This window comes from Paramacrobiotus metropolitanus, unplaced genomic scaffold, assembly GCF_019649055.1.
Source record: "Paramacrobiotus metropolitanus isolate TYO unplaced genomic scaffold, Prichtersi_v1.0 Parri_scaffold0000153, whole genome shotgun sequence".
NCBI classification, from domain to species: domain Eukaryota; kingdom Metazoa; phylum Tardigrada; class Eutardigrada; order Parachela; family Macrobiotidae; genus Paramacrobiotus; species Paramacrobiotus metropolitanus.
Genome location: NW_026570373.1, coordinates 28050 through 100138, shown reverse-complemented (window position 1 = coordinate 100138; position 72089 = coordinate 28050). Strand labels below are relative to the sequence as shown.

Genomic DNA, 72089 nt, shown 5'->3' with positions numbered 1-72089 from the left:
GGTTATTTTGTATTTTTTGGCACAATTTACGAAAAGCTACAGTTACTAGATTAGTTACAGTACTACTAGTACTGCTAATATAAAGCCATCAGAATTAATGGTGTTACTGAAACCACTGAAGATTCAAGATAAATTTTCACCGCGCTCACGGAAATGCCTTCTCGTCACCTCGGGGGTGATGAGTTTACGGTCCACCATCATGGCAACGTCCCTCGTCATTGCTCACGCGGTTATATTTTCCAGTGTTACTACTTATCACGTCAGTTATTATAGCTCCAGCTCCGGTTATGGTTACAGTCCATATCGTTGTTACGTTTTTCGTCACCACAGCCGCGCATTTATGGGCACCCACTTAGCATTCCAAAGTGTTATGTGGATTTTCAGTCTGGGCCAGGCGATTACCGTTGGAATCTGTCTGTGCAAGCTGCCCAAAAGCAAAACTGCTTCGCAAGTGGTGTACGTGCAACCCGGCTATGGTTATCCACAAGGTGTGCCTTTCGATCCCAACGGTGCCAGAACAACCGGTCTATTTCGTGGCCGGCCAGCCAGCGGTCATGACGAGTCCGCCACTTCAGATGGTTGACCCCGATCCACCACCTGTTGTTCAAAATTCATGAAAGAATGGATGTTAAACTAAGTCAAACTTGTAATGCGTTCTGGCGTTTAACCCTAGCTGACCATGTTGCAATCCAATAGCGTAATGTTAAGATGGTTTGCGACTGACCATCTTTTTTATCGTCGATGCGCACAGCAGCATGTTAGAATCCGTTTCTTCCTTGAACGTACATTTGCTTGATTAATTCATACGAAGAAAATATGACCAGTTCTGCAATATTTTTGCGACAGTCCAAAAAGTGACGACTGACCAGCGGGTGAAAGTTGTGTCGCCTTGTACGGTATCAACCAGAATCCGGTCCACTGGCCACTAAACGCACTTTACTCTCTAACGATCAGCAAAGCCGGATTATTCAAATTTATTAGCAAACGAACATTAACCAGTGAAGTTTATTTCGTCGCATATTCACCAAAATATGAGACTTATATCACCTTGTAGGATAAAATCTGTAGCATTTTAATAAATTTTTTTTCCGGTAAGTATTACCAGTTTTTTTTTCTCAAAAAACTTCCGGTGACCGCCATAATCTAAACACGGCCCTAAACATTGTACGGTGACAGGCTTAGCATTCGTGATCACCTAAAAAACTAGCGAGAATTCGCAATCACCGTGCCCGGGTTGTGCAGCACAGCCTGTCGCCAACCAGCCGCGAAGGAAAGGCAGTCCAGTGAAATCCACTCAGCCGTTGAGACGCAATGACCTGGATTCGGAGTCCACAATAGCGAAAGAAGTATGCGATCTGCTGTAGCAAGAGTGTGTCATCAACGGTCGATCGATTCAGGTATATAAATTAATGTAAAATTGGTTAAATGATATGTCAATAATTAACTTATTAATAAATATATTTCGGGACTTTAACGCTTGTGAACAGTATAATTATAACATTAATTATAACATTAAAGAATAATATAAAAATTTTTTGTCGCAGCAGCGGGTTATGTCAGTAGTACAATTTTTTTGTTTTTAAGCGCTTCGGTTTATGTAGTAGCGTTGCCGCATTGCATAAAAAAACGTAGTTCATCTTTGCAGTTACGATGTGTGGCACATAGCCACATACAATGCAGCTGTGTTTAAAGAATCCAGTGAAGAATTGTGCGAAGTTGAACCTTGTCATCGAAAAACTTGAAAAAATCGTGAGTTCCTCGAAGAAGTCTCCGCAGCAAACGGAGCAAATTGTGAAAGTCTTCGGACGCGAATTTACCAGTCGCTGCGTTACTCGCTGGAAGTGATGCCTGTGCAACATTTTTTACGTAAAATTTTAAGCAAACTACGGATTGTTCCACTTGGGATGACCGGCGCAAAATGATACGCGGAAACACTTTATTTGACAGGGGTTCACGTTCGATTTCCAGAAAATGTACTGCAGATTTCGGGAATCCATGATCGTCCAATCATTGCAAAAACTTTCTTGATTTCTTAATTCAGCATCTTGAAAAATAGTGCATGTGATGGGATTCAAAAAGGTCCCTAATAGATAATATTAGATATTTTAAATTTGGTACATAAACGAAACACAACGTTTATCAATGACCGGCTTCCAGCACTGAAACTTTACGAAACCGCTCTAGTCACGTGTGACAGCAACTTGACCAACGTCCAGTGGAACTTTATACGCACGCTGGCTATATACAGTACATACATACAAATTACATAAAATTAATCTGTGGTACTGTTACTGCTTACGGGTATTGCGGTCTTCTTTCGCTCTTCGTAATTTTCGCGCAATTTTTTAGTTATTTGATGCCTTGACATCGTCTCTTATGTTTTGTTAAGTTGTGAACAAGTGCCCTTAATGGCAATAGCCGCCCTAATAGCAATAATTGCACGCCTCCAGCTGCGGATACGCAGCGAGTTACAGTATTACCTGGTGCTACTTAAACAACATTTCGGCAAAAGACATGAGCTTGTTCAGTGATTTCTCGTTGCGTGCTAATAACGCCATAATGGATTTCTAACTGTAAGCGTATGCCAGGCAGTGTCAATAAGCAGCGCATTTACAACGTGAACGATAAAATTATGTATAAATACAGTACAATCCATGAACCGTACTGTAATCGGAAAACTAAAGTGTGTTGTTTTGGATTATGTAGCAATATTATTTGTTATACCGCGCACTGCAAGTTTTTGACGTGCAATTTTTTGACGGTTTAGTATCGAATCACCCAACTGTTCGTATGCAAGATTTTTATTTTTCTGCATTAGTTTTTTTATGCCCAGCTAGTTATCGGATTACTACTGTAGCAAAATGACAAGCCCACGAGTCGTCGTTATTGTGGTCGGCTTACTCCTATTCGTTTCAATGGTATGGCAGAAATTTAGATAAAAGTCTTTAATTTTACGTACATTGCACAACGAATATTGCAACAACAGCTTTGTGATGTGCGCGTTTGTTGTTATAAAATTGTACAGTTTGTTTATGCCGTTTTCAACATCACAAATACGATAGATCCCAGGTATTCGAACAAGCATTTAAATTCTCTATATTAGCGGACGTAATACTACACATATCTGTGTAGGTTGTGCAAGCTTTTGGTGAGAAATTGGAGGAACTTACAGCGGACGAGAAAGGGCGATTGAAAAGCATTATACTAAGGGAAGGACAGACACTCGTCATATCATGTCCTGATCGCAAAGCACTGCGTATAAAAACCGCACAGTATCGTATTACTAATCCGAAAGTGTGTGGAAAAGGGATTTCGACATGCCGCAACGCCTGCCCCGGATCCTTTCAAACGGAAGCTCTGGCACAGAAATGTGATTTTAAATCCCGCTGTCGCCTGAAAGCCCGTAAGCGACGAGATCAGTGCGCCTCTGGCCATGTGGAACCGCTGGCTCTTCTGTATACTTGCAACAGTAAGTAAATCCTTTGCTGCATTTGCTGACGGGGTTGTGTGCTGTTGCAAGAATTGTAACTTTAATCACTGTGCACTTGCAGATTGGAGACAGATTTGGGAACAACGCAAGCCAGATGTTCATTACATGAGAGTATTGCAAAGTGGCATATGCAACTTTAGAAAATTCCTAAAATTCTGCAACTTTTAAGTTTTTATATGTGTACATTGGGGTTTTAAACTGTGGTTTGTGCGATTATGTATTTATTGAGTCATTGACCAGTTCAGAAAATTGTGTTTTTTGAAACGTTTTAAAAAGAGGATTGCTTTTACAATATTTATATACTACTGCATAAAGACGGTATAAATATCATAGTTTCAGACTGACAAACGGTATAAGCGGTAAAAACAGTATGAATGCCATAGTTTTCACTGCAGTTAAAACTTATGCACTAACTGATATCACTATAAATAATTAAGCAGCTGAAAGCCGGAAACAGTACTGTACTTACACAGACAGACAGCTAAGAGTTCTTCCGAAAGGCTACGCGGCCTTTCTGTAAGTATTAGCAAATTTATTTGTCACTGCTGCCAGCCAGCGAAGTTTTGCGACAGAATATCTACTCTGTTCGATAAGTTTGCGCCTCCAACAGTGATGGTAATTAGTTCCTGCAAGGTCACTGCCCTTAGTTAACAAGGCCCAGGGTAGCAGCAACGAGCGATGATCCCTTGGTAACAATATTCAATACCCCTCCAAAGACTACAGCTGTGGCCACCTCCAGTGTCGTTAGCCAGAGTAGCCACACTGTGTACAAGGTCCGCAGCGCATAGTGCAGTAGAAATGCGCCGCGAGTGTCTTGAGAGGCGTCGTTGTCTCCACATACTCATAACCGGCTAGTTCAAGCACCCAGAACCACGGCTGCAAAATACGTTCTATTATCACCTTGTCGTGTTTAACTGCTCCGTTGCGCCTGTCACTAGGTTTTACCGTATTTTAGAAAACGCACAAAATACGAATTTCCGTTAAAATCGTAAACAGCGTACCAGAAATGGCAGAGTACTCGGGAAAGTCGTCCTAATATTTTTCGGTGCATCGATGATCGATCTGTGAAAACCTATTTGCGTTTTAGGCATGTGACAATAATTATTACCGCGCTCGCGAGACCTTCCTTTTGAGTTTTGTCAGTTCTTAAATTGGAATGATGTACCTGAATGGTTTAGAGTGTACCTGCATTGTACACAAGTTCAATTATGTACGACGTACTCGTAAGTAAATTCAATGAAAGTCGTGGTTTAATTAGCAAACACTGGAAGTGCGCCGTCGTCCACGAGTTGGGATATCTTTTTTACCCGCCGAGTGACTCCAGTCGCTCGGAACATGTGGAGCTACCTTTGCCGACATGAGCCGTTTCGTCGGCCGAAAGATCAGTGAGCACGTTACCGGGAAACCTCGATTTGCGGCTTTCTGGGACAAGGTTAGAATCAGGCGGTTGGAAATGCAGCAGCCGCTTTAGAACAACGGAGTGTGGGTCCTATGCTGATGAGCGAGCCAGGTATACTCAGCGAGTAGTCCCCTCAGCAAGCCAAATATCCTGCGCACTTTTAAACCAGTATTGTTAGCCCGTTGGAGGAAACATACTACAATAGTACAACCTGTTGGCTCAAACAGTTTCACTAAAATTTAAACAGAATTACGAAAGTATCGAGCCAAACAAGAAACACAACGAAAACATGCAGCAATTAATTGTTAAATCTAAACAGAAGGTCACAAGACATGGCGCCCACTCTTGTCGCCAGCTGGAAGAACTAAAGCGAAATCAAAAGAAAAAATTTATCTGGTTCTTCCTGTAGAAAATCCTCACAAGACAGTCAGGTATGAAAAAATGCGCTCTGTTTAGATTACACAAGTAAAAGTTACAATGTCGTTATTGGTGGCAAAGCAGTGGCAGAGATGTTCTAAGCATTTGTACTGTAGTCTCAATTTGTACCTGACTGTAAGCTGCCTTTACATGGCACCAGAATGATAATGCTAATCTCGCGAGCTGTCGGCAATCGGAAAGTTTTTTACCTTTAGTTTTTTATTTTCCGTATTTTTTACTCTAACGCTTTACTTTAGCAATGGTCCAATTCAGTATTGTTAGCCAACGGTCTTTCCGTGAATGTAATTACATCATAATTACAGTATTGTATGTTCACATGAAATTCTAATACAAGCAGGCCGCCCGTCGTTTACGCGTCCCGCTGACGCTGCCCACGGTTTCAAACGGCTTAAAAGCGTGGGTTCCGCACGCCTAAGCTTCGGCGACCAAGGCCTAAAAAACCTTCGGTGATCAAAGGTTTGAAAAGCCTTCGGTGACCAAAGGCTTAAAAAATCTTCGGTGACCAAAAGCTTGACAGGCATTCGGTGGCCAAAGGCACAGCACGCCTTAATCACAGCACGCCTCACAACGTACATAAACAGAACAGCAAAATCACTGCTAAGGAGTGCTACAGCCGCAAATGTGTGGCGGTAACTGCAACCATTTTGCTGCAGTGCAGTGGCTCGCGTGGCGTGGCTTAAGTGCTTTCGTCATCGGTTTTTTATAATGCAAATAACTTACAAACGGGTGAACCGATTTAAACATTTTCAAGTACTCCGAAAAGATCAAACTTTTCTGAATCCAACAAAGCAGCAAACTCAAGGCGAAGAAAAATCAAGAGAGAAGTAACTAACGGTGGCCCACTTAAGTGTATGTCGCCCATCATAGTGGCCCACTTCAGTGCCTTTACGGGTCGCTTTTTGGAAAGCGTGTGCGGTACTACTTAAAGTTACACATTTCGAATAAAGCATCCTTTTTCACTGGCATTCTGTTTGAAGCGATGTATACAACATAATTAAGGCAACAGCTGCGTAACTGTACTAGCCGCCATTAGCAGCTGTCTGGTCTAAGTGTTTGCAAGATTCCACGATTTGCAATACGACTTCTTAACCCGGCAATGCCCGAGGTATCAAGGAATTTTTTGTCGAAGTTGAAATTCATACCATAGAATAACAATAATATAATGAACTTAAACTAATTTTTTCAAAATTTTTGCTGCAGTAGTTTAAAATTTGAAGGGTAGGTGGAAATTCCACCGCTTGGGCATTCACGATATACAATACGTACGGTGTGGGCAAGGTGGTTGCCGGTGCGACACCACACAAATTCCGTTGTACACAACACTGTGGCTACTTGACCTACTCGAATCAACCTGGCTGTGGTAGCTGTTTACAATAGTTAGCTTATGCAATTTAATTCATTATGAAAAGATTCATGGTTGAATTTATAATCAAAAGAATGTGTCGTTTCCGGTCAGCATGCAACAGGGTCATGGTGGGCTGCGCCAGTTTACATGTGCACAACACTGATCACAGCCAGCCATATTTATGGTTGGCTGTTTCGATCACAACGTCGTTTTATTGTTCTCTTACCTATTGCAGTCGAAGAAAAAATTGTGATATGATAAGAAAAATGTTTTATTACCATTTATGCTATTATAAAAGCACTCAGATGTCTTTATTTGTTTGATATTTTGATCAGCTAGATGACAGTGTTCTGGTTTGGCTACTCTCCTAGTGTGCAACGGCTGAATCATATGAAGTGTGCGGCTATGGTCACTGTGCCTGTTCAGGCAGCATGTTATTGTCCTACGCCAATGCCCAAGCGGTGGAATTTCCACCAGCTGTTTTTGAAAATTCACAGTTTTTTACAGAAGAGCTGCAAACTTTTGTGTGATACTGAAATTGTGAGATACTCACATGAAGTTATCACTAATTTAATCCCAAATTTTTATCACAACAGCCGATTTAGATACACTTCGTAGAACTTTATGTTATTTTTTCAGTGTTTTTTAAGCAATGTACGTTTTTTATGGTGTGTCTGATTAAAAAACTAAAATTCACTGTGAAGAGAGTTATCTTTGTTCTATCTCATGCATATGTAACCCAGGTAATGACAATAGTTCTGGCGTTGTAAAAATTAGCGAACTTTACTGGTGGTTTTTCCACCTAGCAGACGTTGCCGGGTTAATAAGCATATTTGGCAACCCACCATACCTTTCGAAAACAGAAAAAGTAAAAACTCATTTCAACAGCAGTCGATAGGATGACCGCATAATACGAATAAACAATGCCGTGCACAGTATTGTACATTCAGCAGAGCACTGTCGTATTGTACAGTACATGCTACCACTGGTGCTACATGTTGTTGGAGATTTTAATTAGGCTGCGGGTCATAATTTACAAGTAAGTAGGGCGAAATCGGCTTTTCAGGCATTCAGAAACAGTACTATAAAAAAGCGAGCGTGAACAGCAAATTGGCTCTACATGCCGGAGAGTAAATTGGTGTCCGGTCGTTTCTGCCGAAGAGTAAATTCGTGTCCGGTCGTTTCTGCCGGAGAGTAAATTTGTGTCCGGTGGTTTCTGCCGGAGAGCCGATATCGTTGTCAAACCGTTGACGAATCGTGCACTTGATTCCTGTTACGCTGTCGCATTCTGGAGCACCAGACGGTGAAATCTTTGGCCAGGGTTTGTCGATACTGACGATTCATCGCAAAAAAGAATACCTGTCACCACATTCAATTACGGACATTGTGAGCGTACTGTGACACAAGGAGTGTACGATTTGGGTTCACACCATAATACTAGCTGAAAGCAACTTTTCCACACCGGGTTTATTCATTTTAATCCTTTTAAATTGTCGAAATTGATTTTCAAAATTTCTGAAAGTTGAGAAACTCAGTTCAGTGTGGTGTCTGCGGTTTTTACACGCCTTGCAGAGAACTAGAAGGCCCGCGCTGAAATAAGCTTGTGAACAAAGATTTGTCCCAGCAAAAAGTTGTTTTTTAAATGGCGTCAATACATTATAGCTTTTCATGTTTCTTAGTATTGTTATTATATTAGAAATTAGTCCTAATGGTTTATTCGACGTTTCTACGATCTTCGTGTTTTAGTTTGTCATTAAGTTTTCTTTGGCTTCCTAGGCATTCCTGGTGTATTATATACGTACGTCCGCGTACAAGAAAAAATGATGTGCACGTATAATGATTAGTATTAATATTGATTCTGTAAACAAGCTGGAAATTATTGTTCGTCAATCATTAGCGTTTTTGACGGGTGTAAATGCTTAAGGTTATCAATACGACAATGTCATCATGTGACTTTGTAATTTATTTATACTGAGGCGGAATTGCAATCGTGAACCTGGACGGCGATCAAGAATGGCTTCGCGTCCGTAAATTAGCGGACTACATAGTGCGGTAATATGGTACCGCTAATATTAGCGGCTCTTGCGAAGCAGATCTGGCACCGTTACTCCTCTTCTAAATATCTGATATCGGGAGCCACTTATGTCAGCAGTATCCGATTACCATGCCGTAATAAACGTGAGTGTTGATATCCCTCCCCGGCGCCGATGTTCACGACCATGCAGCAGACCGGATGCATACAGCCACGCAGAGACGGCAGAGTACAGTTCCTCTGATCTAAGCAACTTAAGAAAAACCTTGAATCACTTCGAAAATTCGGAGAAAATTATTAAATGGTTAAAAACTTGTTAGGTTTATGGAACAACGGCACCAAAGATCCCGGTAATGAATATAAAATTTCTTCCAGTAACAGTTCGACTCGAAAATTTCGGCTGCCAGACACAGACTTTGGCATCAGACTCGGACTCGGCTCTTCAGCGCAGGCCCAGTGAGAATACTGTAGCTGTGTGTCGGGAAAATTTACCATTCACAGTTAAAAATTCAGTATGTACCGTCAGTTAGCATGCACGCTGCACAATGCGCATGCATTCCATTCATTACAGTAAATATGACACCCAATTATTAGGAAATGAACTATATTTTTACTGCTCTCTAACGTACCGGACTCGCAGCGTAGGCCAGAATCTGCGATAGTCTCGCATAGAAGAACAGTCTCAAGTCGCTTTTCCACGGTTGAGTAGAGTACGCCGTCAAAAGCGGGGGTGCCAGAACACAGACGCAATACCACAAGAAGGAAGCAAGCAACGCCTTGGCCATTTGCAGTCGCCGTCGCAAAATTCTCGGCTGGGCTACGTTGACGGTGTCGTGTCGATTTCGGAATCGTAAAATCAGAAAGATGGTGCCAAACAGCACTCCTTGTAGTACAATCGGCACATAGGATCCAATGGCTCCAATGGCAAGAAAGGTCGTGGTAACACGCGTCCATCCACATGCGCCTGATGGCAACGTCCCGTATGTTGTGCCGGGGAGAAACTGAGAGGTCACAATGTTCAGGCCAAGTGCACCGCACCAAACGCTGCATATGCAGATCGCCGAATTCATTCTCGAGAAAATTTTTTTATTCCAGTACGGCAGCAGAACAGCAGCGAAACGATTGCAGGCCGGTAAAACTGTTGCCCAGTTTCCAGCGAAAAAAAGAACACCGTAGAAAAATCCGGCGGGTACGCAATCTAACGTAAAGGGCATTCGCATCTGCGTCAGATAAACGGGAATATTTGCAAGGGGATTTAAAATAGGGCAGAATAGTATGTCAGTCGTCAGCGAGTGGGCAATCAGCAGACCAGAGGGAGATTTTAGTTTCTTCAGCCGAAACATGACCTTTAAGAGTGCCACAATAAGCAGGGTTCCAACGGCGCCGCACATACACTGCACGGTAATCCAGGTGGTCAGTTGTGCGGGGGAGACTCTAGTCGAGTTCAACACAGTGGCGTTGGAAGTGTTCCGATAACGGGGTATTTCACCTGAGGTGTTCATAATTTCTAATAACGGGGCCTGATCCAAATCTTCAGATATCGATAACTTTAAGTCAAACAATTTATAAATTATTTTCAAGATTTCCGATGTTCAACACTGAGATTCCAGAGTACTCGACAATCGTAAATCCAGTAAAAATTGTAGTGCTCCTAATCGAAGCATAAGGTTCAACAGGGAGCTGATGGGCACCAGCAAGCCAGATACAGTAACGATAAACGGTGCCGATATGCAATTATGGTGTTGATTCATTCACTACTGATGATTTCATCGTGAATGTGCACCGATTTGTTGAATACATTCCACTCATCGTTGGTTTTGAATGGATTTTGCTGCTATTCCGGTGATAATAGGAATGCCGTTTATGGGAAACAGTTAGGTACGCAGCTAACTGTTTCCTGAAAAGGGCATTCATGAAAGCTGTTGGCCCAAGTTTCATTGTGAATACTCACATACCATATGAAATTGAGATTGGCGGTTAGGATTAAACGGCAATAATTAAGTTCATCGAACACCAATTATTTTAGCAAGTACTTGGAGCATAAAAGCATGCAGATAGTACATTCATGATTATGTCGTTGAAAACGTGTTGCCACTGCGGGGTACATAACACACTATTAGACACTTGTGCCGGATTTTGTTTTCCGCACAGCTGAACCGGGTGGTGGAAACCAGCAGACGCGGAGATAGTTGCTATTAACGGCGGAACCAGCATCCCGCCGCTACAGAAACAAGAGCCTGAGGCAGAATAGAACGTCAATCGTCGGCGGTGCTGACAATGTGCACAATGAGACCACCGAGCAATTAACGCGCCATTTCGCCGCTCCTGTCGGTAACACGGGTGATCCCCGTATGCTAAACTCAGTCAGACTGGGCAGTTTTATCTGGAAAATCGCGGCGGTAGGTTGGAGTGTTTTTGATTCACCGCAGACAGAAGCTCACATTCTGATATGTTCACGATGAACCGATCTTGTGAGATTTCGCAATGCGAAGTTCAAAATTGCATAGCACTTCTTGCGGACGATTTCCTACTTTCTAGTACGTCAAGCTAACTTTGCTGGCAAAGGCAGATTCGTAGACTAACAAAACTATCACCGAAACCATTATTTTTCATCATTTTCAAACAACGGCAACACATGATTTATGAACACGTTTTGCGCAATAATCAATATGGTGTACTGGACTACCACCATAAGTACAAATTGAATAAGTGCTTAGTTATGATGCGCTATAAGGCAGTTTGCTCTAGTATTTAGTAATGTCACATTACTAGAGCAAACTGCCGTATAGTGAGTTATAATTACTATTGTGATAACATTACACTATACTTATGTGATAAAACTACAATAACAATAGTATCGTATTTACTTCCTCATTTTGAGTCTGCCCCAAACTTTCCCATTGTGAGCCTTCTCAAAATGAAGATCCAGTATCGCACTACTATACGAGGAGGAGCTACCTTGGCCCGATCACAGAAGGGTAGATTGATATTTGTTGTTCAACCATTTAATAACTTTAAATGACTGTATGTTAAGATGCACGCGGCAGTCTACGACTCTGCAGTCTTCAGGTACAAAGGACTCTGAAAACAGTCTAAAAGCCATGACTGCGGGACAAATTTTTTATATCTTGTTCCGCTCATGGACACAGCTTCGTTGTTCATGAACTATTTGTTTGCTGTAAATAAAATCATTGGTGTAGTATAAGATACCGCAGGACGGACTGTTCACCAACATTGGTACACTGTGCAAAAGAACGGAGGCAATTCTCTGCTATTTGGTTTTCTGAGGAGGGTTTTTGTTTATCGCCTACTCGAGTAGTTGCCCACATTTATCCGGCAACGGTATTGGGCAATGATGCGACGATGCTTATGTCAAGCCTTGAAACGATCTCTGCAAAGCCCCTTCCCAGCGGATCCATTATCGAAATTACTGTTCTCCGAAGGGAGTTGCTGGACGAACCTTCTCGATCATAGATACTGAGCAACGGCCCAAACTTTACACAGGACATTCCTGCCCATTGCAGAGCATCGAGGCTACATTTTAATTTCATTTGGTCTGTCCATTATAGCCGGTATCCAACAGATAATACTACGAAGTATTTCTTTATCTTAAAAACCATGGAACGTTTCAGTATCTCGCCTCATACAGCATCTCGGATCATTCTGGGCGTTTTTTGCTTTTGGATGGTCTACCTCAAAATAGGCGGTCTGGATACAGCACTGCTCCGAACCGACGCCAGCGCCAATCGTAAAACATTGTGCTGGATCTTCCTTGTCAATGTTTTCTATAGAATTTTCGTTCTAACCTTCACCACGCTGAGGATTGCCATGGTATGCCTGATTTCCATTCCCAGTGTGATCAGTCGTCTTACCGGCACATTAGAGAATTTTATTGGTGTGGTTGGCTACGGTCAGAATGAAATTATTTTCATCATCACCGGTCTCTCGATTCTCTGCAACGCCAAAAGGATTTCCAAAGCTGTAAAAAAAATCCGCACAACGGCTGCACAGTATCAGTCCCAGAATTTAGCCATTATAATCGGTAGTGTGACCTTTTCATTGAGCGCCCTGGTTTATGCCGCGCAGCAGACCATTGGTGCCTCGCCGCATGCGCGCAAACTGCTGTTATACTGGTCGTTTCCGCAGTTTAATCGCTATTATAACATATCCAGAACATCTACCGAACATATATCGATACTATGGTGCACTGTGCTGCTGGCCGCTGACGATCTGTATTATGGCATCGTGGCGCTGGTTTTCTGTATTTGTATAACGTGTGCGTTCACCTTTCGGGCGATCCGTATGAAGATGCAGACAGCCGTTAATTGTGAGAACTTTGATATGACGGTGGTGCAACAGCTTCTCGATCATCATATCGCTCTCGGCGCCGCTGTGCGCAAACTGGATGAAGCGCTGGCTGTGTTCTTCTTGCTGTTTTATTTTCACGTGATTATGTTGTATATGTGGATCATCAATAATCTCAATAAGCTGGCGCTGTTCTTGATGTTGGCGCCGTTGCTGTACGAGTTGTTCTTGGTGGTGGCGGTCACCAGCGCTGCGGTCTTCCTAACTGAACAGGTAATACATTAGGCGACATAAAGAAGCGCAAGATAACAAAGCGTTCGCGTGACTGGGTCCAATATCCGGGTATTACTTTCAGCCAGCTTTTGTTGTCTACTGCACGTTTAATGCCACCTTTCAGAGGCGTTAAAGACAGTTTAGCAGATCAGGTGTTTCGGTCGCGTACTATCTTATGACGCTTAAATAAGCGCATTTGTTTCGAATCGCCGAAATATGCTTTTACAATTGTTACCATTACTACTGGATACTATTATCACTATTATTACCAGATATTACTAGCTTATATCATTACTAGATATTACCGGTTGTATTCGAATCGCCGTAGACAACCAACGAAGTAAAAGTGAAACGTGAACCGGTTTTTTCGGTACAAGTTTGCTCAAATGACTCATTATCTTGATGACGCTACTATAAAAACATTATTGGTTTTAGATTTTGAGTGTCTAACATAATATTTCAGGCTAGTATATTTCTGTAGGCTGATATTTCGAATGAATTGCAAATGCCTGTGGATGGTGACCAGGAAAAAGAAGGCCAATTGAATGGGTTTGTTCAGCTGTATGAAATCTCCAGCCAACCAGTGGTGTTCACCGTCGCCGATATAACCAGTATCGATCGTGCATTTATCGCTAGCGTAAACAGTATTACCTAATTTGCACGTCACATTGTGACTTCATTATTTTGAGCTCGTGAACCAAAGATTTTATTTTTAGGTTATTGGTTTATTCGTCACCTATGGGATCCTTGTTGTGGAGCTTGGCGAGAAAGACTCCGATGGTGTTCTTACCTGTTCTACGCCCGATGACGCATCACGCTATTGGTGGAAAATAAACTGCACATACTCCAAAAAGTCATGAAAAAGCAAATTGTTTCACAACGGAGATTTCTTTTATAAGTCTCGTAACAAACGCTTTCATTTTCTGTAAAACATTATTTGTCGGCTTTCCCGTCAAAGATGCATGTACAGTAATTTACACTTTTACACAATGACACAACTTGTTTACAGATACACGAAGACTTTGGGCTTCCTGCAGACGGTAGGCGGTATCGAATAACCCGTAATCCCAATATTTGAACAGTGGCGGAAATATGATTTCGACTCAGCCGGCGAATTTACAGCTAGCGATTCTCGCACGTCAGTACACTTGCTGTATGGGTACGGACGCAGTGCGCAAACTTTTCATGGCTGTGAAAGCAGAACGCTAATTTCAAAACGACCACTTAAAATTTTGTGCCTCGTTTGTTGATTATTTCAACGAGTAACGTAAAACAAAAAGAAATATGAGATTCCAGCGAAACACCACATTCAGCAAACCAGGGACACAAACTCAGAGAAATAACAGACGCTCATACAGAAAATAAAAAAACAGTGATTCGATTTTAACTGAAAATGCGCAACCACATTAATGTAGAACAACGTTGCGAGTTCTACGATCACTGCTTTTGGATTTTAGCATTCCGTTCTTAAAGCGTTGGCCTCGTACAAATTAATTAAAATAAGCCTCGTACAAATTAATTAAAATTGCAATCATCTGTAAAGAATCTCCGGATAAGTAAGCAGAGAGACTGAGACAGTATAGTACATATTATCTCGGGAATTTTTCTACCACAAACTCGTTAATAACGGCTTCCTCACGATGCCGGTCTCGCGTCAGGATGAATACTGTATGCATAGCGCCCCGCTCTCGGAAACTAGCTGCCATTTACCGGCAAGCGGATACGGCCCCACCATTCATCCTGCCCTGTTTGTGGAAACACAGCCTTTTGTTAGTTGCAGCTACTTATTAGACGCGCGCTGATCTTTGCCGCTCCTGACGCTACACGGTTAATATAACGTCCAGGCGTCATTCGCAGCGAGGGAACGATTATCCAGAATATCTTATGTCATTCAGTGTAGACTGGTACTCCCAAGGCCACAGAATGAGGCCACTTGCTACAAATGAGGCCCATCGTACGCCCAATACGATGTGAATAAACCAAAATTCAAAGAATGAAAGAACAGTGGCAAAAAAGTTTAGTCTGGCGTTCGGTTTTTTTGTACATGTTGTCCGAGAATGATTTACAAAAAATGTCAGTGAATTTTTCTCGGCGGGCCATGCAACAAAGCGTCTTGACCAAGCTGTGAAACCGCTTCCCTCTGGCCTGCTAAGGCACGCCAACGTGCGTTTTTCTAGTAAATATTCTTATTAAGACTGTTGTATCTCTGCTGTATCTGTTGTAACAGTATCTCCTATAAGAAAATCTTTTTTTACACACCGGAGCGTAAGCAAATAGCTGTAACAGTAATTCTTATGCAGAAGAAAAAGTTCGAAGATATTTTCATTGACCTTCACAGTGTTTTTCAAAGCACTATAAAATGTGAATTATTAAAAATTCCTTTAAATTTCCACCTGGAATAGTCTCTCCCGAAAGGAACAAGACGAATAACGCTTTGGCAAAAACATGCGCAAATTATGATTTCCCTTGAGTCTGCTCGAATCGGCCGAGCGAAGCGAGCCCGCGTTTCTTTTAAGGTGATGCAAAGTGCAAAATTCCTCACGGGAAGAGCCAAAACAAATGTGACCTTTGGGGTAATTGACACCTGAAAGACCTTAGTTCTTCACGCGACGAACCCAAAAAGGTCAGTGCGGTGATCTGCAGATCTTTAGTGGCCTTTGAGGTTCTTGGCACCACAAAAGACCTGAGTCCCTCACGCGGCGAACCCAACAGGTCATTCTGGTGACCTTTATTGACCTTTAAGGTTCTTAGGTAATTTGTTGTGCATGCAATTTAATTTCAATACAAAATCTGATTTGCATATTATTGTTGTCAAGTGGCGCTGGCTAGGCGCGCACCGACCATCGACGGCGGAACAAAGCAAACCCGGATGAAGGCTTTAATGCCGAAATCTAACACACACCGCGCTTTGCGCGCGAGCCAAAAAACCAACTGCCAAGATAACGGATCCTGCAGCCAGCACAGCTGTGCTGCAGGCCGTGAGAAAGCATGCAAATGCCCAGACAGGAAAAACCCAAAACCAACCAATGACAGAAGGGCTGAATCATAAGCCCGCCCTGACATCCCTGTACGGTCTAACACTGAGCTCCTGCGAAGTGCAGGTAAATGGCGTGATGCGCCGTAAAGAACAGTGGATACAGGGACCGGTACGGTCCCTGTACTATGTCTAATAGACTGTACTACCGGGTGGCTCGGTTCCAGTTCGGTCGGCTCACGTGGTCCGGTATGGGATCCAGTTCGGTCAGGTTTGGTCCGGCTCGGTCCCGGTTTGGTCGGCTCGGATCTGGTTCGGTTTAGGAATGGTTCTGGGTCGGTTTGGCTCGGGTTCGGCCACGGGCGGTCCAGTGCTTGGGTCAACGCACTGTCGCGCCAGAATCCAGGGTCGGATGCGGAAATCGGTAGATTCCGCATTTTATCCGTCTGGAAAAAGGTCACGGTCTGGGGAAAATCGCGCAGGGTTTGGGGCACAGGTACGGCCATGACCCTGCAAACACAAAAATACGCTGCTCCGGGTAGGGAAAATCAGCTGCTCCGCCGCGGGAAAGGTTGTCCCAGGTAGGACGGGCAGGGTTTTGTTGGGGGGAAATTTCTCGGCGTGGTGATGGTGGTCGATCCGGCCGTGGGGATCGGGGTTGGCATGGCTGTTGGTGGTGGTGAAGGGTCCGCAGGTCTCCTGCTGGTCCGGGTTGCGTCCACCGTCGGCATCCGTCATCGGTACGGTGTGGCTGTGGGTTTGTCCGTCCATCGCTGCACTTCTGGCTTGGCGACATCTCCATCCCCTTCTGGGAGAGGCAGTTTCCTCCGCGTTCTGCGGGAGTGACGGCACAGCTCCGGCGACTGACGGGAAATCCGGAGGAGCGGGTGAGCTCCGTACCCGGGGTTGGCACAGGACGCGATCTGGTCCACAGCTCAGAGGTGGCCCGTGAGCGGGGCAAGCCCGCTGTGTAACACACGATCGTCACCGTGTTCTGCTACCATGTCAAGTGGCGCTGGCTAGGCGCGCACCGACCATCGACGGCGGAACAAAGCAAACCCGGATGAAGGCTTTAATGCCGAAATCTAACACACACCGCGCTTTGCGCGCGAGCCAAAAAACCAACTGCCAAGATAACGGATCCTGCAGCCAGCACAGCTGTGCTGCAGGCCGTGAGAAAGCATGCAAATGCCCAGACAGGAAAAAACCCAAAACCAACCAATGACAGAAGGGCTGAATCATAAGCCCGCCCTGACATTGTTTCGGCTTTAAATCTTCTTTGTTAGTTATTTATCCGTGTACCTACCTAAATTGTTTGCGGAACAGTTCTTGAGATATTGTCAGTTTCAAAATATGATCGAAAATGTTGTTTATGCGTTAGAAAGAAAGAAAGCTGACAGAAAATAAGAAAGAAGCTTGTTAGAAAGCTGGCAACAAAGTATCGTTGTCAGCTTTCTAAGAATGCAGTCGAAATCTGATACACATCCGTAAATTTACATGGCTATCTTTCTTTTGTATTTAAATTGTTATATCAGCAAACAAATCTAAAATTACAAAAAACATAAGTATAATACGAGAAATCTGGAAATCTGAAAAAAACAGGTGCCGAATAGAAATCCAGCGTATAGCTGATTCCTCAACGACTCGGCTTGCGTTTAGGAATCAGCTATACTGAAGCGAGATATTCAGATACTGTACATGAATAGTTACTTTTCATTTGACCTGGTACGACTGTTGCTTGCTAAACTGTGCTGATTCTGGGTGCTTCAAATTATGTAATATAATTCTGATCGTTATCTGACTGTTTATAAACAAAAATGTCATGGAAAGTTGCAGACTGAATGTACAGTACATGACCGTAAACACTTCTTTTTGCGCAAAATTCGGTTGGAGAGATTTTTCGCGCAAGTGAAAAAACTATAGTTTCGCTATGTGTTGGTTTCAAGCTTCAAGATAAATTCTTTAATTTCCGAATCTATATTACAACTCAAAGAAAATTGTTTGAGCCATTGTTCTGTATGCAAACGATCTATAAACTCGCACTGCTTATAAAAGTTGAGCGAGGTGGTTCATCCAAAGACTGTTAATAAACTGGTTTGTTGTAAGACTTATAAAAATTTTGTATCGCCTATGACTCTCCCACCGAATGCTGAGTCCAAAAAAGGGTTAAACTTTAAATCATTGTCTACAAAATGTCATGAATGAATGAACAGTACGGTCTGCGCTGATGCTGGCTATCCCCTCAAAGTGCTCCGCAGTGTTTGCCTTTTTGCAAAATATTCGACCAGAGTGGGTTGTACCGTCTGCTTGCTATCCGCATGCAGCACCACACGGTGAGCCAACGTGAGGTTGCTCCAGGCTAGCGAAAGCGCAACTGCATCTAAAACACGAAAAACTGCAAATTATATCACATTATGAGCGTGCGCTCCAGTGGCACGGCTTAGCACCGCAACGCAGCCATATTAGTTTGAAGCCTATATCATCGTCACACCGTTGACGAATCGTGCACTTGATTCCTGTTCCGCTGTCGCATTCTTGAGCAGCAAGCGTTGAAATCTTTTGCCAAAGTGTTCCGATATTGAGGGTTCATCGCAAAAAAGAATACCTGTCACCACATTCAAGTACGGACATTATGAGCATTCTGGGACACAAGGCGTGTACGATCGAGTTCACATTATATGAGTTGAAGGAAATTTTCCAAACCAGGTTTCCACATTTTTACACTTCTAAATCCACTGCAGTTAGTTAGTGAAACTAAATTATTATGAATGGACTGTGTATTCAGTGCTTATGATATGTACGTACCGGACTCGCAGCGTAGGCCAGAATCTGCGACAGTCTCGCATAGAAGAACAGTCTCAAATCGCTTTTCCACGCTTGAGTAGAGTACGTCGTCAGAACCGGGGGTGGCAAAACGCAGACGCAATACCATAAGAAGGAAGAAAACAACGCTTTGGCCAGTTGCAGTCGCCGTCGCAAAATTTTTTTCTGGGCTGTATTGACGGTGTCATCTCGTTTTCGGAATCTTAAAATCAGAAAGATGGAGCTGTACAACACTCCTTGCAGTGCAATTGGTAGATAGGATCCAATGGCTCCAATGGCAAGAAAGGTCGCGTTAACACGCGTCCATCCACATGCGCCTGATGGCAACGTCCCGTATGTTGCCCCGGGAAGAAATTGAGAGGTCACGATGTTCAGGCCAATTGCCATGCACCAAACGCTGATTATGCAGATGGCTGAATTCATTTTCGAGAAAATTTTTTTATACCAGTACGGCAGCAGAATAGCAGCGAAACGATTGCAAGCCGGGAAAACTATTGCCCAGTTTCCAGCGAAAAGAAGAACACCGTAGAAAAATCCGGCGGGAACGCAATCTAACGTAAATGGTATTCGCATCTGCGTCAGATAAACGGGAATATTTGCAAGGGGATTTAAAATAACGCAGAAAAGTATGTCAATCGTCAGCGAGTGGGCAATCAGCAGACCAGAGGGAGACTTCAGCCTCTTCAAACGAAACATGACCTTCAAGAGTGCCACAATAAGCAGGGCTCCAATGGAACCGCACATAAACTGCGCGGTGATCCAGGTGGTCAGTTGCGCGGGGGATACTCTAGTCAAGTTGAAAACTGTGACGTTGGAAGTATTCCGGTAACGGGATATTTGATCTGAAGTGTTCATTATTTCATAGCGGGGCCTGAACCAAATTTGCAGATATCGATAGCTTTAAGTCAAACAATATATAAATTATTTTCATGAATTCCGATGCTCAACAATGAGATTCCAGAGTAGTCGACAATCATAAAGCCAATAAGTTTTAGTTCTCCTTTTCAAAGCATAACGATCAGGAGGGAGCTGATGGGAACCAGCAGTCCAGATACAGTAACGATAAACGGTGCAGATATTATAATGGTGCTGATCCTTTCGATTCTGACAATTTCATGGTAATTGACCGATTGTGCACCGATCTGGAGGAAACATGCCACTCATCGTTTGGTTTGAATGGAATTTGCTGCTATTCCGGTGTTTATGGGAATCCCTTTTATGGGAAACAGTTAGGCACGCGGCTAACTGTTCCCGTAAACGGCATTCATGAAAGCTATAAGTTTTATTGTGAATATTCACAGACCATATGAAAATTATGCCTGGCGGCAATAATTAAGTTCATCGAATACCAGTTTATTTTAACAAGCACTTTGAGCATAAAAGCAAACAGATAGTACATTCATATGTCGTTGAAAACTTGTTGCCACTGCAAGATAACACACTATTAGACACTTGTGCCGGATTTTCTTCTGTGTGCTGCTGAACCGGGTGGTAGAAATAAGCAAATACGGAGATAGCTGCTATTAGAACCATCATCCCGCCGTTACAAAAACGAGAGCCTGAGGCCGAATAGTACGTCAGTCGTCAGCGGTGCTGCTAGTGTGTAAAATGAGACCTCCAAGCAATTAGCGCGCCATTTCACCGCTCCTGTCGGTAACACGGGTGATCCCGGAAGGCTCAGCTTACCTTTAGGCACCACCGACAAACTGGGCAGTTTTGTCTGGAAAATCGCGGCGGTAGAGTCTTGTTCTATTTTGATCCACCGCAGACAGAAGCTCACATTCTAATAAGTTCGCCGATAAAACTGACTTTGTGAGATTTCGCAATGAGGGGCTCAAAATTGCATAGCACTTCTTGCGGACGACTTCCTACTTCCTAGTACGTCAAGCTTTTTTTGCTGGCCAAGGCAGATTTGTCGACTAACAATACTGTTACCTGAATTTGTTTTCATCATTTTGAAGCAACGACAACCATAATTCACGAACACGTTTTGAGCAGTAATGAATATGGTGTACTAGACTACCAGCATATGTACAAGCTGATTTACTTAAATATGACAATGTGATGCGCTACACTTGGATTTTCTTAAACGGCATAAATTTCTTGAAACCGTTAACTGAAGTGCTACAATGGGCTTCAAAATTTTGTTACACTCACAAAACGCGCGCAACCAGCTACTTATCTGTACTCAATCAGCCAAATTCCGGGCTGGCCATCGGCCTGTTGAGTTCAAACGCTTGCAGCTTGCGCATTTCCCAATCAAAACCGTCAACCAATATCTCAAAAAAAAGAGAAAAAAATTACAAGAATTTTGATACCAAGCAGGTTGTTCTTTATGAGTTCTAAGAGACAATCGAGGCATCTGAAGTTTCTCGTAGACATAGCATAGGATTTTTCATCCACGGTTTGGTTCCAGTTTTCAAGCAGCACGTCTACGACAAACTAAAATGGCTCGATTTTCTCTTAGATCTCATGAACGAGAATCTGTTTGGTATCACAATTCTTGTAATTTCTTTCTCATTCTTTTGATATATCGGTTGATGGTTTTCGTTGGGAGATATGCAAGATGCAAGTGTTTGACGTCAGCAGGAGTTACGCGTTTCCTGGTTACTGGTCATTTTATTGGTCTTGGCTATTAAAATATCGGTCCCGGACCGAATGTAACAAAATTTTGAAGTCCATTGTATGTATGTTTACGAGAGACACTGAGTCACCATTGAGTGATAACCACATAAAGCTGATTAAAATTCTTTGTTCCGCCATTTAATAACTTTAAATGACTGTATGCTACTATGCACGCTACAGTTTGCGACTCTGCAGTCTTCTGGTACAAAAGAGGCTCTAAAAAACAATCTAAAGCAATATTGCGGGACAAATTTTTACATCTTATTCGGCTCAAGGCCACAGCTTCGTTGTTCGTGAACTAGTTTTTTTGCTGTAAATAAAAGCATTGGTGTAGTATAAGATACCACAGGAAGGACTGTTCACCAACATTGATGCAATATGCTGAGGTAATTTTCTGTTCCTAGTTTTTCTGAAGAGAATTTTGCTAATCGCATGATTGGTCACATCTATCCGACAACGATGTTGGGCAATGTTGCGATGACGCTTATGTCAAGCCTTGAAAGGGTCTCTGCAAAGCCCCTTCCCAGCGGATCCATTATCGGGATTGCTGTTCTCCGAAGGGAGTTGCTGAACGAGTCTTCTCGATCTTCGATTGATCAACGGCCAAAACTTAACACAGCACATTTCTGTCCATTCTCAGCAGAACATCGACACTACAATTAATTTCATTTGGCTGGTCCGTTTTTACCGGTATCCAACAGATAAGAAAGGTAAAAGAATACCTTAAAGACCATGGAAAGTTCATGCATCTCGCCTCATAGAGCATCTCGGATCATTATGGGCGTTTTTTGCTTTTGGATGGTCTACCTCAAAATAGGCGGTCTGGATACAGCACTGCTCCGAAACGACGCCAGCGCCAATCGTAAAACATTGTGCTGGATCTTCCTTGTCAATGTTTTCTATAGAATTTTCGTTCTAACCTTCACCACGCTGAGGATTGCCATGTTATGCCTGATTTCCATACCCAGTGTGATTAGTCGACTTACCGGCACATTAGAGAATTTTATTAATGTCGTCGGTTACGGCCAGAATGAGGTTATTTTCATCATCACCGGTGTCTCAATTCTCTGCAACGCGGAAAAGGTTTCCAAAGCTGTACGACAAATTACCGCAATTGCTGCACAGTATCAATCACACAATGTGGCCATTATAATCGGTACCGTGTCGGTTTCTTTAAGTGTCCTCGTTTATGCCGCACAACAAACCGTTGGCGGCGCTGGACACGCGCGCAATCTATTGCTACATGCGTCGTTTCCGCAGTTTAATCGGTACTGCAACATATCTAGAACATATACGGAACATTTGTCGCTACTATGGTGTGCTGTGCTGCTGACTGCTAACGATCTGCGTCACGGTATCGTGGCGCTGGTGTTCTGTATTTGTATAACGTCCGCGTTCACTTTTCGGGCGATCCATTTGAAAATGCAGACAGCCGTTCAGACGTGCGAAATGATGACGGTGCAGCCGCTTCTCGATCATCACACCGCTCTCAGCACCGCTGTACGGAAACTGGATAAAGCGTTATCTATGTTCTTTCTACTGTTTTATATGGAAGTAATTATGGTGTATATGTGGATTATCAATAATCTTAATAAGCAGGCGTTGGTTTTGTTGTTACCGCCGTTGCTGTACGAGCTATGCTTGGTGGTGGCGGTCACCTGTGCAGCGGTCTTTCTTACTGAAGAGGTAATGCATCAGATGGTACAAAAAACGCGAAAAAAGATTTCGCTGACGGCGATCCGGTAGTCTGTTGTTAAAAGATTTTTGCTGTGCCCTGATCTTTTTACGTTTAATGCCATTTTTCAAAGGCATTTTATACAATTTAGAAAATAAGGGGTTTCCTTCGCATATTGCACATTAAGCTCTTTTAAGCGATTTTATCTCAAAAGTCAAAATTTGGACTCGAACGTAACGAAATAATTATGACCACAGCTTTGCATTGGGAAAGACTGGTTTCAAGTGAAACCAAAGTGTGCGCAGGTTGTATTAATAGGTTTTTGGTCAGATGATCTAGTTTCCTGATGGCCCTACAAAACCGTAATACTCTGTAATAGATTTCAGTTTGTGTGTTGAACAATAGTAGAACAAATTGAGCATATTTTTTGCAGGCTGATATTTCGAATGAACTGCAAATGCTGGTGGATGGTGGCCAGGAAAAGGAAGGGCAACTGAATGGGTTTGTGCAGCTGTACGAATTCTCCAGCCAACCGACGGTGTTCACCGTCGCCGATATAATCAGCATCAATCGTACATTTGTCGCCAGCGTAAGCAGTACTACCTAATTTTCATATTGTGCTTTCATTGTTTTGAGCACTTGAATCAGAGATCGGTCTTTTTTAGGTTATTGGCTTGTTCATCAGCTACGGGATCCTTGTTGTGGAGCTGGGCGAGAAAGACACCGACGGTGTTCTCACTTGTTCTATGCCCGAGGACGCGTCAAGCTATTGGTGGAAAATAAACTGCACATATGCCAAAAACTCATGAAAAAAGCAAATTGTGCCGCAATGGATAATTCTTTTACAGATCTTGTCACAAACTTTTTTCCTTTTGTACAAAAATTATTTGTCTGTTTTCCCGTCAGAGATGCGTGTAATTTATACGATGACACAGCTTGCTTACAGACACACCGAGCTTCCTGCACTGACGGTAGGACGTATCACATAACCTGTAATCCCAATATTTGAACAGTCGCGGGAATACGATCTCAGCTCACCAGACGCATTTACAGCTAGCGTTTCTCGCAACTTAATACCCTTGTTGCGGGTTCTGGCGGAATATGAGGCATTCTCATGGCTGTAAAAACCGAGCGCTAATTCCTAAACAATAACACACCCACTTAAAATTTATTACATCATTTGCCGATTTTTTCGCAATCTGGCATTTAACAAAGATATATGGACTCCAGCCGAATACCAAGTTCAGTCAACCAGAAACACAAAATTAGAAAATCTACAGACACTTATTAAAAAAATTAAAAAGCAGTTATTCGATTATAATTTAATGCGCAACAGTTTAACTCGCATGTTGCGAGCTTTACTAGCTAGGTACAAGGATGCTTTGCGATTCCAGCATTTCGTTCTACAAGCATAGGGAAAGCTTTGTAAAGACTGATTAAAATAACTTTGCTAACTAGCGTCTGTAAAGAATCCCCGGGTAAGTAAGCAGACAGACTGAGATACATAGTACAGTATTATCTCGGGAATTCTCCTGCCACAAACTCGTTGATAACGGCTTCCTTACGGTGCCACTCATGCGCCAGGATGAATACCACACAGCCGCCCGATCTCGAAATTAACTGCCGTTTACCGGCAAACGGATACGGCCAGACCATTCTTTCTGCCTTGTTTGTGGAAAGTACAGTCTTTTGTAGATGCTTATTAGGCGCGCGCTGACCTTCGCTCTTGACGCTCTACGGTTGGTATAACATCCAGGTGTTCGCAGAGAAGACAAAATTATCTAGAACACCTGACGTCATCCAGAGGCTGCTCTCCCAATGCCAACATTTGGCCTTGTGCATCTGTCATTTTCTATAGATTTTCCGCAACACTCAGCGCAGGGAAAACTCTAAATGAAATCACTGGCATTTGCGGTTTAATAACCAATATTTTATTATGCGGAGATTATTGTTCTTCCTATCTGGCAATCCGTTTGCACACACCGGACCGCAAGTAAACTGTTGTACTTCTTAGGTAAAAGAAAAGGAGATATTAATTTTTTCATTGACCTTTAGTCTTTAGAGTGTTGTTCAGAGCATTAATTTTATGAAATTGTGGGTATGTCGAGATTCCTTTAAATTTCCGCCTTGAGTGGATTCTCCTAAAAGGAACATGACGAAGATCATTTTGGCGAAAACATGCGCAAATTGTCATTTCCCTGGAGTCCACCGGAATCCGGATTGCCGGCGCGGTACGTACCGTGCATTCACGTGCGCAACCCGATCTCGAATATAACCGAGGTGTGGTATTATCGCGAAATGACAAAACGATGCCCCGCGTTCTTTTTCTCTACAGCCTCCAATTAATTCCCGTGAAGGACAATCTGCCCCGGTGTTCGGCAAACGAGCCTAAGCACCGGATGATTACAATCACGACAAAGACCGGGGGTAATTAACCGCATTTTCTCCCCCAATACCCCATCGATCCGGTCGTCTATCCAGTGTACCATCGCGAAGACAGTACAAACCGCAAAGTGCAGTGTACAACACAGTCTCTGTGGTGTATATATAAAATGCAGCGCTCACCCGGCACACGCAGACCGAACGGATGCCGGAAGCGGTTAATAACACAGCTGCCGACGCCGGGATGATCCGCACTCATGTTGTAGCCAGTGTATACATGTCCCATTCATATTAATCGTGCGGGCATTTAATTTACACACACGCACTGTGGTCTAACATATTATATACAAACCACTCGCTCATCTTACAGTTTCCCGAGATTTGTCGCCCGCCAGCAGCGCCAGTGCGTACTTGTACCCTGTTCGATACACACTTGGCACCGGAAGTCCTATTGACATGGCGGATACAATTCCCATGGACCAGGCAGCGGCAGCCGCCGCGATAGCGTCCTGTGCCAATCTCACCGATCTCGGGGATATCTTTCATTTGGAGAACGTGGACGTCCTGGACAATTATACTCTGTATTGTGCTCTGCAGTTTGCCAGTAGTGTGGTGCAGCTGCAGACGACGACCGGCCGTGTGATGGCCACGGAGACGGTACAGCATATTGTCCTGATGGGATGTTTTATGGCCGTGGCGCTGCTGGGGAATATAGCCGTGCTGGTGCATCTTTTTAACCGGTCGACCAAACATCGCCAGATCTCCATCTTTGTCACGTCACTGGCTGCCAGTAAGTCGCGCTATCTATTAGTGCTATATCACAGAGGGGGGTTGTTGTTTTTTTATGACTGCAATTTCCGCCGTGCCGTTGACCGGCTTATGGGCATGTCAACCGCGAAACTGCGAACACAGGAAGCTTTTAATAAAATATGTAGGACAATAATCCCCTTTCCGCCGCATGTGTTATGGCTTGCAGCGCAATTAAGGGATTCTGTGTTTATTCAACGCGTATAATGTAGGCCTAAAAAAGCGGAAATCAGACCAATTTGTCGGCGATTCAAAAACATTTAATTTGGCAAGTGTGCAACAAGAGCACATCCGATGTGGTTAAGTTGCAGCACTGGATTTATATACAGAAGCGCTTGTTTGTGCGATATGCGTTAAACGAAGTATTTACTTTTCTGTACGCATGTGACGCAAACGCCGGTTTTTCGGTAAAGACTGACAAAACCGGCTTAATGATTTGCTTAAAATGGGCGTCAATCTTTCGTTGAACTTTAGATCACCTGGTCAACTGGTTCGGTTGCCGGTCCAAATATTGTCCAAAGTTTTGTATTTTCTGTAACATTTTAATTTATAAGGTCAATAATTCTCCTGCAGAGGAGTTTTTTAATTATATTTCCCTGTGCAAAAAAATGTCTTAAATTATATTTTTTCTCTATATTGCTTCAGTCTTCAAGGTCAACGCTTTCTATACAAGATTTGCTTATAAAGGTTTTTTTACGCGATTCGTCGGAAAGCAGTACAGTGCTTTTAACGCGAACCTCGATTAATAATTATAGCTTGTAGTCGTCGCTGTAAAGGAGATGTTTAAGCATCAATCTGCTGGATTATTTACACGCGAATATGTGGCCATTAGCAGGCCCTGTCTAATGGCATTCCTTCAAGTCGGTGTTGCTGCCAGTGTGCGGTTACTTCCGTTGATAGTAATTACTATTGATTGTTTTTCACTTGACTTTTTCCCCGGCCATGCTTAACGACGAATGTACATCACACTTAAGTGACGAGACGCAGCACTCCATTCACTCTTTCTCAGCTCGACACACTTTCTCTACTGCAACGTGCCTGCTTCTCACGCTAACTTAATATCAACCGGGGAATGTTTTTCTTTGCAATTCACAGTGTAATTGATAAATCCTGCTCTTCGGCGGACGATAGTGTGTACACGCTTCAGTGATTAGTTTCTTCGTCGGCAAATGATGCCAGTACACGTACGTGTTTGTTGACTAATGACACTTTCTATTAACGCATCGCGCGCCGCGCTTTATTAAACGCCGGCAATTTGATTCTAATATTTATTTACGATTACGTAAAAACGGTTTTCCATTGGCGAGCAACAGCAAGTTAACCCCGAACATTACAACATTCCAGACAAATCAGTAGCGCCGCCGGCAGGCAGAGAAACCCGCGGCAAAATCGTTTGATGATGGGTATCTGCAGATCGCATCTTTAAAAGTAACCAGAGACGCCAGAGCGATGCGCTGAAAATAAACCTCGTTATAGCGCAAAATCCCGGCTGTGCCAAAACCCGGCTCATTTGTCATGTAGCGTCGTCGCATCTGCATACACCTCATTATGCCGCGTCAATCCGATTGAATAGCGGTTTAAATAACCTTTGGCACACTATACACGTAGGTCCGGATTGAAAACGTTTTTCTCGGTATAACCGCTTTCCAGCATCCCTTGATGCACTGATTTCCGGGGAATACGGGAAGTGGGTTATATATTGAATAGGGAGAAACAGCCTCCGGTCTGTCAAGTGCACACGTCGTATAATGAAACACTTGCCGGTAATCGTGCCCGTTTCGGAAGCTGGAGAACATAATATATATTATTGCCAATGATATTTGTACACGAGAGGGAAAATGTAGCCGGTTGTGCGTAGCAGCTGCGCTGTGTGAGAGTAACAATAATTATTTTCTTATTAACACACTTTATTTAACGTTCGCCTAACGTCGTATTTTTCTGTGAGTTGTGACGACAGAACGCTGATAATTGAAAACGGCATATGTATATCTTAGAAATTAATAGAATAGTTACTTGTAATTTATTCTTAATCTTTTTTTTTAATAAAAGTGCAGAAAAGTTATATTTTGTGCTAAAAATGAAATAGTAGCGAACGGGAATATTTGAAAACTTTTAAGCGAATTTGCATTACGCTGCCACACCGAGCGGTTGCAGTTGCTTCAAGCGCTGGAAATTTTTAAAATTTTCACCGAAGAGTTTTTCGCGAAAAATAAATTATTTTAGCCAGGAAAGTGATTTCCACGCGGATACAAGTTTCTCTGAATGAAATCACCAGTACAGTATGCGTTAGTAGCCGTTGCAAACACGTGTGTTGGTGTGCGCTCAGTTGTTACTTGCTCTAACGCCAGCATTTTCCCGGTTGGATTTTTTCCCGTCGATATAGTCGGTCTTTATGGCTTGGTAATGTGATCGAAGCGCATTGAAGAACGCTTCTATAAAAAAGTATCGTTTTCCTGGAAGTGTCCACATTGTGGCGGCGACAAAAAAACCCAACGATGTGCATCAACCACAGTCTCTCATCATGTCGATATGAAAAGAACTGACAAATTCTCATGCAAATCGTATTGATTGCCGCACTAGTGATCCAGTGATATATGAAGGCAAACACATGTCCATAAACCTGTCAGACAGTGCCAAGCAGACACATACACTACTGTACAGAAGAATCAGCTGATGGAGACCAGTATGCGCAGCCGGCGAGCACGCACCACTGGCTTTTAATTACCTAACATCGCTTACTTAGCTGACATGTTAGCCGAAGAGGTCACCCAACTTTTTCCCCGCAGAGCACTGTCGCGAAGGACGGGCTGTAAAGTAGGCCTAATTGTGAGTTACGGTTGTCATTCAGCAAGTCCCTCATTAACCGTCCGGCAAACGTCATCAGGGTGCGCTAATTACGCTTAGTGTAACTTACGCTGAGTATTTGGTTTTTCAATGGGAAAGGTTCGTTTTAGTGAGACATGTTGGCAAATTATCGGTTTTTAAGTGATACAGCTACATGGTAATTTATGTTCTGTCCTTGTACAATTACAGCCGACATCCTCATCGCCATCTTCTCCATGTCCACGGAGCTGCTGTGGGAGGCGCTGGGCGAGTGGATCTTTGGGAATTTTGCCTGCAAATTCTCCACGTATATCCAGTGTATGCTGTTTTTTAGTACGGCGTTCATCCTGATGAGTATGAGTTACGATCGCTACGAGGCTATCTGCAAGCCGATGGCATTCTCCTGCAGTGCGGCACGCAGCCGGAAGATGGTGGTGTGCTCGTGGTGTCTGGCGTTGATCCTGGCCGTCCCGCAGGTTTTCGTTTTTGTCCAGGTAATTTTTTTCCCCAAAAAACTCAGGTTGCTCATTGGATTTCAGGCTGGAAACAGACATTATCTTGTTACAACGCTATCTAGTACAAAAAATACATTTATGTGCATTATCCAAGTAGTTTCAAGAGCTTGCCAAGAACTGGTTTGTTTATCTTAGGACACAGAAAATGTTATAAAAAAATTTATTTGCTATCCACCGTTACGATACGTAGCAAATTTCTCGATCATGTCGCGGTTTAATTTTGCACGCAAGCCTAAGTATTATTGCTGTTAATGCATGCTCCTTCCCCAGTGCATGACGTTCAGTGCTGTTAAACCGGTCATGCCACACTTTAATGATTATAATAATAGTAATATCTAAAAACTTACCGCATTAGTATTGCGCTTGTAGATGCAATAATGATACGGTTTTATCAGTGCTAGATTGAAGCCGACGTACAAATCTGTACGTACTTCTTTTTAGTCGGCTGAGCGCCGAAAGGAGAGCGAGTGGATGACTCACAAGCTGACATAATTGTATCTGTATACACATGCAAAAATAATAATAAAATACTTGCGCCGATGGACACTGATGTTGGAATATTGCTAATTTAAACGCCTGAAAGAATAACCACGACATTATGTTACCGATATTGATTAAACACTTGAAACTAATTGCATAGTATTCTGCTAAAAGAGTTCTCCAAGCCGCTATACGATAGTGCATTATAATTGCAGACGTAGTTAGTCGCGCAACTTGAACCACAAAGTTCATGTACGAGAAACCTGCACACTCGCAGCGCATGTATGGCAAATACAATCCAACTGTTAAGGTCACTGTGTACAAAGAGTGCAGACTCATGCAGTACAAGGTGGTTCCTAATGACCAGGAAAACAAGTCTAAAATAACTCGTTTTCGCGACGAATTAGCCGTGCTCCGTTGCCCAGTCCGTGTGTTCCTTGACGCACACCCTTGACCGCCAATACCACACTAAGGAGGCCAATCTCTCCGTTACACCGGCAGATCGGACCGCCGCGGGAACACCGCCCCACCCGCATTAGCGGTTATACCCAACCCACGTGCCGGTCTACCGGAAATCTCTAGTGACCTTCTACGCCTGAGCTGCGAGCTGCATTGTACAAAACAAACAGATTAATTTGCGCGCTATCGCGTGCTGCATTTTCTCAACTGGGAATTGCGTAATGAGAGGTAGTCGAGTCTGTTGGTCGCCCTACAGAGTCAGCCACCCGGAGACGGGTACAATTAACCGTAATGATTACAACGGATCCCGCAAATCTTTAAGGCAGCCCAGGCTCGTTTCCCGAACGTATTCGAATATTTACGAAAATTATTAACAATAAGAAAATTCGTCTAATTCTTTGAACGTCAAGTTTGTGCATCTACAATTTTGTGGCGCATAACTTTCGTTCTGCAAATTAAATGGCTATCCTTTTGCTAATAAAAACAGCTTATACAAAGAATGCAACAGGCATTCTTCGCAAACATCGTTAATCTGCAAACATTCATCAGACTTTCACGTTATAGTTTTAAAGTAATTATTGCATTCTTCATTAAATTTGAGTTTTGTATTTTTCATTAAATTTTATCGACCTAACACTGTAAACGCATAGTTGTGCACCGCACACAAGATTTCATCGTTGTGCGAATACGCTTTCATCTGTGTCATCGGCGCCATGAATTTCATTACAATAACCTTCCTCGCGTTGCAGCACCGTAACAAGGTCGAATCTTCGTCGGAATGGCTCAAACCCACGCTTTTTAAATATTTCCGGTTGACAGCATTCCATCGACAGCAGAACGAGCTTGCTACAGATAATTAATTAGAAACATATTTCTTATAACGGTAATAATGTAATATTTCCATATAAAAATATTATTCTATCAATAATTTTACTTCCATTCTCGGTTCATCGCTATAGGTAAAAATCTTCGTGAAGGTAATCAAGTAATCTGCAGGTTCGGGCTATAATACAACTGGAGTCCCTGGAGTGTAAAATTCGCGGTAAACGAGAGCGGGAGAACAACAGGATTATCCTTGTGGGGATAATGAGGAGAGTGATCATTAACTGACTTTGCTGGCTCGCTTACACGGCCATGGCATTGGAAACCGTATACGCTTCACGGCAGATAGATAGCCGTGGCATGTAATGATCAAATCGGGGACGGCGGAGAAAGGAGACCGAGGGGACACTGATTAAACCGTTAATCCTCCCCATCGCGCAAGGAAGACCGTCAAAAGAGCAGCAATCGCTCGACTTTCACGGCTTCACGCTTACGTCAATCTGTTATTATAGTGCAGTGTACCTAGATAATAAAACTAATTTTCTTTTAAACCTGAACATCGGCTTAAAATAACAATTTGGAAATCCCTTCTAATTTTTTTCTGAATGCCTTCCTACGAAAATTCCGCACGGGAAAATTAAATTTTGTGGAGTGCCACAGAATTTACCGAGAAGCATATGTGTGGTTTTTATCGCATGCTTGTTCCGTAATTTTTAACGTTGAGAATTTGAGATAGCCCGTAATTAGGTTGCCGATTGCCACTTCACTACGTCTACCACAATGATAATTTTACTCTCAATATTTAAGGAAAATATTAAGGGCACATGTTAATATTTTGTAATTTCTATCGATAGCGGAACCAGTGTGGCGTGGCGCGCCGTAGTACGGAATTCGGCGTTACCCGTGAATTCATATCTGTCGCTGTGTTGATGTGATAGAAATTACGGGACAACCTTGTACATACTCTACGAAAATAAAGTCAATAAGCAGAAAAAAGGTCAACCGATTTATATAAGAAATGCACGTCAGAACGTACGACATTGTGAAGCAAAATTTCAGCCGCGCAACAACTGGTGATTGTTGACTGCTGAAACCAGGGCAATTAGTTTAGTTATATTCGCCGAACAGTGCGTGATTGTCTCTGCGTGTGAACATAACGCTTCTGTTAGACCGCGTTTCCTGTAAAGAGCAGTGAAATCAAGCACACAGTGCCGGACTTTCAGCCATGCAGTAACACAACGAGTACACAACGCAAGAATGGTGTCTTCCGGCTGACCGGCTCCCCGTGGTGCGGTGCGCGTAGTTGTAAGTGGAAATTCGCGTGCAGGCCGAATTAAATACCGCAGCTTTTCCACAGCTGACACTTTAATTGTGGTGTATACACTTGCACAAAGTAGGGCGGGAAACGCAGTGTTAGCCTACGGACGGGATATCCGCTGCCGTGCTGTCGCGACGATCCTTAATACATGCGCAGCGCGCACGTGGAGAAAAAGTAGAGCATAATTAACTGCACATTAAAGACGTCAGAGCGTTAATAGCCCATCGCGATTATGCGATGCAAAGTTATGAAAAGAAGTGGCAGGTGTAATCGCTTCCGTATCGTGCTCCCTAGTGCACCGGCTGAAAACTAAAAGGTTTTAATCGTTTGCGCGGCAAATTAATAATCTTATGTACAGCGATAAAGTACGTACGTACTTTATCGCCAACGAGATTCGCCAATTAATTTTAGTGTCTCGTACAGCCATCCGATATGCGACAGCAATTAATTAACAATTAATTTATTAACACTTAACAATTATGTCAGCTGCGTACCTGACTGTTTTTCCAACGACCAAAGAGCGCGAACGTGTACGTAAAGCACAACCGGGTAGCTGCTATACCGTTGTATATAACGAAAACACGGCTACTTAAAATCCAGGAACCGTTCAAGCTCAGTACGTTCGTAATCTGTACGCGACATGTACAACGCAGACTCGCACATCGCTGTATTATGGAATTACGTCGTTCAGTTTTTAAGCGTGCACATGATATAATACGTATCAGGTACCGGCTACAATATTAAACTGCCTAATTACCGTAATTATCGAATTTGCACCCCTGGGGTGCAAAAGTTCAAATGTTCTGGAGGAGGGGGGCTTATTTCGGGGAGGGGGCGTTATTTCGGGGGGTGGTACTATTTTTCAAACAGTATTTTTGGGAGGGGGCCGTTATTTTTCAAACAACTCCGCATCCTGTTCCATTGAAACTGAACGCAGTAGATAACAGTGTTTGCAGTTTCAGAACCTTGCGAGCAGCATTCTGAAACATAGCACCAAATTATTTTTGTGACCATTTACTGTTTATTCATTAAATCATAACTATCATTATGAAGCAATTGGCGGTTTATTTATCATTTTGTGGCGCTTGACATTTAATAACGCCCCCCTGGGGAGGGTAATCGGGGGGAGGCGCTATTTTTCAAACGGGTTATGGGAGGGGGGCTTATTACGGGGGGAGGTGCAAATTCGATAATTACGGTATTTAATTAATGATCCCTGTTTTTCTACACCCTGGAAAACAACCGCCGCACAGACTTTTATTCTAACGGCGCATCTTTCTTTTATAGCACGTACCTATATTTAGTCATTCAGAGATTGATTAAACTAATCACGACACTAATGAAATTGTAAAAGTAATTTTCGTGCACATTATTCTGCGTTCAGTCACGACAAGTAAAGTAACATAAGAGTACAATTAATTTACTAGTGCCGCTTCATTAAATAAATCTAAATATTCGCCGATGTTTTCAGGTGGAAACGGGTAACCACCACGCGGACGGCAGCCCGCAGTACATCTGCCGGTCGCACGGCTACACGGCCGAATGGCAGCGCAAGATCTACGTGACGTGGGTGGCGGCCTGCGTCTTCATCATCCCGCTTTTCTTCATCACCTTCTGCTACATCAGCATCGCGCGCGTCGTCTTCCGCAACGCCACCCAAAAGGTCACTGTCCACAACGGCGAAACACTGCAACTGCGACGCAACACGCCTTCCGTGCGCAGCGGCGCCAGCAATCATTTACAGCAGAGCGACCGCTCGCGGGTGCGGACCATCCAACTGACGGCCGTCATCTTAATGGGCTACATTATCTGCTGGACGCCGTATTTCACGTTAAACCTGTACAACGTCTGGACGGACTACCGCTACAAGAACGATATCCCGGCGGCCGTGCGCACCGTGGCGCGCTGTATGGGCTGGTCGTCCAGTTGTGTCAATCCCTTTATCTACGCGTTTTTCCACTGCCGGCGGATTCGTGGCGCACCGCGGGTCGGGAGGGAGACGGTGAATCTGATGCTGCAGAGTTTTCGGAGCGGGACGCCGCTGAAACCCAGCCAGTCGCCGTCGCCACGGTCCCCGCGATTAGTGGCGCATTTTAACTATGAGACGGTCCCGGAGACGGGGCAGTTTTTTCATACGGTCCAGAGTGATGATAAGCAGACGAATAGCCAGTTCACTGAGCATTCCGTATGAGCGTTTGCACATGGTTTTTTTTAAAGAGGGAATTTGATTTCAAGAGCGATTGATTAGTTTTGGAATTATTGGGAACTCTGCGGATGCATGCATGATAATTGCAGATTTTGTTATTTGTTTCCGATAGATTATTCCTCTACTCGATAGAAAACAGTATTTATTTTCGGTTATAAATTTATCGGTTTTCATGTTCTCAGCTGAAACTGAATAAAAGAATTTACAACAATAGTTTATTTTCTCATTAGCGTACTTCAACAAAGGATCGCTAAAATTATTCTCAAATTATGACCGCAAATAACTGGGAGAAAAATATTTTGAAAATTTATATAGGCAACTAGTTATAACTCGAATCTCATTATGGAACCGAACTCTTGTTTTAGCCGCCCTAAATGGCTGGACATAGCGTTGGAAACAGCTGTGGGGCAAAGCCACTCTTCTACGTTTGTGTATGATTGAATGTCGACGACAAGACGAACATATCGTCGCAATTTAAAGAAAAAATCGACTTGAACAAATTTGGTTAGTTTTTTCCGCATAAGTTCTGCACTCAGACCATAATCGACATCAAACAAAAAAAGGACAATTTAAAACACACATGAAAAATCTAAATAAAGATAAAAAACAATTTTAATTAGTTGTGACAATTTTAACTACAGTAAAAAAATATTGCAAACATCTTTATTGCAATAACGCAAACAATTAATTGCTTTTTATTCGGAAAGTTTCTAACTTTCCAACCTGAAGCAGCGCTTACGCAGATATCACAGCCTAAGCATGTGCAATAATAAACCTTTTTTTAACTATTAATCGCAAGAGCGGAAAGCCAAAACGTCCATGCATAAAGCAAAATTTGTGTTTCACTCAGACGTTAATCCCTAACTACACTAATTACAGAAAAACCGAAAATTGCTGTATCCTCAAAATAATGCTACTGCTGTACGTGGTTTAATAGATTTCTATTAAATTTAATTAAGAATTTTAGATTTAATTTACAAAATTACGGGCAAAATGCTCATACGTATCTCCAGAATATCGCACATGTACATCATCATTATCGCAATAATCTGAAAAATTATCAGGCAGTTGTAGAACGATGGCAAAGTTTTGATGAATTGTGGCTAGAGCAATCAGGAATACATACAATTTTGATGAATTGTTACTGTGTTACATACAACCATTAATTAGCTAAAACGTCCTCTCTTATTTTCGATCCACAATTTTTGTACTGTACATATTTGTGACGGTAAAAGGCCACACTTTTTACTTTCCGGTTTATATCGATTCTGTATAATTAGCTGTAATATGTGTAGCATAGCGTGTGGAATGTTCTTAATATTTAAAAACTCAAGAAATTTCACCAGGAGTAAAAATAAATTCCCACGAAAATCCTGATAAGTTCCAGATCGTAAATTATTAACCACCGCGCACTGTAATTATGTAAATAAACTACAAAAGTGCGGTTTAAAATACGCGCGTATTTTATAAAAAAAATTTATTTTTTTATATTTTATAAAATGCCTGCGCAGGCATTTTATAATTTATACAAAAAGTTAAAGAAAGCTCACACAGCGATCGTGGCTGGTAACTAATATTTTTTATAAGTTCAAAAGTGCGTTAAAAGGTCAAAAATAGTTGAAATGGAATTCGAATTAAAAAAATTCTAATGTGTGTCTAATTGTAAGGTTGCACATACCGGACAGACTTTTCGGCTCAATACTGATGAGGCTGGTGCAAGCAAAGCCATTCTACTACACTGCAAGGTAATGTAGCGATACTGGCTGTCGTTAACCCGCTGACGTATCCTCGTGCGGCGAGCGCGCATCGTTCTCGGCCAGAAATTTTCAAAAGTAAAAAATCTTGTTGTGATCGGTTACCCTCTGCCGAAAATCATAAAAAGAAATGCTATAAAAATTGATCATATTTTTTTCCATAAAGTTTCTTACGGAGACCATCGAGTTATGGGTCTCACAGAGGTTACACGTAATATGTCTTGCATTTTTGAACCATAAACAACGATTATGACTGATTAAAAAGTTATGTGCTTAGGCAAAGTATTAACTGAACATTTTGTTGTTAATATATTTAATATTCATTAAATAAGCTAAAGTTCGTCTAATAGGAAACGTTGATACGAAAACAAGATGAAAGAAAATCTTAAAGAAACTTAAAAAAAGGTTAGATAAAATATACTGTAGTGGGAAGGGAACTTAAAGGAAAAATCACTTTAACACAAGAAGTAATGCTAGTTTCGGCGAAATACACGTTGTCAAGGTATCTTCACTTAACCGGTATAACCGGTCCAGTATAGCACGCGTGCTGGGTTGCTGGATGGTGCATTGGCTACCGCTTGATACGTCAGGATACACTCTGCACTACGTCGGCCATACGTTACGTAGCTTGCACACACAATTCCGTACGACGTACGGCATCTCCGTTTTATTTTCATTCGATCAGCATTTTATTATCAACAGCATTAATACAATTTCACTGCCCAGTGTGAATTTTTACCTTTCGCTTTCGGGCGTCCGCACTTTTCGACCACTTCTTACCAACTTTGTCATTCAACCACTTGGTGTAAAAATGAATTCTAATTTGGAAATAACACGATGCACTTTTGCGAAAAATATCAGCCCAAGAACAGTTAGCAACACAAGGAGACCGAAGATTGTTTTTCTTGGCGAGAATATCTGCCATAATGTACTTCTCCGCGTATGCCAAAAGAGACTGCCTGGGAGAGAGGTACAAAACCTTATCAATACGATTTTGAAAAATCGTTTCCAAACTGCACACCATCGTGTGAAAGGTGTCTCCAACGAAATTCAATCCCCCACAATCCTTCATTTCGGTTAGCTTAGTGAAGTCAGGCGTTCCTCCAGAACAGTCCAACCAAAACAACTCCACACGGCAAGCGTCACAAACTTGTGCCTCCAGTTCTTTTTTTTTTGGACGTAAAACCGCTGAGGAAGTAAACCACATTTTGAACGGTCGTATTGGCTTGGATGCCTTCCAGGCCAAAGTCCAATTCGGGAACATCCGGCCCCGACTGCGAAAGTAGTGCCAAAGTTTTTGCAGCTTCCAACTTTTTTGCATACTCAGCGGATAATTCCAAAATATTCATCGAACCGATAACTGTCTCATCTTGCTGGTGTTCTATGTTAGTCCGTAGATGCTCGTACATTTTCTGCATGTTATGGAAAGATAAGATTCGAAAAATCGCGAGCATATTTTGCACCGTCGGATTATTACTCGCGCCACCCAGCTGTCGACACTGAGAAAAATACCTCTGCAATCGAATGTGGAAATTAGAAAAGCACTCCAGAAAAAAAAGGAATTAAATATGCAATTTGCTACCTCTTGCATATCGTTGTTAAAGTTCTACGTCTGCACATATTGCAATCCTCCTGCCAGAAGTTCCATAGATAGCATTCAAATGCTATCGAGCGTTACGACAAGATGGTCGATTGTAATATCGCAGATCCTGTCTTTCTGGTCACATTTTTCTTCCAGAGAAGCAACCTGTTTCAGTGCTGTAGTAATTTATCCAAAACTTCATTTTCAAATCGGATAGGTTGACGTCCAGGGTGTGGATATCCCAAACACGATTTCATGTGATCACTGACATCGTTTAAAAACAAGCAGAGTTCTTGGGTTCAGCGAGTGCCGTGCATCAGTTTCATTTCTTCCAACAGAGCGAGAGTGCGTGCAGAAGAGGCTGTCAACAAAACAACCGCATAATGAACTCGCTTTTGATTGAAACCATCCGGATGCACCATCGGGCTCTTCAGATGAGGGTGCATTTGCAGCCTTTCAGGTCTGCATGCGTATCGAGATCATACATCTGGCGAAAATGGCCAAAGTCTGCATGCAAGATCTTTCCGTTTCGTTTGTGTAAAAGTTCCCGCCCGGATCGATAAACTGCAATATTGACTATTTTACGATGCTCAATATAATGTCTACTTTTTTAAAACATATTTGCAATGCAATTTTTGTGATCGTTTGGCACTTGCCTTTAAAAGTCTGCTGTTAACTTCTTGTGACTGACAATTCCGCTTGAACATCTGATTCCGAACGTTTTTCCAGTCATGTGGGGGATCAATGATGATGTACCGAGGCTTGTTGTTGATTCCACTGTGGGATTTCCACGGTATTTTTTAAACAAAAACCCCAGTTCCTTTAAGGCTTTTATGTTTCCAGTTCCCGCGTCAAAAATGAGCAATCGAATCCGTATTTTTGTCTGATCTAAGAGCTCAATAGCTTCCTCAATGATTTTTTTCAAGATATGACCAGGCGTCTGCGAATTGGAGAAGAAGATGCCGATTGGCTGAAATAGTTTTCGCTTTATACTCCTTATGCAAACCGCCAACGCATGGTCAGCTGGTTTCATGAACTCTTCCTCTGCGAGGTCAGCCTTATGCTTTCCAAAGTCCACTAGTCCCAGTACGCGATCTTCCGATTCGACATATTGATTATTACGCCGACTCAGCTGCAGCTCATCCAAAGATAACGAAAAATCTCGTTCATCCTCCGGTTGATTTTCTGCCCAATGATCCACGCAGTGCAATATAAGTTTGTCAAATCCGGTGTCTTTAGAGAATCGCGCTACCCGCAATCCTATCTAGTTCGGATGAGGTAACGGTATTCCACGATCACGCAAAAAGATATAAGCTCTTGGGCTATAGTAATCGAGTAGGACTGCGAAATCCATATAATCGACATCGTATTTCGTGGGATCGAAATTGTGTTTCCGAGATATGTCGAGAAATTCTGCAAGGAGGTCTTTGGAGCTTTCAGGAATTAAATTCGAATCTTTCAGATCCTTGGCCGCTGCACGAAGGTATTCGAGCTCAGCATCTTGCTTTCGAATCTTGGAATCTCTACGCGAAATTCTGGCTTTCAGTGCGCGCTGTTCCTTGGAAACTGACTCCGAGCACATGCGCAACGTTTTAACATAACTTGCTGTGGCAATATACTGCTTTCGGTATTCCTTGCATGACTTACAACACTTCTTTTCGTTTCCTAGGTATGCAAGTGCCAAGTTCACATTTTGGATTGCCTTTGAAAGTAGGGCAAAGAGTGCTAGAATCCAGAAAGGAGGCAAGGTCCACAATACTCTGAAAGCTGGTAACTGGCGCAACAGTGATATCTCTTCCCGTGTACATTTTATTACGCACGCGCACTACTACTTCCAGCGTGTTCAAGATTCAAATCGTATAAATGTTTTCAAACGTATGCGGATCCATTTGCAAAACTGTAACCGGATTTCCTGGTTCCGATACAAAGGCATTCTAAAGAGCGGGGAGGCGTAGTAAACCCAAATTACTCTCCCACATTAAAAAGCTGAATTCTGCGTCATTTATTATTTCGTTGTTGTTCATTTCAAACGGGTCAGCGGCTGACAGAGATCCAAAACTCACGTTCCATTCGCTGATGCTGTTGTTAAGGTTGAACTTCTTGTCTGAACGTGGCAGTTCACCAGACGAATGCAAGGGCCGTTTGCCACGGCCGATGAGTAAAACTGGAGCACTAGCTGAGGGTCCCGGTAATTCATCTTGTACACACACAAAAAGTGCAGAGTCATTAGGCTGAACTGGAGTATATGCCAGAGGAATAGACTGCACTGCTGTTGTTCTCAGCCCTAAGTGTCCTCCCACAACAGTCTCGTAGCAATCCCGGTGAAAACGGTCGGAACACACGCGTGAATAGGTATTCGGCTTCCAGTAAGGCCCTTTCTTAACGAAGGCAACCCAGAGATAATAAGGCTAGAATCGGGTTTCGCGTCAGGAAACTGGTGAAATTTCTGCTTCGACTCTACCGCAGACTGGCGTTTTGACCGAAAATTCTGACAACCTGATGCTTCACATCGACATCAACCCATTCTGCAAATCGCAAATCAAAAAATTCAATTGTTTTTTAGGGTTTCTCATTCACGAACAATCAGCGAAGATATTAGGAAGATCGTACAGAGGCTACAGGTATTTATGTTTATTAAATGCCAAATCAGATGAGTTCACTGAATATTTATTCACCTTCACGTCAATATTTATTTAACTTTACAGCAGAAACTTCAACTTCGGAAGCAGAGTAGCATCACGCCCGCGATCGTTCGCGAATTTTTGAGACGCAGTTTTCAGTTTTTCCAAATTGCCAACACCAATATTCTGTTCTGCTAATTCTGTAACACGAACTTCTTGGTCTTCCAGAACTTTACGCATGGCGTTATGGTTATTGCAATTGTTCACAAGAATCGTTAACAAATAACCCCAGCGCACGTCTTCTTGAAACTGTTGTTCCTCCAGACAGAAGTTCCGGAAACGAAACAGTTTCGGCTGCAAAAGAGCGCGAAGTGTTGCTAGAAGATTGTCCGGGAGAAAATGCTGTGCCAGTCTATCGCGCCAGAACACGTACGACTTTTCAAGCGAAGTCAATTTATTCCGGCGTTCAAAGATGGAGACGAACTGCTCCGAGAAGTGCTCCACGTTACCATCAAGCGTAGCCATGTTTGCAAAGGTGAACAGGACTTCGTCGGATGTAATTTTGCTTCCAGTTAGGCGATGCTTGTAGAGAGTATTCTCGGTCGACAAATCCCGAATTTGTTTCTTGAAGCCAGCGCGTTCAGCATTGTTCCGGTGCGCTTCTTTTTCAGGGCAATGTTTTCGGCCTCCAGCTCCTGCATTAAGAGCTGAGGAATTCGGAGGATTTCGTAGTTGGAGAAGGCCATTCTACAAAATCGACACTATTTCATATTTCGGTCACCAGTCATTTACACAACCCTTCAAGCGGCGTGCTTCATACATAGCTGCCGAACGCACAACGGGTTTTTCACTGGTCAATAGTCATTAGAACAAAACTGAAAATGTTGAAATTTTAGATTCCTAAATTTGCAAACGTGAAAGAGCGGTTATTTTACACTCCCAGCCCAATTCTTGTAACTCTGATTTTTTTGAATTCATGATTTAAAATTCGTGAACGAAGTTTTTACAAAGACAGCTGCTTATTTCTGTTATTCTTGTTTGTCCGGAAATTTTAAGACCAGGTGACCGAGATATAAACATGTACTTGAAGTGGCCAAAATATGAGAAACACCGACGTATGTAGCACCATTCTGAAGTCCAGCGTAAACAGAAGGGTTGGCATTTAGACAGCGATAATGCTCATGACGTAATGTTCTGACCACGTGACAAACAATCACGTGGTTTTTAAAAAAAACGAAAATGCCGTTTCCTGCTCTTATACCGTGAGACGGAAAAACTCAAATGGCCAGCATTTTCGTTTTTATGGTCAGGCACTGGTATACAGTGCTGTTAGACGTGCAAGCACGGACAAATATGAGTAAACAGCAGGAAAACAACGAAAGACCCAGCAGAGTACCTGTTGCTCACCTGTGTCAGAAACGAAGATCGGGCAAGAAGGAATGAGAAGGGATTACCAAGAAGTCACTAGCCTCCGTCCGCCAATACAACGAAAAACCACTGCAACTACGGTTTTTTTGTATGTATTCAAAAGCTGAAACAATCTGGAGTCGAGAACTTATGTAAACGATAGATGTAGATCAAATAATATTGTTTGTCAAGATAAGATCAACCGGGATCGTGAAGAGCAAATTCAAAAACGTCATGAGGGAGTGCGTCACAGTTGCAGAGCCAGTGTACTAAACTTCGAGCGGTAGCCAATACACCACCAAATTCCGCATCACGCTCACTCTGCGGTAAAATAGCACTACGGGTTATACCGGTTAAGTGAAGATACCTTGACGTTGTGGATGGCTGCAGCTCGAAACCTCCATACTAAACAAAGCCATCATACTACGCTCAAAGCTGATCGGTCTGTGCAAGCCGCAGTTACCGTTTCGAAGCATCCCCATACTATTTAAGTGCACCCTATCTCGGCCCAAAATTTTTCCGATTTCGCACAATCCCGCAACGGGATTGTGCAGATATCAAGGAAGCACTGCTAAAATGCCTTCTATCCCTTGTCCGACATTCTGAAACGTTAGCCGCTACGCGGGCGATGGCCTGTTACATGGTACAACGTCACCGTTGGCGCAATTTCCGGCGTTTCTGTAGGTACATCGCGAAGCGGACACGGAAATGCCGGCTAAAAAAGAAGGCAGATAATGATTCAGCAATGTTCTATACCGATCAACATTAAAAATAATTATTTTAACAACAGCATGGCAAAGGCATATCCCCACTATTCCTGCAAATTGGAGATGAAACCGTAGTGCAACGGCGCCATGCAGTTGTTGCTCAAGGGATTGTACTCTGTACCGTTGTCCAGGAATAAAACAATTTCTAATTGAAAAATTTCATTTTTTTTAAATAATCGTAGAAAGTAAACACAGTTGAATAATTTTATTGTATACATATACCATTTAATTAAGATTTAAATACTATTTTTAATTAACAGGAAACCATTTAAATAATATATTTAAAGAATATTACATTGCACGAGAAACTCGCAGTAACTAACACTTTGAGTGCTTCCATCCAAAACAACGGACAATGTTATTATTATAATAACGTGGAACAGTTTCCACAGACAGATTTTTTTACACTTACTGTAAGAGAGAAAAGCAACTCAGATAATTATGGCAAGTGTCTCAATTATCGATAAACTGTAGTTAGAAAGTAAAGAAATGAAAGAAATGGAAAAATTTAAAATAATGAATAACTCGTTAACTGGAAGAAATCGCCAAAATATCGAAGATCTATAAAATGTAGCGGGATTGGCTTTTCTTATTGTAATGACCACTGGTAGTGAAACAAATTTTTAAGTATTAATAGTTGTTCTCTGTCCTGATCGTCTGTATTACGACGGGCACAAATATAACACCAAATTCGAATTCACCGTTATTGATTTACCTAGAAACAGTGAAAACAAAACGAAAATAAAATTTTTCCCCCTGGTCCCATTGTTACCGCCCAGGATGCTGTGGGGGGCTTAGGGGGCTGGCAGTCAGAATTTTTGTGTTCCCAAAAAAATTTTAAAAAATACTTTCTAGATCAGAAAAATTGGCTGATCATTAATACGTCGTCTGATTCGGCTTAAAAAAATAGTACATGGTCGATGGGGGTCTCGAATAGCCCCTGCCCGTGAATATCCTTACACAACGATCCTTTTCTTCCAGAAAAGTCTCCAGTCTGAACAATCCGATCGCGCAGCAGATCGCGGTCAAGCACTACGAATATCCGTAGTATTCCTTCCACGGCCGCTCATCCCGTTTACCCCGTGCTGATGCAATCGGCTTCAGAGCTGTGGTGCTCTAACCGCTACGCTGGCGGTTGCCCGTTAACACTGGACACTGCCACCTTGTGCCGCGATATCCAAATGCCCAGTATTGTTCAAGAGTCCCGGACGTGCAGGAGGCCTTCGTTCGGGACACTTCCATTTTTCTCGCCCGCACGATCTCCCGCGGGAACACATCCGACTGTCCATCAAATACCGACATGTACCGACTAGTTACGTACAAAACATTTTGAGAAACTTTTAAAAATTCTGACGATAGCAAAATCGATTCGTTGGGCGAAATCATTCACTTCGAAGATAATATCGTAGCACGATGGCAGCTATTGGCCATCTAGTTATACAGCTTACGGCACCCTCATTGCCAGACGCGTATTGGGATAATCGCTAAAACTACCTCGTTGTTTAAACTACCTCGTTGTTTAAACTTTTTGTTATTTTAATGACAATTCTATACGCAGGCCATTGATTTGTGCAACATATGCAACGTTTTACGAGCCACAGATGAAACCTTATCCGTTTCTGCGGCTCGTGTATGTTAGCTGAAACAGAATTCCTCCCAAATTATAAAAAACACTTTTTCCAAATATTTGTGGGCACCGACGCTTTCTTGGTAAAAGTCTCCGATGACTCTGCCATGCAGCACCTGCCCAACCGCCATGATATCGGCCAAATCGCTGAAGTAAAAGTATAACGGCATTCCGGGTCGGCCAATGTTTACCTTTGCCTTTGCCACCGCACAAATCTTTGCCGCTCTAATTAACCGTTCCAAAATACCTTCTTAATTGCCTTTGCCGTTGGCATTTTGCGATGACCTTTTTTATGAATGAATACCGCCAGACAATTTACCAAATCTGGAAATGCCGAACACGGTTTCTACGTAGAAAGATCTGCGTATCGATATCTACGGGTCCTGGACTTCGCTTGTTCTGCTTCGTTTGCGCTAACTGATAACTGGTGAGAAGAAATGCTACCTGAGCCTTCCTCTTCTTTCTCCTTGTCGGCATGTCGCTACTATCCCAGACTTGGTCACCTGACTTTTCCAGTGAGTTCTCGGGTCTAGTATTAGAGGTTTTTCGAAAACTAAGGTTTCCGTTTTGAATTGCACCGGCGATATTTCTGCCAGTCTGGCTACAACTGTCTAAATCAGTAAAAATCCTTTCCGACTGCCCCGGAGAGCTGCTTGAATATCGGAGCACCCTCTTCCACCAATGTTTATTACAGGCACCAATTTCACATTAATGTGAATTTTAATGTATAGTATATTATTACATGAACGTCATTTGCATATCTAAACAGACACAATATTTCTATAAGGTTAGAAAACACCGACAACATCGTTAGAGCGACTCCATCCCAATCTGTTCGGTGAAACTCGGAGTCGATCGATGTATCTTGGAAGCTCAAGAATCCTTGTCAGGAACCCTGAAGAATTCTATTTGGTAGTTACCGACCTACGGTAGACGTAGAAGAGAATCATCGGAAATCCGATGACGTGTCTCCAGATGGTTGCAGAGTAGTAAGCAAAACGCCAGCGCCAGATGGAAGCAGAAGCGATCAAGCCTGCTCTAGTTATAAGTGACCTTTGATAACGAATAAATGGGGAATACCGTGCAGATACCAAAGATTCGCTTTGCAAATACGAGTAACAACGAAGACAGGAAAACCTGTGAGAAGCACGAAAGATTCGAAGCATCTCGCGTGCTGTTGACTGGGCAGGGGATAAAAGGTGGCAGTGGCACCTGCCACTGGCAACTGCCACCGGCAGTGGCAGTTGCCAATACGTGTTCTGGCTAGCGATAAAACGTGGCAACTTAAAAAGTTCAGAATCAGCTAGAATTCGCCTCGAAACGATTTCGCCATCAAACGATAAGTTACAAAAGGAAGAATCTTTGTATTTTCACAAATCGACTCTACTAGACTTCTATGTTTCTGCATGGTTTTTAACGTTTTTTGCGTTTCTAAAACAGTCCCGTATATCCCAGCTCCCACGTACTTGCTTTCTAGTCGTAATACAAGTACAAACTTAGTACTATAACAAACAGCATTTATAACAGAAAACTGCGCACCCGGACATTTAGGAGTGTGACATTTCGCCGCCGGACATTCGGACGCTGGGACACTTCGGTTTGGGACATTACATTTTACCTTTGCGACATTTCGACGCAAGGCGTCTGGTCGCGGACAATTCGTCTTGGGACTTTTCGAACGATGTGACTAATCGCCGCAAAATAATTCACCGCGCTTAATTCTCACAAGCTTTTCAGTTATTTTAGGTTGTTCTTAGTTTTTCTTAGGTTGTCTTAGCCTTTCTTAGACTTTCTTAGGTCTTATTTTGCTTTCTTAGATTTTCTTAAGTTTCTCAGGTTTCTTAGGTTTCTTTGGTTTCTTAGGTTTCTTAGGTTATTCTTAGGTTTCTTAGATTTCTTAGGTTTCTTAGGTTTTTTTTAATTTCTTAGGTTTCTTAGGTTTCTATGGTTTTTAAGGTTTTTTAGGTTTTTTTCTGACTCTTTTATTTAGCTTAATAAATCATTTATCTGGTAGGCGAAATGTCGCTTCGTCGAGATATCCTTGCGGCGAAATTTCCTTGCGTCGAAGCGGCCATGCGACGAAAGTCTCGCGGCGTAAAGTCCTACCGACGGGATGTCTTGCGACGAAACGTCGCGCAGCTAGATTGCCTGGCGGTGAAATGTCTGCGACCAAATGTCCTGCGGCGAGATGTGGTTGTGCCGAAAACTGGTATCATCCCATCTCGGCTATGGGAAATTTCGCCTATAAATTCGATGGGAATCATAAATAACGCTGATACCGAAATCGTTTTCTTCTGGTTTCTTATTTTTCTAATATCTCCATACTTTCTAAGGTTTCTCAGGCTTTCTTAGGTTTCTTAATTTGTTTTTTATGATTCGAATCAAATTGTTAGGCGAAATGTCTTAGCGTACTCATAACACAAAACGCGCGTTTCCCCGCTGTATTTGTATAGATAAGCGCTCGCTGCTTAAAAACCTTTTCCATCCGTTCTGGCCAGTGGTAGTCGCCGTTTCGATCCTTCTCCACTACAGTAGTTTTTTGGTTCCGTCTCCCCAAGGTCAGTAAATTTCCAAGGCAGCACCAAGGAGAAATCCAAGTAAAGTCATCCCAGCCGAAGCGTTCCATTCGTGTATTCAGATAAGAGCACGCAATCTCGACAAACTGTTTGATCTTGCTTGACATGTGGCACATTCTGGATGACAAAAATAAACCACCGCAGAATATCGGAGTCGCATTTGGAATTTGGATTACTAAAACTTGGACTTGGATCACTAGATAGCTTACCGATTCGATTCCCTTTCCTGACTTTTTAATTTTTTCAGCTTCTTCTGTTTTCTCTTCTCTTCTTATATTTCATATTTTTCTTTTGTTACTAATTTAATTTAAAAACACAAGAATACGCTGAAAAATATAAGAAACATAAGAAAACATATTATGTTCTTATAAAGTCGATCTGTGAAAATAAAAAGATTCTCTCTATAGAAGTTATCGTTGGATGGCAGAATCGTTTCAAGCTGTTTCTGAATTTTTTAAAGTTGTCACGTTTTATAGCTTGCCAGAACGTGAAGTGGCAACTGCCACTGCCGGTGGCAGTTGCCAGTGGCAGGTGCCACTGCCACCTTTTATCCCCTGCCTGTTGACTGAATCGCTCCGCTTGACTTAAAAGACTTCGGGATGCGTGCAGGCTAACAAAACTAACAAAGACGTACTAGAAGGCCATTGGCTACAACAGCTGACAAACAACAACATTGGTCAGACGCAAGCAATCATCAACCGAAAGTAAATAAGCCAGACTATTATAAGTATAAAATGCATGTACAAGTAGGGATGCAAAATATTTAATAGGAAAAGCGACAAACGACAAGGTACAAAGATGTGCAGAAGGTGTACGTAAGTACTATCCACGACGGTACACGTCAATATCATTACTCCATTGTCGGTATTATCTTTGCATGTCATCCGTGGTCGAAGAGAACGCCTAATAAGAACTTCACCTAATCGCGATTTTCTCTCGGATTGAGGTTCATAATTTGGAGCCCGTTATTCGGAGAAAAATACCGGGTACGATTTCGAAGTCTATTTTTTAGTTCAAGACTTCAAGTGATCAACTAACAGTAGAACTAATATGATGACGCTGATGACAATATGACGCAGTCGGCTTTGGGCAACTGGCTTCGGAAGACAAACTGCATTTAATACTGTGACAGAAGAAGGTGTACGAAAGTTTCAGTACGTATGGGATAGGGGATATACCGATTATTGACAGGGACGTATCGGCACTAAGGTTATCAACGATCGGCAATGAGCGGCTATTAAATGTATTCAACAGAGATTCTGGGACGTGGCTGAATGCAGTACCAGCGCCGTCTCTTGGAACTTTCCTGCGAAGTGAAGAAGTCCGAATAAGAGTGACACTGTTTTTCGGACAACCTGCAGTGACAGCACATAACTGCGTCGCATGCGGAAAGTAGTGGACCCAAATGGCCATCACAAGCTTTCGTGCAATAATTCAACGAAGTTGGGTCAGATATAGGGAAAAGAACAGTATAGAGAAAACTGTGGTAAAAGTGGGAACAATGTGTTAAATTCCCATGTAAACTGGAACCGGCGGGCCTATCACAAAGTGACGCTATAGGACCTGACGACATGACGCTTACTCCAGTCCGTCAGGGAATGTCTATTGTATGAGACTTAACAAGTTGGTGCACAGTAGCCGATTCACATGTCCACGGAAGTTCGAAGAAAGCGGGAAGTGTACCCCACCTGGCAGAAAATGCAAAGTGGCGGATATACTCTTCACTGGAGAATCGATGCCAATTTAATCCCTTAGTCGTAGAAACGTTGGGAGTTTTAGTGCCAGCTTTAAGCGAACCGGAAACATTTTATGGGCCGCAGGATTCGTGAAATAACGGGGGAATCGCGTTCTACTGCTTTTATGAAGCAACGTTTTAGTTTGGCTGTCATTCAGGAAATGCTATTGCTGTATTACTCTTTACTTTGCGTGCAGATACAGATTTTGGTTGTTTTTTGTAATGTTTAAATTTTAACTGGGAAGCAATGTGCCCGCGCTTGAAGATTTTTTTATTGTTATGGCTATTGCCTATTAAAATATATATTGGAACATTTTTTTAATATTAAAGCCGTAATTACTAAAATGTGTGTACTAAATAAGTTTAGTTTCCTCTGTAACTTCAGCTTTCAAACACCTTTTAAACAAGTTTGCGTAAGTGTTTCTTAAGCCAGGATACTGTAACTATTCTCGTAAGTTGTAGTGATAAATTACTACTTATTGCGCCAGATTAAGGGCCCATTTCGTTCTAGAAGTACCTTTAATTACGTGATACTGCCTTCGGATCGTTCCAGCCAACTGGCCGAAAGGTATTAAAGAAATGTTAATGACGCTGGCATAAACACAGTGCCGTACAGATACACTGCTGCGATGATTTTAATGTAAAACCATTTATCGGTTGATTGCAGCTGGTAGGTGCAGTAGATACGGTCGCTTACTGTTCAGAGGTCGCTATTGACCACCTCACGGTAATCCTTGACCAGATTTTTCTTGAATGGACCCGTGATGGTTTCGTCCCTATAAATTATGTCGCTGTTGGCTTTGGAATTGTTGGCTGGGTCCCTGTTGGTTAGGTCCCTGTTGGTTGGGTCCCTGTTGGTTGGGTCCCTGTTGGTTGGGTCCCTGCTGATTTGGTGCCTGTTGGTTGGGTCCCTGTTGGTTAGGTCCTTGCTGGTTGGGTCCTTGCTGGTTGGGTCCTTGCTGATTGGGTCCCTGTTGATTGGATCCCTGTTGGTTGGGTCCCTGCTGATTGGGTCCCTGTTGGTTGGGTCCCTGTTGGTTGGGTCCTTGCTGGTTGGGTCCTTGCTGGTTGGGTCCTTGCTGGTTGGGCCCCTGTTGGTTGGGTCCGTGTTGTTGATGGGATCCTTGTTGGCCACCTTGTTGTTGCTGCTGAGGGCCACTGAAGCCACCGTGTTGTTGCGGGCCACCGAAACCGCCTTGCTGTTGCGGACCACCTTGTGAGCCACCGAAACCGCCTTGCTGCTGTGGGCCGCCGAAACCGCCTTGCTGTTGTGGGCCACCAAAACCGCCGTGCTGCTGCTGACCACCTTGTGGACCACCGAAACCGCCTTGTTGTCCACCGAAACCGCCTTGCTGTTGTGGACCACCTTGTGGGCCTCCGAAATTGCCTTGCTGTTGAGGACCACCTTGTGGGCCACCGGGACCTCCTTGTTGTTGTGGTCCACCGAAACCGCCTTGTTGTTGTGGGCCGCCTTGTGGGCCTCCGAAACCGCCTTGCTGTTGTGAGCCACCGAAACCGCCTTGCTGTTGTGGGCCGCCTTGTGGGCCGCCGAAACCTTGTTGACTGCCTTGGTGGCCTCCCATACCTTGGTGACCGGCACCGAAGGGTCCACCTTGCTGGCCCGCTTGTCCACCAAATCCGCTTTGACCTCCTTGCTGCTGTCCGGACGGGCTACCCTGTGGGCCGCCGAAACCATTTTGAGCTCCTTCTTGAACGCCATATTGAGCACCAAAACCACCTGGTCCATGGTGGCGAGCATGCATAACGGCAACAAGGCCTATAAAATTACGAATTAAATTTGAGTTGCCGTAACAAATTATTTTCTTTATATTAACTTACCGGCTGCGGCAAGGAAGACTAGGACTGACTTCATGTTGCTTTACTGCATTAACAAATTTTGCTCGCACAAGAGTAAAGGAATCTGTTACAAGGTGACTAATATGATTTACGATGTAATTCCAGACTTTCTTATATAGTGACCGTGATGTGAGTGAAAACACGTCAATACCGGATGTACTTTGCAGTCACTCCTGAAAAGGTTGAGAATGTAGCATTTATGAAGTAAGAAGCCGGTTAAAACTTGCATTTGCAGCATATTCTGCTTTTCAGCTTACAGATAGTACACCAACGAATGTCTTTTACTTATTTGCTCGTACACACTGCATTTCTTTTTCAAAATTCCCGGCTATTTTTTTCGTCAGTTCGATAGCCACTCATCAAAATATAGTGGTGTCAGCTGCAACGCTGCGTTTTCGGACTGCACAACGCCGAAAACGTGCTACCTGGCAGGCTGGCAGTTTAACATTGGGCTAGCCGCTAATGGCTTTGCAATATCTATGACATTACTAACCATAAGTACAGAATACTGTACTATGATTTGTATCACTACGATACTATATACTAGAGCATGTACAGAGTATGTATTTTGGTTCTTTTTGCATCGAGCGCAGCGAGATGCTACGATTAACTGATCGTCACGAGCAAAAATTTGTCTGACGCCACGAAGAGCGTCACGGCCCTTTTTTTCCAATTCCACAAATACAATACGATTATCCAGTGGTCTTGGAGCTCGCGCTCGTGCAAATATGTGGTTGGCAACCACCGCTAGTAATGTTTAAATTTCAACTATGAAGTGGTGCGTCCGCGCTAGCCTTTTTTGTTATTTGGATGGCCATTGCCTGATAAAGCACATTTAAGAAAGGCCAAAAGGGGGGATGCGATGAGCATACCACCGATTTTGCAGCATCTGCAAAATCGTCGGCGCGTTCGATCTGATGGCAATTGCTTTCGTCCAGTGACCGGTTGACCTTTGCGGACCAACGGGAAACAGCGAGATCCCAGAGCGGATGCGCAGAGTGAGATAGTCGACGATGTTCAGCGAGCCGTAAGCCAGGGCTATCCAGGACGGTGTCCTGATTTTTGTTGCGCTTGTTCAGGAATTCCGCGCGCACTAGCACCTTCCCGTGCTCGCCGATATTGTCGAACGCTCGGGGTTGTCTAGGGTCGTAATGTCCAGTAGAGCAACCATTCCGCCACTGCAAATCTGCTAAATGTTGACGATTGTGTGATAGCACTATAGACTGTACAATTTCACAGGAAAGCGAGACCAATATAAAATTATTTCCTTTCTTTTTCCGGAAATTCTGTATGCAGACCACCGACTTGATACAAATACATACATGGCAATGAAATGCAGTGTTTCAGACTAGTGCAAAAATGTTTGCACCTCACAATTTTTAAATGCATAAATGATACAAGAATTCAGCAGAGCGACAGTTTCATCTTATTCAACCGGCAATGTTACAAAAACATGAAAAAGCTATTTTCAGCGACATATTGTTTATTTTACTGTAGGTACTTATAACAGAAAAGCGTGAACGCAACAATGAACTTGCGTATTAACAGAGTATATTTATGGACCGCTAATTAAGTAGTTTAAAAATACCGAATTAGTGCGGAATTTCAAAATTAATAGAAAATTATTTATTAGCGATCTAAGCTGTATTCCCGGAACAACATCTCCCTGTTTCTGGAATCGTGCACTATTTATTTTATTTACTACATATTTTGAGTTTTTTAACTTTTTTTTCTCGTGGGATGATATTTATGGCTTATAATAAGTATGTACTTGGAAATAATTATTTTTGAAAATAATGAATTAATAAACTGGATGTAGTAAAAACTGGAAAGGCTGTCAGAAAAGGTCGCAATTCGGAGAAAGAAAATTTACAGGCAGTTTCCCAACTGAGCCCTGCCGCAGTAGCTTTACCAAATCATAAAATTGCTCAAGGCGCAACACAAATAATTAAAAAAACCGCGGTTTCAAAAAAAACGCAACAATGTCTTACGAAAACTTCAAAAATGTTGAATGTTATCTGATCACCAAATGACCAGCTTATCCAATGCCCTATTACGAAATTTTATTAATCCAGTTTTCTCAGCTGCAAATTATTACGAGTACTTATAGTTGTGTAACCTTATCGGCACATCAGTCAGCCCATGTACAGTATGGGGAGAATTTTATTGCATTGAGCATTTTCTGCATACAACTGAAAATTTGATGCATTAATTGAGAAAAATGTGGCACTGTTTTTAATTAACTGTCTTACAAAAAAGCAACTGAAAACATATTTGCAAGAGAAACGTAAAAAAATTAAAAAATGTGACATGGAAATAATTTTTAAGTTTGGCAGCATATCTGTACACTGCCAAGGCAAACAGCTACTCAAACATCGAAGTACAAAGACGCCACCTTACTACGTTCACTCATGCTTTATACGAGTATTATCCGCATATATTGTACGCGCATGCTTCTCGGCCAGAAACTTCTTCAGCTGAAATAATCCCGTCGCCGATCTGATTCCGTGCACGAAGCTTACTGCAAAAATCCCTAGAATTTCTTCCATGCTCATGCAGGTTTCTGTGCGCCACGCGCCGACACTCGGCTTCGACGCTCGGATACTCCAGCCGGCCTTTTACACTGCATACTTCCCGGCACTGTCCCAGGCTGGCCGGCCCGAAGCAGCCGTGCTGCAGGCTTTCGTGCAGGGCATCCCACATCTTCCCCGGTAGCAGCGGATCCCCCACCGTCCCCCGCGGAATACATCCGGCTGCCTGAACACCGGCACGCACCTACAGTTTAACCTGTTTCAGATTTTACCCTATCCTCACTGAAGAAATTTAATACGACACTAAATCCTACCAGTTAATTCAACTCCAGAAGACAAACTAGCAGTACCGCCAGTACGGTATGATTGGTTTTAGAGCCAAAAAGCGTAGCACAACGGCAACCAGAAGTCACACCACCGAAGCAATAATCTACTCAGAAAAAGAAATAATCGAATCTAAATCCAATCTAACGTACGTGGGTAAATTTGTATATACGGTGATTGACATGTCCACCTATAAAGTGCAGTTGATTTTCGGGTTCATTCAGATAATGTCATGTCTGATTTTTATGATACGACATAGAAAAAAGAGTATGTAACCATTTCAGCATTAATTATGTAGTCGAAAAACTCTTGTGTAAAGGTAGAACTACCGTGAGATACTCTCGCCACGTTTCGCGCATAGCCATTTCGTTTTTTTATTGGCAGTAGTGTCCGGCAAACTCGGCTGCCAGTTCACTACGATTTCATCTAGGAACGGATTGGTTTGAACTGCCAGTTCTACATCGTCGGCATTTTTTGACGTTTACCGCCTGACCTTTAGGTATGTGCAAGTGTTGGCCGGCAGTCGGATGTGTTGCCATAGTGGGAGCGGTGGGGGATGCAGGCACTGTCCGTAGGAAAAATGCGCTCTGCAGGAGGCCTCTTAATTCGCGGTTACTTTGGCCGGCTCCTAAAAAAAGTGTCGGGATTACCGCGGCCGACTAACACCGACAGGGAGCAACGCCGGAAAGCTGCTGAAAATGGCGGCAAACCATCGAAAAGAAGCGAATAAGCACAAAGCATTTAAAAACAATTACATAATTATAATAAAATTTACAACAGAAGTATATTAGGACAATTTATAGCCAGCTGAACGTTTCTCGCTAGCTGCACGTTTCTTTTCAGCTGTTCGCTGCGTTTCGGTCCATTCGGACGCGAAAATCCCGGAAATGTTCCACAGAAAACCGACACAAACTATCGTGCAGGACGCGTTCGTGCAGAGCAAGAAAACGGCAGCGCGTTAAATTAATTTAATTAATTGACTCGTCCCGCAGTAACAGCCCTCCCCGCAAAAAGAAACCGGCCCCGTCCAAAACTAATACGAAAAATAATACATAACTCCGGGCCACAAATTTTTAAAATACGGCAACCACATTCTACCGAAAAGCAATAAATTAAGAACGGTGACACGTACTAAGATCAAGATCAACAACACGGCACACTGGCTACCTACCGTATTGCGTACAACCAGCCCCGTAGGAGACTAAATCACAGCACAGCGGCAACGTGCGCACATTTAGTAAGCAGCGATACCGCCAGAAATCAGTGAAAGCTACCGTTTAAAAAGTTTCATTCATTTTTTTAATGAAAATTTTCTTGCGCACGCTATCGCTTCTGTGCAGCTTACAGCTACGCGTATGTAAAAACCTAGGAGGAAACCCAAACTTTAAATGTCATATAAAATCACATAGACCAGTATGACATGCTGCAGCTTGAGACAAGAACCTCTGCATGCCATGTCAACCGTAAACCAACGAAGCCGCACTACAGGAAGACTGGTTTCCTGTCCCTCCACGTACGGCTCCAGGGTCCTGATTATATGCATTACGCAAGCCGCTACGCGGCCGGCGGCCCGTAACTCTAGACACCGTCACTGCGTAATGTGCCATTGGTTTCCGTGGTTTTTCGCGGTACGTCGTGTGACGGACGCCAGAATCCTGGCTTGGCTCAAGAATACTTATTCTAGCACCGTATGATACAATTTGTACGTACTTCAGACGAATAGTTACGATTAATATACTTAAACCATGAACGCTTGATCTGCCCGGATGTTTTGCTGAACTGCTCTGTTCAGGTCGTGGAGGTCTAATTTACTAAGAAGACACACTACGGTACGTAAGAGAGTGTTCACGGTTCAGAGTTCAGAGGTGTTCAGGGTTCAGAGGTCCCCCTAATGTTATACATTACGAGAAGCGCCGGTACGAAAAATGTTGTTCAAGATTCGGAGGTGTTCAGCGTTCGGGGGTGTTCAGAGTAGGAGGTTCCACTGTAACCCGAAAAGTGTGTATTGGAGCATATCCCATCTAACTAACTTACAGTGGAATAAGTTTGGTACCGGTGGGTGGTAGACTGGTAGCATCCCTCGTAAACAACTGTTATTAGTTTTTCCTGCATGATGTAATTATTGTAATATGATACTAATGTACAGATTCTGCAAACTGTTGCGAAAATTTATGATATTAATTTTGTGGTGTCAGTAGTTTGCATCATGTGGCTAGGAACCGAAATAATAAATCTGCGTAAAATTTGACATGCGAGTTGTTTACTTGTTTACTTACAGCGTACAACAAGTAGGCATACAGAAGAACGGTAAAGTGTGTTTCGTACATGAACGACGATGGGAAAAATGTGGAAATCGTTGTTACGGCTAGCCGGTTGCCTCTTCCAGCTCTAAATTGGTTATTACAATAGTGGGCTCGGTGCATAGTGTATTCTATTGTAGTAGATAATCAGTAATTTTAAAGTTGGAATCGTAGTGTACTGGCAATACAGTATGTTTCATAACTATATCGATCATACTGCGTAACATTTGGAAGTAAACTGTTATATATATGCCCATGTTTTGAATTACATATTTCAATGAAAACTTCATTTTTTAAATGCGAAAAAAATGCGAGCGCTGTCTTTAGTTATATGACAATCGAGAAATTTGCCTAGATGGTTGTAACTTGTACCTAAGCAGTAAAATAATGCATATGCCAAGATGCTCTAAGAGAATAAATTACTAATTGCTACTTGTTTAGCTGTATACAAAGTTGTAAAAGTTGTATATACGAAAGAACGAAAATGCGAAAAAAAACGAAAAAAAAGTTGTATACGAAAACAAGTTGTAATAAAACGTGACTTAGAAGATATACACACTTATTACGAAGTGGAGCTAGCAGAGCATCGCACAGTAAATATACCTAAATGCTTACGTAAAATTATTGCCTATTGCCCACAGCAGAATTTGCTCTCAAAAGCGATGTAATTAAAGCAAGGCACAAGAACGGTGGCACTTATGGTAGATAACATAACGTAATGGCAGATTATGGTAGATTACTTAACAAAAACGTAAAATGACCCTTATTTGTTAGTAGCCATTCGACTTAAGGCTGATATTACTGTACTACACAGTACAAGCACGACAAACACATCAAAAACAAAAACCATTTTACACTTGCAATAATATAGTAGGACATAGGGAAGGTATCGTTTTTTTCTACTTTCCGCTTCTGCCATAAGTGTAACGTCTACGCTCGTACGCGTAATCAGTTTTCGCGCGAGGCTTACCGCGTCAATATTGTCGGGTGATACGGCTATCTTGTGTCGCAATTGTCCGCAAGATCACCATTTCAAAAGTCACGAAATCTGCTATAATTGCGATTAGAGCCGGGAAGCACCGGATCGCTGCGTGGTCAGTTTCCGCCAACGAACGAGCGCACGAAGAACCAAATCTTCATACGAAACTGTGTGGCCAGGTTCCCACAACTATGCGCAGTCATGCTACGCTCAAGTTGCGCTGGTCAGAACAGTTAGACGCAACATGGGAAACCGTTTAGATAACTTTCATCCGCTTTAGTTATTGTTCTAGAGCAGCGGGCGGAAGAAACCGAACAGGAGGCATTTGTATAGGATATCCAACATCTTTCCCACCGACCATCATCCGCAGTTCCCAGAAAAATTCGCTGTTTATTAATACGTGGTCAGATTTGGCTTTAAAAAAAAAGTAAGTACATGGTTTGTAGGGGTCTCGTATAGCCCCTGCATTCTGCAACACAATTAGGAAAAACTGGTATTTGCAAACATTCAATTATTTTCAATGGGAAGCTAGTTCTTTTAAATTTGAAGAAAGAAAAACCACTGCACAATGCATATACAGATAGTCATAATTCTATAGCTATCAAAAAATAATACAAGGATAAATAATTCACCATTTTTGTCAATATTATTTCGTTAACATCCCAGCATAAATTAAGTAATTACGTTTTTCTCATGGCGCATACCTGCAGAAAACGTTAATTCCGAAGTACCTTTGATAGTAATTTAAGCCTAAAAAACCCAAAGAAAAACCTAAGAAACCTAAGAAACCTAAGAAACCCAAAGAAACCCAAAGAAAAACTCAGAAAGCCAAAGAACCGAAGGTAACCAACCAATACCAAGAATAAGAAAACAAAAGAAACCTAAAATCTCTTGTTCTGAGAAGTTCATGTTAACGGCTACTGCGTTACTGTACATGAACGACGATAGAAAGATTCGGAAGTCGTTTTTACGCTGCTTTGCGTTCAAGCCGGTTTCTCACCCTATCGCGAAATTAGTCATTACAAAAGCGAGCTTCGCTACGACATCTTCTACGTATCGTATGTATCACAACCAATAATTTTAGACATGAAATCGTAGTGTACTGGCATTATATGACTATCATCTTTCCACAGTACTGTAAAACATTTTGAAGCAAACTAGTGTTTGCAAATTGGCTAATTTCGATGGAAACTTCATTTTTTCAATTGTTTAAAAAACTGCACTGTTTACAAATACAGTCATATGGCTATGCAAAAATACAACAATTTTTTAAAAAAATAATTAGCGGTATATTGCGAACAGTAACGTGCAGTACATTTTCATCTGATGCATACGACTGCGATGTTTCAAATAATGGTGCAGCTTTGTTATAAAAAGTAATTAATGTAAAAATATGAAGCGATTGTATACTTTGTAGTTATTCCGTTATTGAATAGTGTTGTTCTAAGTAACTTAAGAAACCTAAGAAACCTAAAGAACCTAAGAGCAAACGCTCGAAGAAACTGCACAAATAATATCTAACGACGCAATATAAATATGTGTACTTCTGTTGGAAGTGTGTTATCAACGTACGTATTATAAGTATGGTATAATAAAAAAGTCTTAAGCATTAGACCAACTATGCAGGTACAGAGTATATTTAATCCGCCATAACACCGAGGGTGAAAACGTACCGACACCGGCGCGGAATTCCCGGAAGCTGAATTCCAGAGGACCTATAGTCCCGAAGAAAGCGCCGACGGACCGCTTACCGTCCACAGAAATACATATATCAGACTGCCCGAACACCGGCACGTACCTACATTTTAATCGGTTATGTATTTTTTAACCGGTTATTAGTTATTACCCTGTCCTTACTGAAAAAACCTAATACGACAACAAAGTACCTACCAACAAATTCAGCTCCAGAAGACGAACGATAGCAGTGCCGCCAGTACGGCGTGATTAGTTTCAGAGCCAAAAAGCATAGTCCAACGGTAATCGAAAATCACACCGCGGAAATAATAATCTCATCAGAAGAAGAAATCATCGAATATGAATCCAATCTACGATTATTTAGTGACATCTACATTGTAGAAAAGCGAAAAACCTATTATTTCTGTTTTTTAGGACATGACATAGAAAAAAGAGTAGTGATTTCACCATTAATTTTGTCGACGATGGCAAAAATTAAGGGTGTCGTTTTTACGCTGCTTTGCGTTCCAGCCGGTTTCTTTTCCAACGCTAAATTAGCTATTGCAAAAGTAAGGTTCGCTACGACATTTTCTGCTTTTAATGTGCACTGATCAGGTGTAATACATTGATAATCATTAATTTTCGACATGAAATCGTAGTGTCCTGGCAGTATGATATTGTCCCTCGTACTGCAAAATACGTATTTCGAGCAAAACGGTGTTTGCAAACTTGTAAAGTTTTCAATAAAAACTGCATTTTTTTTTAAAAATACCACCATTACGTACGGTCATATGGCTTACTAAGAATAATACACTGTTTTTTCAAAAAAATGTTTTGACGTTATATTGCGAACAGTAACGTGGAGCAGCCATTTTCATACGAAGGTGTACGTTTGGAATCATGATGCAGATTAGTACAGAAAAGTATAAATATGAAAATTCATTACGCTGCTTTGCGTTCTAAGCGGTTTCTCTTCCTACGCTAAAGAGCTAATTACAAAAGCGAGCATCACTACAGCATTTTCTGAGAATTTATATGACAGTCATTATGAATTTATTATAAATTTTGGAGATGAAATCGTAGTGTATTGGCAGTATGTAACATTTGCCTGCTCAACTCACTGTAAAAACATCTTGAAGCAAACTAGCGTATGAAAACTTTAAATTACTAAGAATAAAAATTAATTTTTTGAATTCAAGAACTACAACCAGTGCATACAGGTGCACATGGCTATCTAAAACAATACAATAATTATTTTTTAAAAACAATTTAACGTTATAGTGCCAATAGTGACGCCCAGCACTCATTTTCATACGATGCATGGGAAGCTGCTTAAGGAAAATGGCCCGGTACATAGCTCCAAAACTACCACCAATCGCGAAAACGATCGTTGTCGCGCACCCCCATATGTGTTTTTTTGTTGTTTACATTCATCGTATACAAAAATGATTTGTTTATACTGTTGTGAAAACCGTTTGTACGCGCAACATCCGGTTACTGAGATATATCGCTTCGCGCATCGATTAGTTTTAAAAATGTAATATAGATACAAAAAAATTTAATAACATAAAGAAAATGTTGAGAAATATGCTCCTCGCTCTACGTTTGTACGCTTAAATTTGTCCGAAACTGGGTACTCGTATACAAAAAAGTTGTAATAAAACTTAACCTACAAAAAATACATATATATGTACAGACGTTTACTTCCGTACAGACGTACATATTTAAAGCTACACGAACTTCGCTCAGTACGTGCAGTACCGGTACACTGTAAAAAGTAAAATTACAGATATGAGTACATTGTATCGTATAATTGTGCTCGCAGCCAGAATAGTGCAATTCCTTCAGTGCACAAATACCTGAAATACGTAGAACGGCGACACTTTTGGTAGATTAACGGTCACACATTTCGGGAACAATCCTTAACAACAATCCAAAATGCCGCTTAATCACAGACAACCGTTTTAAGCCTACACCATTAGAAGAGTTAAGCTGAGTAACATATTGAAAACCAGCGCATTTTTCAGAAACCATATAACGCAAAAAGAGGACAAATTCCTTACAGAAATTTTCGCCCCGGTGTTGGGGAAGTGTGCGAATAGTGAAAATCAAGCAAGTACTTCAAATTACACGAAGTAGTTGAATCTGGTTATTGTAAACTGCAGCAGAGTGTTATTTCAAATTAGTGCTCGGAATGTAATCACATATTAAACTGCCGTTTAGTTCCCAGACACTAAAATACCGCAAAACACTAAAACATTCCACAGTAAATACGAAAGTATTATAAATTAATAATGGAGCAACATGAAGCAAAAATATTGTCGATGCAGTACCAGCCGAAACCAACGGAATAGCCGAAAAGCGTGTACAATGGAACCCGGGAGACCAAAAAAAAACGTTTGAAGAAACTGCACAAAAGATATATCTAATAAAGAACAGTATTATGATAGCAGAATACATATGAGAAGTATGATGTCAATGTACTATAGAATATGGTATAACAAAAAAAATTTTATCATTAGACCAACTATATTTACGATAATCCGACATGATACTGATGGAGAAGGTCGGCTAGTCACCCACCACATCTACAGTCCTCATCTGTGCCATTCTACTACGTTCATACGTAATCAGACTGCATTCGCGTCAGTTGCCGCGAGAATATTCACATCGCGTGCATTCTTCTCGGCAAGAAAGTTCTCCAACTTGAAAGATCCAGTTCTTACCTTGCAATGTTTATTCCCGTAAGATGTGCTAAGGTCTCGAACAAAGAATATTACGCTAACGCGGAGCACAACAATAATCACCGAAAATCGGTGAGACACTGCAAAAATTCCCAGTATTCCTTAACCCCTGAGCCACCTCGCCGCCATTCGGTTTCGACACTCCGATATTTCAGCCGCTGTGCGAGCGGTGGCCGGTTACCCGGGTAAGCGGCCATCTTATGCTGTGATTTTCTTCCGTTTTCGATGTTTCTCGCTTTACGTTGTGCAGCGCGCGCAGAATTCGCGGTAATAAAACTATGCCAGTGAGGCTTCTCAACGCAGAACAGCTAATTCCGCACTTCACGGGAGCAATCGACTGTGCAGGTTGAAAAGAGCACATGGTTACGATTTCCCAATCAGGGAAGGAGCGTAGCAAAGGTTCTCTATATTTAAGACCAGTGCATCGGTTGATTTCATTTGGGGCCCCATTTCCATTTGGCCTAGACTCCAACTCTGACTCTGACTCTGATTCTGACCACTCAAACTCTGACTCTGACTATTCAAAGTCTGACTCTGACCGCTCAAAGTCTGACTCTGACTCTGAAGGTTTCTTAGGTTTCTTAATAGATTTCTTAGGTTTCTTAGGTTTGTTAGGTTTGTTAGGTTTGTTAGGTTTCTTAGGTTTCTTAGGTTTCTTAGGTTTCTTAGGTTTCTTAGGTTTCTTAGGTTTCTTAGGTTTTTTAGTTTTTCATAGGTTTCTTAGGTTTCTTAGGTTTCTTAGGTTTCTTAGGTTTCTTAGGTTTCTTAGGTTTCTTAGGTTTCTTAAGTTATTCTTAGGTTAATCAGTCAGAGTCAGAGTTCGGTCAGTCAGAGTCAGACTTTGAGTAGTCAGAGTCAGAGTTTGAGCGGTCAGAGTCTGAGTCAGAATCAGAGCTTGAGCGCGGGCCATTTCATTTCTATCCGTTACGGACACCCGTTACGAAAGTTTGTTATAGGAAGCTCGTTACGGAACAGCTTTATGGAGTTTGGTTACGGAAGGAGAAGTTTGAAGTCACGCAGCTGGCCGTTACGTCGTTACTACAGATAGTGCCTACACGTATTTGCCTGTGCAGCCATTGTTGACCGTCGCGACACAGCGAGTCTGTTTAGCGGCAGTGCAGCTCTTGATCTCTACCAGTTTCGGAAGTAACGCTATGATGTCATCCCAATTTAACCACTGTAATGCTATTGCTGGATGATGCTGTGTTGCGGTGCTATAAGAAAACTGCATTTTTGATTTCTCTCTTTTACGTAAATAATACATGACCTTCGATGCCAATACATGCATCTGCGTGATGCACACGAGTGACCAGCATTATTGATCCCCCTGCTTAAAATATCCCTCTGGATAATTTTCTCATCCTCTTTGCCACCAACGGCTACAATAATAGCACGTTGGTCATACTGGTGCCCTTGGCAGCACTACCACCGGTGACCGACATAGAAACCCGATTTCTTTTGATAAACCGCAACCATAGTAACGAAAGGGTTACCAAGCTAAAAAACTTCTCGTTGAAGAACAGCCGGAATAAAACATTGAAGCACTTTTGCAAAACGGAAACACTACACTTATTGCCGGAGTTTGTAAAGGCAATTTTGCAAAGTATGCAGGCCAAAGCATCAGCGTTCAGAATTCTTCTCTGATATCGACCTCTGATCTACATCTGGCCATTATTACTGGTCATGTCAGTTGCCAACCGAAAACCGCACTACTTTCTTTATGTAAATCCTCACCGAAACTGACCGCACTACTTTCTTTATGTAAATCCTCACCGAAACTGATAGACCAAAAACTATTAGAAACAGACTACATATATTGTGCAAGGCGTCGCTCCTTCCGCAGGACGAACAAAGGCCATTTTACGGGCATTTCCCTCGAAGCTGATCTAGCTACACCCACCGCAGTTACCGCGTGAATATCCTATCGTGCAACTTACGCACATCTTTCACGGCATCTAAACATGGCTCCCGCCGCAGAACGGATATCGGTGAAGCAATGGAAAATTCACCAGTGTACCAGTCACGCGCCGACACGCGGCTTCAGGGCTCTGATTACACGCCAGCCACTGCGCGGGCGGCGGCCCGTAACACCGGACACTGTCACCGTGTGCGGCCATAGCTATCGGTTTCGGCGGTTTGTCATGGTATGTCGTGAGACGGACGCGAAAATCGTGACATGGCTCAAGAGTATGTATTTTAGCACCATATGTAATCAATATGTACGTTTGGAGTTGAAAAATTGTAGTGTATTGGCAATCGGTTAACCCAGGATCGGTCCAGGGGAATTGTACTTATGCCACATTCTAAACGAAAAATTGCTGCTGGAAAATTCTCGTTTACCTTTAATGAAAGCCTTATTTTTTTTTGAAAAAGTGCAACCATTTTATGCAGCCATGGCTATTTTAGAATAACCAAACATTAATTTAAAAAGAATTCACTTGACCGCATAATAACAATATTTGCGAGAATAACTCCGGCATTAACATGAACCAAAAACCAAAAAACCGCGAACGGTTTTTTTTAAAAATCAAAAGAACCCGAAAGACCAAAAATATTCAAAAGGGGCTAATACAAATAAAAGAGGTAACATAAAAAACGAATCTTTTTATTAGATTCTGTTTATACGTTATACATATCCGCAAGACTGACCGGCATATGAGAACGATGAACAAAGCCATTCTACTACGCTTTCGCACATTCTGCCCTCACACGCCGCACTTGCCGCTTGAAGTATCGTCATCTGGCGCGCTACACTTTCTCGGCGAGGAAATTTCTCCAATGACCCCATCGGGAAGCGGATATCCGTAAAGCACTCCAAAAATTCCCAGATACCGGCATGTCTGTACTCTGCACGGAAACGTTTAGAAAGGTTTCAGAAGAACACTGACGACAGCAAGACGTCATAACTTGCGCGTAAAAATCATTCCCCTGATAATAAAGTCGTAGCACAATGGCAACATTCTTGGTCTTAATTATAATACGCACTCCGATATTTACCGGCAATATCGATCACGTAAAATGACTGCAAAGATTTCTCATTATTTTTGATGAAAATTCTGTACGCATACTGTCGCTTTTCTGCAGGTTTTGGCCACATTTTCTCAGCCAGCGACGGATCCCCTACGGTCACTCGCGGAATCGCAGCCGACTGCCCGAAGAGCATTTACCTTCATTTTACGGGCACAAATATGACGCTGAATACGTATACGAAAAAAATAAAATTAATACGTACATACGGCAAATTGGATATGAATTCAATGAGCGGTGACAATATGTAAAGGAGAACGTGTAAGTGTAACGAACCATACTTCACAATATTTCGAAAAACAAACCGCTGTATGAAAGTTCCGGTTCAATGAAAATTTCATTTTTGGAAACCTTACAGCATAACCGCTAGCTATTAAAAAATTATTATACAAATAATTAATTTTGTTTAGCAATAATAATATTATTTATCAGATATCATAAAATAATAATTTTTTAACGTTTTTTACGTAATAGATTGTAAACAGTACCGAGGAGCAATTATTTTATCTGATGAAGGAGTTCTTTCCCTATTAGCATTTTCTTGATTCTTGATCTGGTCATTATGGCCCTCCACGGCCGGTAATTATTAGTGAATTTGATTATGATTATAATTACGGCCGGTAATTATGTTGTGTTTCGACGGACGACAATTTTCTTCGTCGCAACTACATAACGCCGATGCGAACGATAATCGCTGGCTTTGTAACATGTAAGCTTCGCGAAATTAAACTGCATGAAAAAGTGTAATATAACGATGTCTTTTGATATCAAGTTGCATTGCCGACGCGTATGGATACAAACCTGATGAATTGCTCGTCTTGACCATTGCTTCGCTACCTGCAAAGGCAGTGGATGAATGGTATATGGGGTCCCTACTTTAATTGATTGCTGGTGCCAGTTGTGCTGTGACGGCCGCAAATGATTCAGAAGGCCGATTAGCGCCGTGATTCCGGTCCAGTTAATTTCAATATAGTGCATTCATACACAATGTAGAACAGTTAAAAACCTCTCATTCTGGTTTTAAAAGACGCAACAAGAAAAATAGTACCGATTTCGGATTTCGGTAGTACTGTTTCGGTACTTTGTAGCGCCGGAAATCTGGGGCGCGAAGTCAAAACTCAGCGCGAGATACTGTACAACCGCCGCGTCTCGCGCTTAGCCGTTTTGTTTATTTTGGCCCGCGCTCAAGCTCGGACTTGGACTCGGACTTGGACTACTAAAACTTGGACTTGGACTTCACTTGGACTCTAAAACTCGGACTTCACTTGGACTCTAAAACTTGGACTTTATGACTTAGACTTGGATTTAGGCGTTTCTCATGTCTTCTTACGTTTCTTCATGTTTTCTCAGGTTTCTTAGGTTTTTTAGGTTTTTTAGCTTTCTTAGGTTTTTTCGGTTTGTAGTTGATGGCAGTAGGTGTCAGGTAAACTGGGTTACCAGTTGACTACGGATTGGTTTGAACAGCCAAAATGACATCCTCGGGATTTTTCCTGACGTTTTCCGGGTAACCTTTAGAGAATTAGAGTGTTGTGCAGTTGGATGGGTTGCCGCAGTGTGACGGGTGGGTGATGCACTGTCCGGAGGGAAAGTGCGCTCTACATGTAGAGTTCTTAATTCGCGACTACTTCGGTCCAGCTCCCCAAAAACAGTACCGGGATTTCGAAGTCGATCTCGCCTCCCAGCGAAAGTGAGAAACGCCGGAAACTGGTGCCCTGTGTAACTGGCAACCGCCCCCGCAGCCACTGGAGTATCAGAGTACTACGCTGAGTGTTGGCGCGGGGCCCACAGGAGCAACGGGCCGTGGGAGGGATACGGGAATTTTTGCAGTCCTAAAACCGATATCCGGGTTCGTCTGTGTTGGAGAAATTTCTGGCCGAACACGATGCACGTAAATTGCATGAAGATATTTCCGTTGATAAAGGCTGCGCGCCTTACAGGTTGTCAGCAAACGTAGTGGAAGGGCTTCTTTCCGATCGGGCATTTCCGTTCCGCCAGACCCAGTTTATGTTAGTAAAATTAAAATTCAGCCAAAACTCGAACAACTTTCGTTTTTAATTATTGCGAAATAGAGTTGGGCCCACCGGGCGCGGTTCGTTGTTTTTCGGTTTGAACGGTTGATGCCGTTTCGAGAAGTTCATGTTAAAGGTTGCTGCGCTACGCATATGAACGACGATGGGAAAATTTGGGAGTCGCTGTCACGCTGCTATGCGTTCTGCTATGCGGTTTCTCTTTCAAAGCTAAAGTAATAATAATCACAAAAGTGAGCCCGCAACTGTCATAATCTTTGTAGTCCCGTAGGATAACTAATATTTTGGAGATGAAATTGAAGTGCACTGGCATTATATTACAACCGTCTGCCCAGTGTCCATCGTACTGCAAAACATTTTGAAGGATGTACTCTGTATGCAAACGTTCAATATTTTCAATGAAAACTTCGTTTTTTTTTGTTTAGAAAAATGCAAACAACCATGTGGCTATTTACAAATAGTACAAAGAAAGTTCAGCATGAGTTACAATATTACAGATACTTAGTTGAAGATCCCAGCACAAATAATCAATTTTTTTGAAACACTTAAACGCTATATTGCAAACAGTTTCGTTGAGCAGTCATTTTCATGATATCGATGCATGCGAAGCTGTTTAAAATAATGATGCTGATTGCTATTAGTTAAAAATAGTAATAAAATATTAAAAGGTTCATAACTTCCCAATATTAATAATATGGTGCTCGCTCTAAGCTCGGTCGCTGCACCGATCAAATTTTTCTGAAATCAGGTAATCGTACACATACAAGAAGAAGGTCGTAATAAAGCGTAACATGCAAAATATACACATTTATCGCGAAACATGTTTAAAGGTAGACGAGTTAACAGTAAGATTATTGTGGGTGCCCACAGCCTAAATATGCACACAGTTCGGTGTACCGGGTGGCTGAACAAAATGGCCTTCTCGTTCACCATGGTGTGCTGGGTCCGCCCATTGTCTGACTAACGTCATATTAGTTTCTTTGAAAATAGCAAAGTTTGCAGCATACAAAAGCGAAGTCACACTGGCGTTAAAGAAAAGCTTATCGGTTTTATAAATTGTTTTTAAAAATAGGGCGGGGTTGAAAGCCGGCCCGGAATCAAAAACCCGAGTTTGCTAATTTCCGGCTAAAAATTCCTGTAACTGAACTGAACAAGTTACTCGATGTCCCATTGCTATTTCGGATAGAGGGGTTGTTGCTTGTTTTTTTACTATAGAAAATTGCGATATCATAATGGCCGTTTTTGGACAAGAAGCGGAAGAACCGAGAGCCCCCACATTTAATTCTAGTGAAATCTGTAAGCAGACGTTTTGAACGAAGTTTTCTCACCAATCCTTCACGAGTTTATCGGGCTAAAACTTGTTTCTGTTTGAGCTATGTTTTCACTACATTTATCAGCAAAATAGTTAATTTTTGTTGCAGCCTGACGGGCAGCAAAAACTTCTAATGAAAATACCCAAAATGCCAGATTAAAAAACCGGCATTTTTTTAGAAAAGTCACAACGTGTGCTGACTTTGTAACTCCCCCAGCACGTTCACCATGCCAACAAACTTTTTTTCTGTTGAAACATAATGTCCTTCTCTAGACAAAACAGTTAAAGAAATTCGAATGTTGTTAACGGGAAAGAATTGCCACTTAATTTCGTGTTTTGCAACCGGGGCCGAATTTATATTTTGACATAACTTTACTTGTCACCTTTGTATACAAGCAGGGTTTAATTTTCTAACAAACAATTTACTGATTTTGGTAGATGACAAAAATTAACTGTCTATCGAACGATGTTAAGCCGCTTACTGCACGATGAACGGCTAGGGAGAACGAAATCGAAAATGGAGAAGGCCATTTTGTTCAGCCACCCGGTAATTACTGCAAATGCACAATCACCAGAAATACGTAGAACGGTGGCACTTTCCAAAATCAGCCATCAGATCGAATTTTAGGTTATAATCTTTACCAAAAATAGAATAATTATGCCGATTAATTGCAATAAACCATTTTACACTTGCAACAATAGCAAGTAATCTTTTTTCAATTTTCCGCTTCCACGGTGATGATAACTGTTATGTAGTCGTAAATCCGTAATATATCAAAATACTACAATAATAATAATCAAGAAAGAGCACAAAAGCGTAATCAAACCAGGTAGGTCAAAAAACATTTGAAGAAACTGCACAAATACGGTAATATATCTAATAAAGTAATACAAAAACAAATACAGTATTAGAAGTGCGTTATCAGTGTGTTATAAAATATGGTATAGTAAAACATAAAATTTTTATAGTTATAATTATTCCGACATACCACGTTATTGGTGAAGCAAACTGTTCGTCGCAAACTGCTGGGGAAATTCAGAGCCATTCTACTACGCTCATACGTGACACGACAAGGGGAACCGCTGAGACAACGTTCATCCGCCTTAGTATTGTTCCAGAGTATAAGCAGGTTTGAAGAAACCGAACATGAGGCCATCGTATAGGACATCTCACGCATCTTTCCCACCGCGGATCACCCACAGTTTCCCAACGCTTTTCCCTTATTTCCCATCCCCGCAGGAAATAATCTTGCATACAGGCACAATATCCTAAAGGTCACGCGGAAAACGTGAAGAAAAATGCTGACGACAACGCTACAACAGCTTGGATATTGAGGATATTGACACGGTTTTCGGCACAGATGAAGGCGTAGCACAGTGGCAACATGTGTAACTGGATTATTACGGATACATTATGGTACCGCGGTGCTACTGCCCAAAATAAAACAGCTATTTAAGCATTTTCCTTGTATTTGTATTCCAGAAAATTTAGGTGGGCGTTTTACAAATACAGCTCATACAAATGCTTGAATGCTATGAAATATTGTGCTTAAAAATAATGCCAAACTGTTGTACACTTTTTTACCTTGTTCAAATTAAGATGAAACAGTGAAACACGCCTACCTGCCGGTCAACGCATTTTACCCATGAGACCGTCCCGAAAGCCGCTAATTTTTTTTACAGTATTTATGTGTTTCGTATTAGTCATTTTCTCATTTTCGTGATGTTTTTGTGGCACCTCAATTTTGAGTAATATTCTGAATGATAACTGTCATAAGCTGCATCTAAAAAGAAAACAGTCAGCAGTCAGCAATAAATCTGGATCGGTTTATAATCAGACTTTTGGTGCACCTTTGTGCGTTCAGCTTACTCCACTCGAAGGTGATCTCCCTACGCTCGCCGCACTTACCCCGTGAATACCCTGTCATGCAACTTACGCGCTTCCTTCTTGGCCAGAAAATTCTCCGATCTAAACAGCGCTACCGTCGCAGGACGGATACCGGTAAAGCACTTACAAAAATAACAATTATTCCTGTCACACGCCGACACTCGGCTGCAGGGCTCTGATTATACGCCAGCCGCTATGCGGGTGGCGGCTCATGACACTGGACAGTGGGACACTGTCACCGGCGTGCGGCCATTGTCACCGGTTTCCGCGGAAAGTCGCGTGACGGACGCGAAAAATTTGACCTGGCTCGAAAATATATCACCGTAGGTCCGTATACTTGCAGATGAAAATCGTAGTGTATTGGCATTCTGTTTCCAGCAATGTCGTCCTTGTGAATTGTTCTTATGCAGCATTTGGAAAAAAAACTGATACTGGAAAATTCTGTAATGAAAATATTATTTTTTGAAAAATTACAACATTGTATGCAGCCACGGTTATTTTAAAATAACCTAAAAATAATCTAGAAATACTTTACACTATATAATAACATTATTTACAAGAATCCATACCAACCTTCAGTCCTCTCCATCCTTCGGCATGCCATACCAAGCAAGAACCTACAAACCGCGTACGGTTTTTTCCTAAACTCAGAAACAAACCCGATCGATCAGAGATATTTAAAAGGGGTTAATATAAATAAAAAAGGTAACAGAAAAACGAATCTGTTTTTAAGATCATACGATTACGTTATATGTATGCACTGCGCAAAACTGACCGGCAAAAGGGTAACAAGGAACAATGCCATTCTACTACGCCCTTACATATTCTACCAACGAAAGCCGCAGTTACCGCGTGAAACATCGTCATGCATCTGGCGCTCTACACTCTGTCGGAAAGAAAACTTCTCCAATTTGATTTATCCTATCGAGGAGCGAATATCGGTGAATGCAGCTGCAAAAATCCCAGATACCGGCACCTATGTACTCCGCAATCTGCATGGAAGGGTCAAGAAAGGTTCTAGACGAACCCTGACGACAGCGAGACGCTATAACTTGGGTCTGAAAATCGTTCCCATGAAGATGAAATCGTAGCGCAATGGCAACATTCTTGGTCATAATACAAAATCGATGACGTGACTGCATAAACAACTGCAAACGATGAAACAACTGCATAAACAACTGTAATGGGTACAATTGGCGAAGCGGAAAAGCTAAATGAACTCTGGATGTTATAAAGTGTTGCTTTTTCGCTTGCTTGTAATGGTTGTCGTTTTTGATACATGTGTGCCTCGGTTTTCAAATAAAGTATTTATTTTTAACTGCATAAAACTTCTAACTGCTTTCAGCGAAAATCCTTTACGCAGACCGTAAGTTTTTGCAGCTTTTGGCCCGCATTTTGTTCGCCAGGGATGGATTACCTACGCTCATTCGCGGTAACACAGCCGACAGCCCGAACACAGCCATTAACCATAATTTTACGGACGAGCGAGACGATGAATCGGACGAATACATGTCGGCATTCGGGACGAAATCGTAGTGTACTGGCATTATATAAACGTGAGCGCATTGTACAAGTGTCATGGACAATACTTCACAATATTTTGAAAGATAAAGAAAGCGCTGTTTGAGAGTTTCGTTTCGCAATTTCGTTTTTGGAAAAATTATATCCACTGGCTATCTAGAAATATTAATATAAAAATAATTCAGTTTGGCTTGGCAATAATAAAGTTATTCAAGAAATATGTAACGTAGATAATAATTTTTTAACGCAGCGCATGGTAAACAGTATCGTTTATCTTTATCAATCATTTCCATCTGATGAATGAGTCTTTTTCCTGTTTTCTTAACGGTTAGATTGTTGTGCATTGGGTTTAGAGACACTAGAATTTCCTCAGTAGGATTAACTGAAAGTAGTTCGGGCGGGAGGATCGGTCGTTTCCTCGTATCAGCTTCTGCCGTTCTTTGCAGTAGCAGCTGTCCAGCTTCCTGTATCTGCCACAAGATTTCCATCATATAGGGGGAAAACCATTTTAGGCAAACCGTTTCTATGCAATGCTGCAGTCACCCGGCTGGAGTGTGACGTTACGGCAGCACATATGGCTAAATCTGGCGCGGTGCATAAGCGCCATGTTCAGCCACAAGGTAAAACTCCAGCCGGGTGATGGCA

At 42.2% G+C, this 72089-nt stretch overlaps 2 protein-coding genes and 1 long non-coding RNA gene across 3 annotated transcripts; 2 read left to right on the top strand and 1 right to left on the bottom strand.

The window, feature by feature from the left end:
• Positions 1–2550: 2550 nt before the first annotated feature.
• LOC129599706 (uncharacterized) lies at positions 2551–3810 on the top strand. The gene is made up of 3 exons (XR_008691951.1): positions 2551–2918; positions 3133–3469; positions 3552–3810. It is a non-coding gene; the product is annotated as an uncharacterized LOC129599706 (long non-coding RNA).
• A 22174-nt stretch (positions 3811–25984) lies between these two features.
• Positions 25985–35384, top strand: LOC129599703 (mesotocin receptor-like). Its single transcript, XM_055498015.1, has 3 exons — positions 25985–26551; positions 29602–29885; positions 34457–35384. Exons 1-3 carry the CDS (start codon positions 26218–26220, stop codon positions 35174–35176), a joined length of 1338 nt encoding a protein of 445 aa, XP_055353990.1. The 5' UTR covers positions 25985–26217; the 3' UTR covers positions 35177–35384.
• Positions 35385–49760: 14376 nt separating this feature from the next.
• LOC129599701 (spidroin-2-like) lies at positions 49761–51292 on the bottom strand. Its single transcript, XM_055498011.1, has 2 exons — positions 51100–51292; positions 49761–51037 (listed from the first exon to the last, which is right to left on the bottom strand). The coding sequence occupies exons 1-2, from the start codon at positions 51131–51133 to the stop codon at positions 50037–50039; spliced, it is 1035 nt and encodes a 344-aa protein (XP_055353986.1). The 5' UTR covers positions 51134–51292; the 3' UTR covers positions 49761–50036.
• Positions 51293–72089: the final 20797 nt, after the last annotated feature.

What these genes read in the sequence shown, in the direction of transcription:
- LOC129599703 (XM_055498015.1), top strand. Translation starts at nt 26,218, where the DNA reads ATGGCGGATACAATTCCCATGGACCAGGCAGCGGCAGCCGCCGCGATA. An exon ending in TGTCACGTCACTGGCTGCCA is followed by an intron (nt 26,552 to 29,601) that starts GTAAGTCGCGCT and finishes GTACAATTACAG; the next exon opens with CCGACATCCTCATCGCCATC. An exon ending in AGGTTTTCGTTTTTGTCCAG is followed by an intron (nt 29,886 to 34,456) that starts GTAATTTTTTTC and finishes CGATGTTTTCAG; the next exon opens with GTGGAAACGGGTAACCACCA.
- LOC129599701 (XM_055498011.1), bottom strand. Translation starts at nt 51,133, where the DNA reads ATGAAGTCAGTCCTAGTCTTCCTTGCCGCAGCCG. An exon ending in AGTCTTCCTTGCCGCAGCCG is followed by an intron (nt 51,038 to 51,099) that starts GTAAGTTAATAT and finishes GTAATTTTATAG; the next exon opens with GCCTTGTTGCCGTTATGCAT.